General features: G+C 40.7%; 2 long non-coding RNA genes across 5 annotated transcripts; one reads left to right on the forward strand and one right to left on the reverse strand.

Annotated features, from left to right (window-relative positions):
* Positions 1 to 27,862: 27,862 nt before the first annotated feature.
* Positions 27,863 to 40,480, forward strand: LOC105489992 (uncharacterized). Of its 2 annotated transcripts, XR_011619903.1 has the most exons (5): positions 27,863 to 28,032; positions 31,821 to 31,946; positions 33,400 to 33,512; positions 39,713 to 39,787; positions 40,345 to 40,473. It is a non-coding gene; the product is annotated as an uncharacterized lncRNA (long non-coding RNA). The 2 variants fall into 2 exon arrangements; XR_011619902.1 differs by lacking the exon at positions 39,713 to 39,787 and having other exon boundaries at positions 27,875 to 28,032; positions 40,345 to 40,480.
* On the reverse strand, positions 38,240 to 57,216 carry LOC105489993 (uncharacterized). Of its 3 annotated transcripts, none has more exons than XR_011619904.1 (6): positions 56,723 to 57,216; positions 53,934 to 54,082; positions 52,003 to 52,118; positions 45,599 to 45,690; positions 43,940 to 43,976; positions 38,240 to 40,706 (listed from the first exon to the last, which is right to left on the reverse strand). It is a non-coding gene; the product is annotated as an uncharacterized lncRNA (long non-coding RNA). The 3 variants fall into 3 exon arrangements; XR_011619905.1 differs by lacking the exon at positions 56,723 to 57,216 and adding an exon at positions 54,302 to 55,335; XR_011619906.1 differs by lacking the exon at positions 52,003 to 52,118 and having other exon boundaries at positions 38,241 to 40,706; positions 56,723 to 57,209.
* Between the last annotated feature and the right edge of the window lie 14,873 nt (positions 57,217 to 72,089).

Below are 72,089 nucleotides of genomic sequence, written 5' to 3' on the forward strand. Positions count from 1 at the left end.
AATTATTTCTAGTGCCTCTCTTTTTAAAGGTGAAAAAACTAATTATTTGTGATTTTCCAGGGACCCTCTAGAAATCTCAGATGTCAGTATTATAGACAAAGGTATCATTTAGGATTCAATTTGGGGAAGGCAGAGTCTGACTCACTATGGAGTGTGCAAACACTAGTCAGAAACAGCACAAAGTGCTCCAAGAAGCCTTGTTACCTGGGTGGAGTGAACAGGGTTCCAAAGGTGAGGATTCCGCTCCTGCCCGAGACATTTGTGAAAGACAAATTGCACCAGTCAACCAAGGAGATGATTTTATTCAGGATGAGGAGATTTTATTCAGGATTTTATTCAGGATGAGGAGAATACTTATTAATGAGGAAGATCTCAGACAATGAAAGGAGTGCAGGGCTTCATGGAGGCAGATAAGCAAGCTCAGCATCTGTGAGTCTTACAGGAGCCATGAGGAAGGCTAGGGTGGGTTTTACCCAAGAATAGACAAGGGCAGCATGGTTCTTTGCAGTGACAAGGACTCCCTCCTCAATCAAACTTCAGTCAGGCACCTCTGAACCCTCTTCTCAACTAGGCCTGAAACTTGGCCTGCTGACCCAATTCAGCAAAAATCCTGCCAAACCAGTTCAACAAGAATTCCCCACTCTTCATACCTAACCAAGCTCCTCTTAGTAATTTTCCATCCACTGACTTTCTCACCCTGCCTGTTGGCTATGGATTCCCAGCTGTTTCTGCTGTACTCAGAGTTGAGCTCACTCTCTCTCCCCTATTGCAATAGTCTTGACCCCTGCTGCAATAGTCTTGAATAAAGCCTTCCTTGCCTATTTAATTTCGTCCAGTGCAATTCTTCTTTAAGAACAGCCATTTTCAGGACACAAACATATGCTGGCATATCTTAACTGTCAGTGCTTTCTGGAATCACAGGGCTCAGATAAAGTTCAACATTGTCAGAGGATAAAACAAAATTGCTCTCCCACAGTGGTTTGCATCAAATAATTAAGTGCTCTCTTGATTAAGTCAAACTTCTTGCTGCCCATGAGTGAAACATCATTTATCAAAATGTATTCTTTGAGCACTTACTCTGGGTCGGACTACATGAAGGGGAATACCAAGATGATTAAGATAAAATATGAGAAGAAATCAGCTCTTCCATAATGCAGAGAATGTCTTATCTTGTTAAAAAGTCAACTTACCAAAAATAGCTTTAAGATTTTACTCCTCCTACAATCATGACCCCTTTATAGAATTTCAATGTCATAATCCTCTTTGTTCTCCAGAACAAATACGGTGCCTCCCTTTGTTTTCAAATGTATATCCGACCTCTTTTCAAATGTATATTTGGCATCCTTTCAAATGTATATTATCAGAACTCCTTTTAAATATGCCCCTTTCAAATAGATTTTTGGAAGTCTGGCAACTTATTATAAGTTTGCCTTCCCTTCGCCTGTTCAGTGTCTTTTTGTCTGCTTTTTCCTACCTCAGTGCCATAAGGCTCCTTCTCCCCAGCTGACCACAAGGCCGAGCTTGAAGGACTGATTGAGTATAAAAGAAAACCTGTCATTTTGACGTGTTAAAAAACTGGGCCAAGGCAGTTCCTGGCCCCTGGTTCGTGCACTCCCCGCTTTCTTTCTGTAATTCAGCTCTTGTAAGCAGCAACATCTTGTCTTAAAATTCTGGATCTCTGGTCTTTACACACACACATGCACACACACACACACACATGCACACACACACACACACACACACATACACACACACACACCCCTGCCCCTTACAACAGATCACTCCGTTGTAAATACAGCTGAGGTAAATTCTCTACATCTGATTCCATCTAAGTCTAAGATGATAGCAAATCCATGTCCAAAGAGCACTTTAGGAATCTTAATTGTTAAGTTTCTTCTGACAGTCCAAGAGTATGGTTCTCTGTCAACAAGGTTTATTAAAGAAGTCACTGTGTTTTAACATGAAAGTTTTGGTACAAAAATCAATTGGACACAGCCCTAACTGTTCTCTAGCACACTCTCTCTCTCTCCCTTTCTCTCTCTCTCTCTCTCTTTCACACACACACACATATATTTTTACTTTTTTATCATCCTAAACCTGTCAGTCCATTACATACATGTCAAACTGACCCATCCTGACTTGTGCAAAGCTTTCCGTCTTCCTGCACAGGGCTACTGGAATGAATGAATGCAGGCGAAGTGTACAGCACAGAGAACAGAACCTTGGATAGTGCATTTCTAATGAGAACTTCAATTCTCCTCTTGCCTTTTCTTTCTGACACATCCTTCTTGAACTCTAGCTCGCTCATAGGATCTACAGAAAACTACAAGCCAGAACTCTCCCTCCCCACGCTTTGTGCAGGGAACCAGTCCTGTGGGTGGGAAAGAAACATTTCTTACTAAAAAAACTTTCCCTTCTAAGCTCGTGATAATAGCACCTATTAAACAACACTCCCTTTCTGAAACTTTTATCCCACGTACAGGTCATATTTTTGGGTGAGTGTTTTGCTTTTGAAGCAGCTGCCAGGATGTTATGGGCTGGCATGATGGCAATTTACAAGTGTTTCATAAATCACGGCAAGACTGAAAACACTTGTGACAGATGAGGCTTTAAATTGTCATCCTGTCTTTTTATGGGCATTAAAAAGGTGGACCTTGTGACATATTCTACAGATGCATCCCCTTCTGCTCAGCCAAAAAATCCCTACCTTGCACACCACCAGAGAGAAAGAGAGAGACAGAGATCTTAAGGGTAGTAAACTACAACTCTCCACATTGTGTTTTATAAGAGGAGAAATCTGAACATTAAAACTGTGATCCTCAGCATTTGTAAATGCTTGAAAGGCAAGATCCTTGATTCATCTTCTGCCCCCAACACAATCTGTGAATTGCATGAGCCCCAGTGAATTCCCAAGTGCTATGAAATTTAAAGTAAGAAAACATTAGATCAATTCTCCTTGGGAGAATGAAGAAACTTACAATTTCCTTAATAAAGATCACAAGGTCAAGCAATGGCTCAACTGGGAAAATCATGAGAAAATGACTATTTTCTCATATGAGTATAGACAGTGACTGTTGTCTATACTCCCTGGACCATAGTTTCTCAATTTTGGCTGAACATTAAAATCACCATAGATGCTATTTAAAATACCCCATTCCAGATCAATTTAATCAAGGCTAGTGGGAGTGGGTGCAGCTGAGGCCCAAAAGTTCTCCAGGTGATTCTAGTATGCAGCCATTTTGATGCTCACTGGTCCAAAAGCACAAAAGTAGACAATATAAAGGAAAGAAATGGGTAGGAAGTCACATATCAGGGAGCAGGGTAGATTCTAGCAAGCTAGAAACCACACACCTGGGTAGGGATTTAACAAGTACTATTGGGCTCATGCCTGTAATCTCAGCAGTTTGGGAGGCCGAGGCAGGTGGATTACCTGAGGTCAGGAGTTCAGGACCAGCCTGGCCAACATGGTGAACCCTGTCTCTACTAAAAATACAAAAATTAGCTGGGTGTGGTGGCAGGCACCTGTAATCCCAGTTACTTGGGAGGCTGAGACAGGAGAATTGCTTGAACCGGGAGGTGGAGGTGGCAGCGAGCAGAGATCACGCCAATGCACTCCAGCCTGGGGGACAAGAACGAAACTCCATCTCAAAAAAAAAAACCAAAAACAAACAAACAAAAAATAGCAAGTACTACTGCTGTTTAGCTCTAGCTGGAAAGAATATGGACCCATTGCCAGATTTTCTGATCTGTTAAGAAAATCCAGAAATTGCGGGGATTTTTTTTTTTTTTTTTTTTTTTTGAGACGGAGTCTCACGCTGTTGCCCAGGCTGGAGTGCAGTGGCGCGATCTCGGCTCACTGCAAGCTCCGCCTCCTGGGTTCACGCCATTCTCCTGCCTCAGCCTCCTGAGTAGCTAGGACTACAGGCGCCCGCCACCGCGCCCGGCTAATTTTTTGTATTTTTAGTAGAGACGGGGTTTCACTGTGGTCTCGATCTCCTGACCTTGTGATCCGCCCGCCTCGGCCTCCCAAAGTGCTGGGATTACAGGCTTGAGGGGATTTTTTTAACAGGAAATCTCCTGGTTTTTAAATATTGAAGACTAATTCAAAAATTTTTTAAATATTATGCAACCTAAACAAAATATATCTTGGAACTACAAGTGTGCTACCTCTGTCCTACATATGCTGACTTAGATATCAGGAATTCCATAAATAAAAATCCGTCACCACCACTATCATAAATGGCCAGCATGGTTCTCTCAAGGCCACAGGCAAGCTTATGGAGAAGTATTCTAATGAGACCAACAAGTAGCAGTTACACTGGCCTGAGATACAGGAGGCCCCCTTCTCTGCAGTGTTCCTTTGTGTGGTTTCAGTTACCTGAGGCCAACCAGCCTGAAAATATTAAATGGAAAATCCCAGAAATAAACAATTCATAAGTTTTAAACTGTGCGCCGTTCTGAGTCACATGATGAGATCTCATGCCCTCCTACTCAATCCCATCTGGAACAAGAATCATCCCTTTGTCCAGCATATCCACTGTAAACACTCCAGCTGTTAGTCACTTAGTAGCTGTCTCAGTTACTGGACCAAGAAAGCATCCTCCGTGTGTGTGTGTCTATGTGTGTGTGTGTGTGTGTATGACCTATATATGGTTTGGTCCTCTCTATGGTTTCAGGCATCCACTGGGATGGATCTTGGAATCCACTAGGGAGTCTTGGAACTGGGGGAGGCCTTGGACTATATCCCCGTCAGACAAGGAGGGGCTACTGTATATAAATGTCAGCAACAAACATGGAAGCCATGATTATTGGACTGGCCCTCCCATTTTTATATTTTAAGTTGCATTTCCCCAAGTGAAGCTGCTCCAGGGAAGGGAGCTGGCTTCCACATACACTTTGTTGCAGTGCTTGTCATCGTTTGAGGGGACTCGGAAATTCAGTCACCATTAACCCCAGACCTTCATTTGGCCTTGTCTCTCAGAACTGCTGAACCAACTCTTTTATTTGCTTTTTCAGTGTTTGCTGACACAAGAGTCCAGGAAGTACAGGAGGAAAAAGAAGGAGGACAGCAATCAGTCACAGCTCCTTCCAGCATTCACAGAGTGACTACCACTAATTACGCCTCTCAGACCTGTGTTTGAGCAGACCTATTTTCTCTATGAATTAATGCCAAGTGACCTACTTTTCCACATATTATTCATTATTTGTTCTGCTGTTTTATCGATTTTGAGACTGTTTTGCTACACAGGAATAAAAAAATCCAATACAATAAAACTCCTCTCATTGAAAATAATATAGCCATACCATGAAATATAAATTTATTTTTTCTTTATGAAAAGATAGCATCTGTAGACTACATTTAGGCTGTGGGAATTAGGTGAAGGCTGCTTCATTGGATTAATAAAACCAAAAAGAAATATAAATATGTTAATGTTTAGACACGAAATCTAAGATAAAATAATAGACTACATTTCTAAGTTTTAAAACTTGTTTGCTTATAATATTCTAGAGATATTTATTTCATAAAAGAGCACAATGTTAGTTTTATAAGACTGTATATATCTTCTATTTATATTCCTCTTGTCCCATTTTTTCATATACATTATATCATCTGATTTTATTATGTCTCATATTTTATTTGTGAGATTTCATATGTGAGATTTTATTTCTTGAAATCTCAGTGGAATGTTTACTAAAAAACAGATAATTAAAAATAAAACCACACAGCTCACATGCTCTTTTTGTTTTATATGCAATTATAAACGTATTTTCAAGGCAATTTTAATGCCCAATTTTCACAAAGCATCTTCTTCTCCCTGTGCAGCATGTACTCTAAGGAAATCTTAAAAAGATGCTGTTTTCGTAGTTTTGGTAATTGAAGCCTCAGAGATTCCACTCACCCAGGAATGCAAAGGAATGACTTGCATTCTGTTGACAGAAATAATTGTATTTTTTTTTTTTTTTTTTTGGTGCAAGTGGATTTCCCAGAGAATATATCCTTGCCAGGGGGTGTTGGAAGAGAGCAGTTTGGAGAGAGGCAGGAATCATTGGGATACAGGACATAGCCTGGAGGAGCCTTCATTATCCAGTGTGGCTGCCATCTTGCTATCTCAGATGCTCTCCCACCGACCTGCAGGAGCATAGTGCGCATTGACTATCAATGCCATGTAGCTACATGAGGATATACCAGTCACACTCACCTCTAAAGCAGTGAGTGTCATCACTGTCAATTTGCCCTGCCCTTTCCTTGCTTTCACTTCCTTGAAATCAACAGCAAGTCTTCCCCACGCATAGAAAACCACCAATACACCACTGCCTCCCTGATGAGGCCATCCAGAACATAGAGCTTAGGAGTCACAGCTTTACAATGGTGTGCCCTACAATCTCCCCTCTCCTCCTTGGATCTTCCTGTGCTGATAGAGGGACAGTAAGGAGAATTCAGGAACTCCATGAAAAACGAAAATGTTTTGATCCATAAAACTTCCAGCCGGGCACAGTGGCTCACACCTATAATCCCAACACTTCGGGAGGCTGAGGCAGGCGAATCACAAGGTCAGGAATTCGAGACCAGCCTGGTCAATATTGTGAAATCCCGTATCTACTAAAAATGCAAAAAAATTAGCCAGGCACAGTGGCAGGTGTCTGTAATCCCAGCTACTTGGGAGGCTAAGGCAGGAGAATCGCTTGAACACAGGAAACAGAGGTTACAGTGAGCCAAGATTGTGGTCACTGCACTCCAGCCTGGTGACAGAGTGAGACTCCATCTCAAAAAAAAAAACCTTCCATCCAAAACTAGGAAACCGGATGTGTGTTCAGGTCCTAAGAGCCTTTCCTTGCTTCCACTTTCTTTATTACTTTCATATTTGATACATTAAAGTAATTCACAGTTGCCGGTCCATAGACAGCTCAAAGGTCACTCCCTTCAGGAAGCTCTCCCACATAGGCCCCCCATAACTCCTGTTATGCCCCACAGCATTGTCCCTATTGCATGATCCTACAACATTTAGTGTGGGGTTTTGGCTTCCACAGTAGCCTGTGACTTCCTTGAGGCCATGCCTGAGACTTAACACATCAGTAGCCCCAGTGCTTAGCCCAGAGTATGAGACAATTAAGAGATGCTCAGCAAATGGCCATATGTTGTTCACACATACAGTCTATAACCTATGCAGCATCTCAGCTCAGTTACAGTTGTACTCATTCATTCACCAAACATTTACTGATCACCTGCCTGTGACAAGATGGGGCTAAATAGCAAATATACATTATTTAATGTGAAGTTCACAGTTCTCCTTCAAGAAGTATATTTTTCTTATATTTTATAGGTATGTAAACAGACACTCAAGAAGTTTTTCTAACAAAGGTCAGAAAGCCAGTAAATGACAGAGCTTCAATTTAATCTCAGGTATATTTAACTTGAAACCCTGTTTTTCCTTTTCAATCTCAATGCTACTCAAATAAAAAGACTTCTACGGTGTGTTGTCATTAGGAGAAAATAAACTAAAAAACGAATCCATGAGCATGACCTTCCCACCATGCTCACTCACACAGTATCTCTCTCTCCCGACGCCCTCTCTCTCCTGCATAATTAAAATTATCCATTGTTTAGAAGACTGTTATCTCAAAAAACAAAGTCAACATCACCACCTGAACTAGAAATATTAAGTATCCCACAACTAGTACTCATATTGCTTCAAGTTATTTTATCAGAAATATAGTACTAGTATTGCCTTATTATTCATTTACATTGGAAAAGAGAATTATGCTACTACAGACAACTTCACAGGCCCTACTATGTGTTCAACCTGTCTTACTATCTGACAAGCCCCCGAAAGTGAGAATCACGGATCTAAAGGACAAGTTACTCGTTATGAGCTGATCAAGCTGAAACTCCAATATTTAAAATTCCCTTATAATGAAGATACAAATAATTTTAAACCAAAAACTACAGTGGAACCAGTTCCTATGCTGGAAGCATGATGTTGTTGCTTGATGGGTGTCCAACCCAAACCTGTCTCTGGTTTTATATAAACTGTCTTCCTGAGCCCCACAGCAAGCAACTATCCACCTGGGTTATTAAAGTGAAGGAATTGCTTCCTGTTTGCAAGCTAAGTGCAAGGGGATGTAAAAATCAATTTGTAAGGCCAGTGAGAGTTGCTATAACCCTAACATATTTGTCACATTTATGCTATCACCACCACCATCCACTGATGGGATCAGATTTAGTAAAGTTTTCAGAATTCAAAAGAAATGACCTTCCCTCTCATAGGAAGAGGTGCTGCCACTCTTCCAACAACCCGAAATGGACAAAAAGAAACAGCATAACATAGCAGCATCTATAGATGCCAAGCACTGGGCTAGCTGATCCTTCTTCATGTCTGGAAAAAAGTAACTGTTTTAAGAAGAAGAAATGCAGGACTGCCATACACCCTAGAACCAAGGTCACCTGCCCAGGCACTTCCTTATACAACCACTAACACAGAGAAGGGAGGGATTCTGGGAGGATACCACTGCCACAAGAGGGTTGGTCTGCAATGTGTCAGCATTCCCAAATAGGTTTTTAAATTCTGGGAAAATATAAAGCCCACATTTTATTCTCCAAATGATATTCAGTAAAATTTATTACACTCACCAAGTTTCCTTGGACAGGGAGGTTTCTTAGCGTAACGATACAGCTAGTTACAGTGTCCAAGAAATTAATCTAGGTCAGGATAAAGTTAAACCCACAGTCTGGCGTGCCTGATCTGTCATTATAAAACCAGACAGCAAGACAAGAGCAAAGAAGTATGATCTTCAATTCTAAAACCAATGATCATTCTAGAAGCTTCACAGCATTATCAGGGACTAGGGTCCAAGAGTAAAAACCGGTGAAGTGAGTTTAGGGGGCAGTAAGTTCAAAGGAATTGCAACCTGAGTGCTTATTAAAAGAGAGGTCAGAAATTGTGGTTAGTATGTTGATTGAGCATGAAATTGAAGGGTTTGTTGGTTCTACTCAGAGGTTTGGCCATATCCTGTGGGGAACAGAGAGTTTAAGCAGGAAAAAACATCATAACTGGATTTGTTTTTTGAAGGTAACTCTGAAGGCAGGAAGACCAATTTAGAGACTTTGGTAACAGAACAGTAAAGAAAGGGTGAGAGTCGTGCCCACACACAGAAACACACACACAATACAAATCTTCCCACTTCATCCTACCCTTGCAGTATTACTGACCTACAAAAGACATTCACCTTTTGTTTTTACACTGAAGGTCTATTTCTGCCAGTTCCTGGCCCCACATAAATGAAATTTTGGATATAACCCTAAGCAAAGCCAGGGTACTACATGGCCCAATCGAATATATAAAATCAGAGTCCAGCAACCAAAAACAAATAAAAAAAGAAAAACAAAAAAACTGAAATGGAACTCCACACTTTACTTGTACTCTTCTAACGGCGTTAAAAGGGATTCTAACTTAAAAGAAAGGGCACCACTTCTCAATTCCATTTCTCTCTCCTTCACATTTCTCTCATAGCCTCTCTCTCTCTCTGGCTTCTCTGAAGCCTGCCCCTTTTTAAATGCTCTGCATCACCCACCACAAACACAAACAAAACTCTTCACCCAACTTAGCTTTACCTCCTGCCCACTCTCTGTTCTCTCCCAACATTTAATCAAATACATCTGTTTAGTTCCTGTAACTCAGGGCATTCCCTTTTCCTGTTAAGCCCCATAGTTTTCACCCTCTGCCCTTTTTATGTATCTGGATAACCAAAGAGCTGGGCACTGGCCTGACATGACCAAAGGCTCTTGGCAGGCATGGAGAATCTATGGGGGCAAAGAACGTATTTTCTGTACAAAGATCTAAAGTTAAGGGTAGATGGCAAGAAGAATGCATTCTATCACACACCTAACTCCCTGACTAGACTGTCAGCGTTTCGAAGGTAGGAACCATGTCTACTTTGTGTCTCTAGCAAAGTTTACAAATCTTAAATGGAGAAATGAATGCTTGCATCACTGTCTCTTAGAGAGCCACCTCCTTTTTAATGCTTCTCTTTTCTGCTTACTGACCTGTATCTCCTTATAAAATAAGTCATCCTTCTGAGTGGAACAAGGGACCATGGAGACAACTACCTGAAGCACTACCTATCATTCATCCTCTTTGTCAATTCCCAGAGCAATTAGGGGAGTGTAATTAAAAATGTCCAAAAATCTCTTAAATATTTCAAGCATCAGACATTCGCTAATATTAGTAACACATTTATTTAATCTCAAGCATCCTTCTGCATTTGATAGATTGTAAAGAGGAATTTATATGGAATGAGACAGAGTACTTCTTCTCCTATTAAAATGAACATAAATAGCTCATGAAGGATGGTTCACTATAATAATTTGCATAACAAATGCACTTCACAAAAAAACTGTATAACAGGCACCCACTGTTCTAAACTCATGAATATTTTGAGTACTTAAGTAGAGCACAGAATGTAAATAGGAGGGGAAAAAATAAATATTTTTGCTAAAGCTTATCTGTAAACAGAATCGTAGAGTTTGCATTTGGGTTTTCCTACTATTTATTTCTTTAGTATGTTGTGTCTTTAAATATATATATTTCACATGAAGTTTTAAAGCAGTTTATAAAATAAACTGATAGCCAACAAAGCATATTTAAACTGATTATTTAGTATTCTAGTCCTAATGCAGGAGAATGGCGTGAACCCAGAAGGCAGAGCTTGCAGTGAGCTGAGATTGCGGCACTGCACTCCAGCTTGGGCAACAGAGCGAGACTCCGTCTCAAAAAAAAAAAAAAAAAAGAAAAGAAAAGAAAAAGTATTCTAGTCCTAACGGGTTAAGTGTTTCAAGTGGAATACTCTGATCATACACGTAAATTTCATCCCTGCCATAAGATCTGGCAATGATTAGTTCACATATTCTTGCAAATTACTGGAAATACCACATTCCCATGAGTCAAAGTGACAGCTAAGAAATTAAGTAGTGTAAGCCAAAGATTCCAACAGCTACATGAAACAAACACACCTCCAGCAAATTTCTCTGCCCCAACTCAAGCAAAGAGAATACAATCTTGTCTAAACAGCATCTTGCAGTTTTCCATGTTCAATATTGGAAAATAACCCAACTCTCTGGTGGTGTTTTACTACATTTTCAGGACCTTCTTTCCTCTCTTCAGCGGGGAAGGGAACCAAGGACACAAGATCAAGGAAAGTCCTTCCCAGGCTACACACTGGTCCAATAACTAAAGAGACATTGGTCAGATTCAAATAAATCTGATATAATTCGTAGTAGCTAGCTATGGTTTTTACTCAACATATAGAACCCAAAAAGATTTCTTTAAGAAAAACTTATTGTGTCTGATTGCTAAATTATTAACTGCATTGAATCCTTCAGTTAAATAAAGCAAACAAATGTGATTTTAGTTTTGACCACTATTCTCTCTCAAACAGAAAATAAATCCTTTCCAAGCAGTGATATCTAGGCCAGTATCTCTATTTTGCTTTTAGTTGTTTTTCATACATCACTGAAAATTTGGGGACTCCCCTCTGAATTTACTCCCTGTCTGGGCTTTGCTGCCCTAGTTGCAAATCCTTACCAGCTGACATCCTTCCTCCTCTCTATACTGCAGGTATTGCTTGTTACACTTGTAGCCTTCATGCAGTATATCCTTGACTGCTGCTACTATTCTGCTCTGCTCTATTATTTGGAGCTTCATTCCCATCAAGTCACGCTCACTTTCACTGTATTTACTTTCCCTATGCAATCTGTATCTATCCAAAGACTCAACACCATTCCTCTCAAGACACCCAGCAGGGGAAGCTTCAGATTGTTTAGATAAGAGGGTCTTAAAGGTGGTAGTCTGCTTTAAACTTGAAGCTATCATTGCAGTAGATATCACATACCAAAGAATGGGGAGCTGATGGATATTATAAGGGTTGCCATACCATCCTACAACCTCCCTGTTGAAATCTCCAATGAATCTAATCCACCAGCAGATTACACACTAGCCACCTGCCCATAGGAAGGCTGAAGCCATCATTCATAGCTGTATTATCCTCCCTCTCATAGTGATAGAAGGGGCTATTAATTAACTTCAGAGAATCTGGATCTCTGGAGAAAGAGAGTTGGTCAGGACCAAGGAGGGGTGATACCAAGAAGAATCAGCTCAGCCAGGCACAGTGGCTCACACCTGTAATCCCAGCACTTTGGGAGACCAAGGCAGGCAGATCACCCGAGGCCAGGAGTTCGAGACTAGCCTGGTCAACAGAGCAAAACCCCATCTCCACTAAACATACAAAAATTAGCTGGGCATGGTGGTGCATGCCTGTAATCCCAGCTACTTGAGAGGCTGGAGCATGGGAATTGCTTGAACCCAGGAGGTGGAGGTTGCAGTGAGCCAAAATCATGCCGCTGCACTCCAGCCTAGGCGATAGAGCGAGACCTTGTCTCACAAAAAAAAAAAAAAAAAAAAAGAATCAGCTCCAGGAGACAGAGGTTTCTAGATTGAAGGAATCCCTAATGTAGCTAAAGGAAAGAACTGAGCTTAAGCATGATCTTTGCTCAGTAAACTTTCAGAATAGTTTTAAATTCATTTGTATTCACTCCAAGTAGACTCAAACTTTCAGAGAGAGTGCCTTGGGTTTAGTCCTCTGGAGCAAGGGAAGAACAAACATTCCTTCTATGTTGAACTGCTATGAGGATCAAATGAGATAACACATGGAAAGTATCTAGAACAATTTCTACTAAGAGTAAACACTCAAAAAGTTATTTTTACTATATTAAAAGTGAATCTAGTCATTTTATTTCTCTCACATTCATAAAATTTATTCCCCAATGCAAGTTTTATTGAAGTTAAATGTATGCAAAGCAGATTAGAATTTTTTCTTGGAGGAGTAGGCATCATTGTGGCAAGAATTTTAACCCTTCCTCTATCATCTGCTGTTGTGAGAGCAATAGCTTATTTTTACCAGGTTAACAGAGTCATTCTTGGGTAGAATGTATTCCTATTGAGATCACCATCATAACCCAAAGTTTCTAAGTTTCCTGGAAGAAATTACATCTCAAATGTCAGCCAGTCCTGTTGTAAACACAGGAGTGGGGAAAAGACGTGTGATGATACTGGTAAGAAAAATACCTCAACAACAACACTTACCTGGAAATGATTTAATAGCAACATGAGGGCATTAATTTCCTTATTTTGCTTGCTTTCTAGTGTTAAGTAAAACTGGAATGGCATTGGTCTTCACATCTTTCCTTCTGCAATCACTATACACTATCATCAAATTTTTGCTAAGGCCACCTCTATGTACTGCTCACAGTCACAAACCTTCAGAGGCTTCGAAATGTTAAAATATATAAAAGCAGCTGCCTGAGATCCAGCAGACAGGCATTAAAACTGACATTTGCAAACATCATTCTTTCACTCCCAGTTCACAGGCAATTTGACAAGAAGGAAATACAAACCTTCACTCATTCCAGGGCAAACATTCTGAAACTAAATGATTTACATGGAAATAGGCAAAGGTTACATTCGCATATTTTACAGCCTTCTTACCAACTTTAGTCAAACCTCTGAAGTTTACAGAAATCCTTAGCCTTTCTGTATCTTATATGAGTATATATGAAATAAGCATTTTGATGATAACTTTTGAGGTCATGAAGTTGGATCTCTGTATATGAGACCATTTACCCAAATATATATACACATATATACACATATATATATATATCCCCAAAATGTATATATATATATATCCCAAGTGTGTGTGTGTATATATACACATATATATATGTGAGAAATCATTTGAGGTGTAGAAATTAGGAAAAATGAACTATCCAACACATAATACCCTGAATGTTCTTTAATATAAATTACTACTAAATGCCAATTAATCAAGGATACTTGCCTTGGCAAAATCTCCTGCCGTTGAAAACTGGGGTATGGCATTTCTAATGACAAAAAAAGCACAGGTTTTTACTCAAATCCCAGAATGACCAAGTGGAATGCATATTTAAATAGTACCTTAGGGTGGAAAGATTGTGAAAATGAAAAACACATCTCTAAGAAAAGTATGAAGGTGACTTTGAGATGAACTAAAAAAAAAAAAGGTTAATTTAATTTTCTATTACTTTGTCAGAGCAGAATATGTGCATTTGCTAAGGGAAGCTGTTTATGTTCAAGATACGGCTCTGGTTTCATAAATATGGAAGTGTCACTTGTCAGTTCAAAAGTCTCAACATCAGTATTGCAACATCTTGATGTATGTACATTCAACACAGGGAGATGAATTAGATGTTGGCTAATTCACCCAAGGAGAAACAGATTTTGAGTTTACTTTTTTAGACATGACACTTTTAGGAAGTGACCTTACATGAGACCCATTGCTTCAAATAAGGAATTTTTGGGCAATCAATCCCAAGGTAGATAGCATCTGAGAACAATTGTGTCCATTGTTACACAGGCACAAATGACCTCACCACCATCTTCCACAGACTGGTCTGTGCCTCCAGGAATTCCTTTTTTTCCTTTTCTCAGGCACAAGTCTAAGAAATTTAAGAGAGATACAGTCCAATAGTTTATTTTTTCCTATTTTTTTTGATGGATAAAGAGCGGTAAACAAGAAGAATTCTTACCCCGTGGTGCTTCAGTTGGAATACATTTACAAAATTAACTTTGAAAAATATTGGAGTTGATTAGTTACATTAGATATTCTGTCAACAAATCCAACTCATCCTAATCAGTTATAATTAACACTGATGTTTGATGAGATGTACACGTAAGAGTAGCAAGTTGACATGCTAAACTGCTCCTCTAGGGGACTGGGTAAAGTGTGCTCATTATCTTCAACTTGGAAAAGAAGTGTATTTGCTTGCTTTGGCCAAATTGGCAAAAGAAACATATGCCCAGCCTCTAATGGATAGAAGACTGGTGCACATTTAGCAAACTTGGCAGGCAGGTTTTTGTTTTCTCCAGGAAAAGGATGTGAATTCTGGAATCCTGGCACTTTAGCAAAGTCAAATGTCAATCTAACCCATACTTTCCATTATGGTTTTTCAGCCCAAGAATATTAGAGAACATCTCTAAGCAAGGGCAGAAATAATTAAATTAGCATGCTTGTATGGCCTAAAATAATCCACTGGGTGATACAAATGAAGCAGAACTGCTCATTGCGTTATACCAGACACATTATCCAGATTGGCAAGAAGGGAGCTTCTAGGATGCTTTGCTCTTCACCAGCAGGTACCCAGACCATCTAAGCAGACCCAGCACCCCGCGCATGACTCTTGCAGCTTTTCTGGCTCCTGCCTTTGCTCTAACTCAGATTTGTCATTCCTTTACAAAACAGATTATTTTTTCTTTTAGTCACTGAATTCATCATAGTTCTGCTGCAAATAAGGGAGAGAAAGAGAATCTAGTATTATATTTAGCATCTGTAGATTCATCAGGGCTTCAACCTTTCCTTCCAATCAGTCCTGTTACCCTTAGAACAGAGTTCTCTCTCACACTTGAATTTTCCATCTTTCCTTTTAAACGACTTAGTTTTCATCGGCCTGCAAACGTGCAAATCTTTTCATCCTAAACTCACCTTCCTCTATTTTATTATCCACTTATTTCTTAATCATTGGGATCGAATTTCCACCCTTTGTTCTACTAGAATTTCTCTCTCCATAGCCCTGTCTCCCTGATCTAAAGACCCTGTCTTCATTCTTAGAGCCTTCTCTGGTGTATTGGACTGTGCTGATCATGCATGCTTGACCACCTCCTCCCTGAGTACCAGCAATATTAATTCTCTGAATTTTCTCATCAACCTCTTGAGTTTATCTTCCTCTTCCTCTTAAATATAAATGTATCCCTAATGTGTCACAATAGCCCTTTGTCCTTCTTTCTCTTTTCTGACAATCTCTTTTATTTCTAAAGGTGATATTAAATACAGTAAGACATTCTTCTGCAAAGGGTTAACTCGGTTAGGTGTCCTTGTCCTTTGTTCCCTGTTTTCAAGGCCAGACTCCCTTACTCTCTGTGTTCCCTTGCCCTGGGAAACAACCTTCCACTCGGTCTTTATCTATAAAGCCCACATTCCACATCTACCACTCAATCTGTAAACTACCCCTCCCATCGTAATGCTCCCCCCACCACGCCTCCTGCCCGCCCCACCAAAACTGTTTTCTCACCAGTGTAAATGCATCCCTGCACTTCTCAAGTTAGCCAACTGAGTTCAGCTTAGATTGTGCAGTCCAACTCTAGCCAATGGAAACTGGACACAGCAGTAGGAGCCCAATGCATTAAAGATAAAGCCACTGCTTTCCTTTGTTCAGAGTCCTCTCATGGTGACCAAACTAACGAGCAGCACCCTTCTGCAGAAGTAAACTTTGCCTTGCTGAGAAATCAACTATCGGAGTGTTCATTTCATTTGTGACTTTGAGCTTTATTTCTAACAGGTGACCACTAAAACAAATGCTAATTTGCATACTCCCTGGGGCCCATGGTAGAACAGAGGCAGTAATGTCCAGAAGTGTTGATATTACTTGACTATAACTAATATTAAAACATATTCTCATATTAAGCCAAACAAATATAAATATCCACTCATATATTTAAGAGTTTTTCAGCTAATGGAACGTTTATCAGGCTCATTTGTAAAACAAAGTTAAGACATCAACACATATATATTGAATAATAAAATGAAAAAATGAATTCTTAGATGAAGCGTAAACTTTCCAAGAAAATCTACCTTTTATGCCCCATCTCTCCCCTCCCCAAACAGCTCTTTCACATTTTCAGTATCTTCATGGACAATTCCATCTGCATCTCTCATGGAAACCTCATCCTCCTGACTGAAAACTGACTTCACATCTCCTCCCAAAGGTGTTTCTATTCCTAGGGATCCTATCAGGAATGCCACCAATCTGATAGTGATAGTGACCGCATCTCAAAATCTTACTTACATTATCGTGACTCCTCACTCTGGTTGCTGCTTCCAAGCAGTTGCCAAGCCTGAAAATTCATGATCACCCTTTTATCACTTTTCTTATCTTCATTCCTATCTTTGTTGCCCTTCTTCTAGTTCCCACCTCTCTGCTTTGAGTATTGCAACAATGTCCTAAATGATGTGTCTCCTTTTCACCATCTCCATGTATGATACACACCTCTGCCATAGTCATCATTTTTACTCTCAAAAATTTCCTGCTTCACAAAATCAATTGCATCAAGTTGGAACTCCTTAGCCCAGCACACAGTCTTCCCCAGAATAGTTACATCTTATGTTACCTTTCTCTGCTCTTATCCTCCAAAGTTCTTACATTCTCCCCATAAATAAATAAATAAATATTCCTTTAAACCTTATGTCAAAATTAGCACTTTTGCTATGCATGGGGTAAAAAACAAAGTAAGGGTTTGTACAGTTAACTGCATGAACATCTCAATAGGCCAAGTTTAGTTCTGAAATCTATTTTGCCCTCTTTTACCAAAGAGGTATGTGCTGTCAGCATGATGGTGTGCGTTAGGCAGGGGATGTCATCTGCTGCAGAGGCAGAGAGGTTTAATTTCACTTTAACCGTTCCTCTCTTCCCGTGTACAGCACTGCTGCCAGTCCCTTGGGCCTATTGGATTTCCATGTATGTGTATTTCTTTGCTTCTATGTGATCTCAGCAGAGATAAATGAACCTAAGATATTAAAATGTAATTTGTTCAGATCTTTGCCTTCAGGTTGTGCACTAAGATGCTGCCATCAGCCAGAAAATTTGTGATCTAATTTAGAAGCAGTGAGCCATGCTGTCTTTTCTCAGAGGCTTCAGAAAGCTGCACTGGGTCCCCACTTTTCAAAGGTTTTGTGAAAGGTTTTTTTCCAAGCTGTAAACAATGTTGATTTTTTTTCTCCATTTTACCATTCCAAGGAAGATTCACTTAGTAAAGGCAGGGAGGAGGAACTACACCTGCTAGCTGTCACTCTGTTCAAATGTCATATTATACAAGTGACTTACTGTTAATCTCTCAGATTCTCCTCTATCGAAAACCCCACCCTGGCCCATTTTGTTTACAGAGAAGAATGAAGTATTTATTTTTTTTAAATGTTCTGCAGACATATATGAACAGAGAACTAACAAGAATTGTAGAGAAACTTATCAACCAGTACTCCAACAAAAACACAAAGTGAAAGGAAAAAAAATTCAAAGAAATAGATATAGCGTTGTGCCTAGTCCCTAAAATGAAGGCAAGATGGCATGACTATGCACCTGACCCAGACTTTTTGGAGGAACTCTGTCCCTGACTCTTACAGATCGAGTTCTGTGCTCAGCAGTGAATTGGCTTAAGCAAATAATTCTTTTTTTCTTCTAAAAAAAAAATGGGATGCATTTGCAGAACGTGCAGGTTTGTTACATAGGTATATGAGTGCCATGGTGGTTTGCTGCACCTATTGACCTGTCCTCTAGTTCCCTCCCCTCACCTCTCACCCCCCACCCCCAACAGGCCCTTGTGTGTGTTGTTCCCCTCTCTGTTTCCATGTGTTCACATTGTTCAGCTCCCACTTATAAGTGAGAACATATGGTGTTTGGTTTTCTGTTCCTGTGTTAGTTTGCTAAGGAGGATGGCTTCCAGCTTCATCCACGTCCCTGCAAAGGACATGATCTCATTCCTTATTATGACAGCATAGTACTCCATGGTGTATATGTACCACATTTTCTTTATCCAGTCTATCACTGATGGGCATTTGAGTTGGTTACATGTCTTCGCTATTGTAAATAGTGCTGCAATAACATACATGTGCATGTATCTTCATAGTAGAATGATTTATAATCTTTTGGGTATATACCCAGTAATGGGATTGCTGGGTCAAATGGTATTTCTGGTTCCAGATCCTTGAGGAATCACCACACTGTCTTCCATAATGGTTGAACTAATTTACATTCTCACCAACGGTATAAAAGTGTTCCTATTTCTCCACAGCCTCTCCTGCATCTGTTGTTTTCTGACTTTTTAATAACCGCCATTCTGGACTGGCATGAGATAGTATCTCATTGTAGTTTTGATTTGCATTTCTCTGATGATCAGTGATGTTGAGCCTTCTTTTATATGTTTGTTGGCTGCATAAATGTCTTCTTTTGAGAAGTGTCTCTTCATATCCTTTGCCCACTTTTTGATGGCGTTGTTTGGTTTCTGGGGGTTTTTTTCTTTTTTTTTTTTTTTTTTTTTTTTTGAGACGGAGTCTCGCTCTGTTGCCCAGGCTGGAGTGCAGTGGCTGGATCTCAGCTCACTGCAAGCTCCACCTCCCGGGTTTACGCCATTCTCCTGCCTCAGCCTCCCCAGTAGCTGGGATTACAGGCGCCCGCCACCTCGCCCGGCTAGTTCTTTGTATGTTTTAGTAGAGACGGGGTTTCACCAGGTTAGCCAGGATGGTCTCGATCTGCTGACCTTGTGATCCACCCGTCTCGGCCTCCCAAAGTGCTGGGATTACAGGCTTGAGCCACCGCGCCCAGCCTGGTTTTTTTTTTTTTTCTAGTAAATTTGTTTAAATTCCTTGTAAATTCTGGATATTAAACTTTTTTCAGATGAGTAGTTTGCAAAAATTTTCCCCCATTCTGTAGGTTGCCTGTTCACTCTGATGATAGTTTCTTTTTTAAGCAAAGAATTCTAAGCTGACAGTTTTCATGCTCTAAAAGATTTCTTACCAAAGTATCATTAGGTTAAAATCTTCAGTAACACCATTAAACCAAAATCAAAGAAAGATTTTGTTTTGCTATAGATAAATTTACCAATTTTAGTTCCTCTCATCTCAGCTAAAATCAGGTTGTTATTCTTAGTTGATTGGTTACTTCATTTTTCTTTGATTTCTCAGAAAAAGAAAACCTAATGCTGGGCTACAAAAAGTATATATGAGGTAAAAATTCTAGACTTCTTTTTATCTCTGTGGCATAGTTAGGATAGAAGAAGAAAGCACTGGACATGATTTTGCTTAAAAGAATTTAGCACACTGAACAGTTGGATTAAATCCAATTTAAGAAAGAATCAGCTATAGAGAAATGAGTTGCTGAACATCCTAGAAAGGATCTGAGAGATTTAGCATCCTTTTGGGGACTGAAAATTTCCTAATACTCTCCTCCAAGAAAACAGAAAAAGGGGAGGTTTTAAGTTCATAAATGAAATTTAACTCAAGGTGACTGCCATTTTATTCTTACCTGGCCTAATAGGCACACACCCAGAGAGACAAAGAAAGTAAATAAGAAATGTATCCACATTAACTTCAGAGTAATTTAATAGCAAAATGCTAGCCTAGCAGTTCAAACTCAAATGAAGCTGGCATTTCCTTTACTTATTTCTGACAATTTTTCAAAATACAGCTTTTCCCAAATTAGATGTAGGAAAACAGAAAGCACTAGACTTCTCGAGCCTTTAGCTTAAAAGCAACTGAGTCATAAATTCATTGGCTGCTGCAGACACCAGTGGAATACCTTTTGTAAATACCTATTGGCTGACAGCTGTTCAACACTGCAACTAAAAGGGATCTGAGATTTTTAAAATAAGATGTTACCCTGCAATGCAGAAGGTAAATCTGACAGAAAGCAAATAAAATTCTCAGCAAGTACAGTAGTGCAATGGATTAGCAAACGTATTAGCAAGTTTAAAAAAAAAAAAAGTGAGGGCCCAGTGGCTTCACCTTTAGTAAATGATGCAAGATATAGACATACCCTTTAAAATGATGTTCACCTTAAAACCTCAGGTTTCATCCAACACTACATCTCAACTCCTTACTGCAAAAAAAAAACAAAAAAAAAAAACAAAAAAAAAAACAGTATGACTTGAAAAGACACAGTAATGGCCCTACACTACAAATTTACACATTTTAACCCAACAACCTAACTTTAAAGACGAGGATCATGGTAGGGATATTATCAAAAGATCTTTAATCAGAGCTCGAAATATTTGTATCATTTTTCTAAATCCAGCACACTGTAATGTTCTCCTTCCTTTAAAATAGCAAAGATTTCATGCAGAATAGCAGAACAACTTTGCAAGCTTGATTAAAAGGCATATCAATTTCTAGGAATAGGTTTTATTTTTCAATCACATTTTCCTCTTCAAAAACCTTTATTAGATTCTCAACTCTAACTGTGCTCTGACCATATAATTTAGCAGAATGCTGCACTTCCCTAAGCCTATTTTCATCACTCAGTCGATTGTTCATCATGAATATAAATACAATCCATAGGCTTCAACAAAATGTGGTACACTTTTAGGACTACCTTAAAATAAAAGTTATATAAATTGTCACTGAAAATTACACAGCCACATTACCTGTATTTCAAATTGTACTGATTAAGTCTTTCATATACCCAACCCATTCAACAGAGATAATTAGATAGCATAGGAAGATCTAGCATTATAAAATCAAAGAACTTAAGTCTCATTGTAAGCTGTGCCTACCAGGTTTGTGTCTCTAATGTTTATAAGGCACGGATGCCACCTACTGGCAAGCATTAAAGATTGCAACATCTGACAGAAAGCAACCATGTCGAGGTGTTCTATAGCAGAAATGCACCCATCGTTAGGTGTACAGCTTGTCACTCTGGATGTTAATATTTTTTGTAAGGAGACCACACCAAAATAGTTTTCGCTTTTGTCATTATATCTCACATTATAAATTCATCTTTTATGTATATAAATACATATGTTTGTTCATATATATTTGGTTCACATTTTTTTTCAGAGATTATCCTCCCCTACTAGAATGTAATCTCAAGACCAGCAACATTCTACTGGGCCTAGAACAGTGCCTGGCACTTTATGAATATTCATTGTATAGTTGAATTAAAGGATAAATGAGCAGAATGATAATATGGTTTTAAGATAATATCGCATATTGACTAGTAGCCCAAATTTCAAAAACGAAAAGACATGAATTGAAACTGTGGCTCCCTTCTCTGTCCTCTATAACTTGGATTTTTGCCATATTTCTTAATTTCTTTAAGCATTAGATTGCTCATCTACCAAATAGGCATAACATCAAGCCAGTTCAGACAATTGAAAGCACAAATATTTATACAGTATTTGGCACAGAGTAAGTGCATAATACTAAATCTGATAATAATTATTATTCAATTTCATAATCTTGGGAATATAAAGTAGTACAGCCATTATGGAAGATAGTATGAAGTTTCCTCAAAAAACTACAAATAGAACTGCTATGTAATCCAACACTCTCACTGATGGGTATATACTTTTTAAAAATCTGTGTATCAGGGATGGGCATGGTAGCTCATGTCTGTAATCTCAGCACTTTGGGAGGCAAAGGCGGGCGGGTCACTTGAGTCCAGGACAAAAAATTAGCCAGGCATGGTGGTGTATGCTTGTAGTCCCAGCTACTCAGGAGGCTGACGTAGGAGGATTGATTGAGCCTGGGAAGCAGAGGTTGCAGTGAACCATGATCACACCACTGCACTCCAGCCTGGGCAACAGAGAGAGACCCTGTCTCAAAAGAAGAAAATCAGTATATCAAAAATATATTTGCATTTTCATGTTTATTGCAGCACTATTCACAATAACCATAATACAGAATGACCCTAAGTGTCCATCAACAGATCAATGGATACAGAAAATGTGGTGTACCCACATGTTCTAACTCATAAGCGGGAGCTGAACAATGAGAACACATGGACATAGGGAGGGGAACAGTATGCACTGGGGCCTGCCGGGGGGGTGAGAGACAAGGAGAGGGAGAGCATTAGGACAAATACCTAATGCATGTGGAGCTTAAAACCTAGATGATGGGTTGATAGGTGCAGCAAACCACCATGGCACATGTATACCAATGTAACAAACCTGCACGTTCTGTACATGTATCCCAGAACTTAAAGTAAAATAAAAAATGAAAATAAACAAATGAAAAAAGAAAATGTAGTGTACATACATGGTGGAATACTATTCAATCATAAAAATGAATGAAATTCTGTCATTTGTAGCAACAGGGATAGAACTGGAGCTCATTACGCTAGGTGAAATAAGCCAAGAACAGAAAGACAAATATCACATGTTCTCACTCCTATGTGGGAGCTAAACTAAGTGGATCTCATGGAGGTAGAGAGGGTTATTACCAGAGGCTGGCGGAAGGGAAGGGAGTAGGGGATGAAGTGAAGTTGGCTAATGGGTACAAAAATACAGTTAAATAGAAAGAATAAGTTCTAGTATTTGATGGCACAGTAGGGAAATCATAGTTAACAATAATTTATTGTATCTTTCAAAATAGCTAGAATAGAATTGTAATGTTTCCAACACAAAAAAAGATAAGTGTTTGAGATGATGAATGTCCCCATTTCCCTGATTTGCTCATTACATATTAGATACATGTATCAAAATATCGCTTGTACCCCCAAAGTATGTAAGAATATGATATATCGATTGACAAACACAATAAATAAATAAATAGATAAATAAATAAATAAATGAAGTTTCCGAGCTAAACACAACTGAGTTTTGTCAGAAATTTAAAGACATTAAGGAGCTTTATTTTCAGGATGCATGCCAAGAGCTCTTCCTTCTCCATCATCCTTGTCCTCATCTTCCAGTCTACATCTAATTTACAAAATCCTCCAATTCCACTACTCAGCCATAAAAAAACAATGAAATCCTCTCTTTTGCAGCAATGTGGATTGAACTGCAAGGGAAACAAGTTAAATACTTCATGTTCTCATTTATAAGTTGGAGGTAAACTACTTGTACACATGGACATACAAAGTGGAATAGACATCGGAGACTCCAAAAAGTGGGAGGGTTGAAGGGGAATGAGGGGTGAGAAATGACATATAAGGTACAATTTACACTATTTGGGTGATGGTAACACTGAAAGTTCAGATTTTGCCACTACACAATATATCCATTTTATAAAATGCACCTGTATCCCCTAAATCTATAAAAATTTTTAATAACATAAATCCTGCAGTTCCACCGTGTACTGGCTCTGAGTTGTTGTCCGTAAAACTTCAGCATTCAGATAGTAACAGGTCCTTGGGGTTGTTAGCAGTTGTGGTGTGATATTTGAGTCACTATTCTAAAAATCTCTAACCACACTCTGAAGCACTTGGATAGTTCAGAACTCTCTGGAGGGTTTTGCAAGGGTTTTAATTTATATTACAGCTGATACTACATTTTGTTGCCTGCCAGGGAACCATTTTGTACTTGCAGGAAAATATCTACCCACAAGTGTTTCTGCTAGAATATTAGGCAAGCAACAGAACCCACCGAAACCGACTTACACGTTAAAGAGTCCTACTGTCGCATGTAAAATGAAGTCCATTGGTAGTTTTGTTGCTAATCTGGCAGCACAAAAATATCAAGAAAAGCCTGTGTTCTTTTCTTGTCATGTTCTGCTATCCACATTGTTGTTTCATCTTTGGGCTGGCTCTTCCTGTGTCTTTAGGATGTTCGCAGTAGAAATCTGTACTCAAAGTGTTCTCATTCACATTCAGTGGGAGGGAGAGAGAATGGTTCCCAGAAAGATCCTAGAGGAGAGAGGAGGATCTTTCCCATAAAGCCCTGACAAACAATTTCTCTTGACTCATTGCTCAAAATACTAAAACACCTCTTTTCTTGAATGGGCTGACTCTTAAGATTAAACTCATTGGCTTAGAGTCTTAGATCAGAAGATCCGTCCCTGCAGACAAATGAGGTCAGCTTCCTCTGAGCCCCATGGGCTGCATGAAGGAGGGGAAGAGACCTGAATGAAATCCAGGTATGTTAAAAAGGACGTAATAGAGGGAGGGTAGGCAGCTAAAATCTCCTATGCTAATGAGCACACATAAATATAGTAGTCTGGTCTGAGAAAACAAACATCAGTACATTGAATTGTTCCTGATTTTTCTTTTAAAAGTCCCTAAAATAACTTCTTAAGGGAATACTTTCTAACAGTACACATACAAAGAATCCAAGCCAGGCACAGTGTCTCACGCCTGTAATCCCAACACTGTGGGAGGCCTAGACGGGCGGATCACCTGAGGAAATCGAGACCAGCCTGGCCAACATGGCAAAACTCCATCTCTACTAAAAGTACAAGAGCCGGCCCTGGCGGTGCATGCCTGTAATCCCAGCTACTAAGGAGGCTGAGGCAGAAGAATTGCTTGAACCCGGGAGGCAGAGGTTGTGGTGAGCCAAGATTGCACCACTGCACTCCAGTCTGGGCAACAAGAGAGAGACTCTGTCTCAAAAAAAAAAAAAAGAATCCAACATGCTTCAACAGAAATGTTACATACTTAGGTCTATATTAACCTAAAACTTTCGCTAAACATGATACAAATTTGACAACAGGTAGGCCAGGCTGTGGTGGCTCACGCCTGTAATCCCAGAACTCTGGGAAGCCCAGGCAGGAGGACTGCTTGAGCCCAGGAGTTTGAAGCTGCAGTGAGTCATGACCACACCTCTGAACTCCAGCCTGGGCAACACAGTAAGAGCCTGTCTCAAATATATATATGTATACACACACACACACATATATACACATATATACATATACACGTATATACATATACATATACACACACACACACACACATATATGACAACAGGAACATACAGCAAAACTCTCTCAGTGTCTATTGTTTCTCTGGGTCTCAGTTTCCCCATCTATTAAATACAAGATGAAATCAATGGGTTCAAAGATCTTTCCCAACTTTACATTTTTGTCTGTGAATCCATATGCACCTACATCATCAAATGAATATGCATAACAATTTGCACACGTTTTTATTCATCATTATATATAATCTCCTATTATATAGACTTTACTAGGTAAGGAGCTGACAAAGACAAATATAAAGCTGCCTTCCAGAGCCTTCGTTGGGGAGAAAAGGCAGATATAAGAAAAAGTCAGAAAGTAGGGCAGCAGCTGTGATAATTGGCAAGCCACATGTAGAGGAATGAAACTGGATCCTCATCTCTCACCTCATACAAAAGTCAACTCAAGATGGATCAAAGACCTAAATCTAAGACCTAAGACTATGGAAATCCTAGAAGATAACATTGGAAAAAATCTTCTGGACATTGGTTTAGGCAAAGACTTCATGTCCAAGAACCCAAAAGCAAATGCAACAAAAACAAAGATAAATAGATGGAACTGAATTAAACTAAAAAGTTTCTGCACAGCAAAAGAAATAATCAGCAAACAGACAACCAACAGAGTGGGAGAAAATATTTGCAAACTATTTATCTGACAAAGGACTAATATCCAGAATCTACAAGGAGTTCAAACAAATAAGCAAGGAAAAAAACAAATAATCCCATCAAAAAAATGGGCTAAGGACATGAATAGACAATTATCCAAAGAATAAATACAAATGGATAACAAACTTATGAAAAAATGCTCAACATTACTAATTATCAGGGAAATGCAAATCAAAATCACAATACGAAACCACCTTACTCCTACAAAAATGGCCATAATCAAAAAATAATAGACGTTGGCATGGATGTGGTGAAAAGGGAACACTTTTACATGGCTGGTAGGGATGTAAACTTGTACAACCACTATGGAAAACAGTATGGAGATTCCTTAAAGAACTAAAAGTAGAACTACCATTTGATCCAGCAACTCCACTGCTGGGTATCTACCCAGAGGAAAAGAAGTCATTGTATGAAAAAGACACTTGCACACGCACACTATAGCAGCACAATTCACAATTGCAAAAATATGGAGGCAGCCCAAATGCCCATCAATCAAGGAGTGGATAAAGAAAATGTGGTATGTATATGCCATGGAATACTACTCAACCATAAAAAGGAATGAAACAATGGCATTCACAGCAAAGCCTGGATGGAGCTGGAGACCATTATGCTAAGTAACTCAGAAGTGGAAAGCCAAACATTGTATGTTCTCACTTACAAGTGGGAGCTACGCTGTAAGGATGCAAAGGCAAAGAATGATATAATGGACTCTCCGCTGGTGTGGAGGCTCATGCCTGTAATCCCAGCACTTTGGGAGGCCTAGGTGGGAGAATCACTTGAGGCCAGGAGTTTGAGACCAGCCTGGACAACACTGTGAAACCCTGTGTACTAAAACTACAAAAAGTAGCCAGGCATAATGATGCACACCTGTAATCCCAGCTACTTGGGAGGCTGAGGCATGAAAATCTCTCGAACCCAGGAGGTGAAGGTAGCAGATTGCGCCACTGCACTCCAGCCGGAGTGTGACAGAGTGAGACTCTGTCTCAAAACAAAAAATGAACAAAAAGAATGATATAATGTTCCCAAAAAAACTATTGAAATAATTTAGAAATAAAAATAAAAGACTTCCCACAGCTTTAAAAAAAGAAACGGCCGGGCTCGGTGGCTCACGCCTGTAATCCCAGCACTGCGGGAGGCCGAGGAGGGTGGATCACCTGAGATCAGGAGTTCAAGACCAGCTTGGTCAACATGGCAAAACCTCGTCTCTACTAAAAATACAAAAATTAGCTGGGTGTGGTGTCGCACGCCTGTACTCCCAGCTACTAGGGAGGCTGAGGCAGGAAAATCGCTTGAACCCGGGAGATGGAGGTAGCAGTAAGCCACTGGTGACAGAGTGAGACTCCATCTCAAAAAAAAGAAAGAAGAAAGAAAGAGAGAAGGAAGGAAGGAAGGAAGGAAGGAAGGAAGGAAGGAAGGAAGGAAGGAAGGAAGGAAGGAAGGAAGGAAGGAAGGAGAGAGAAAGAGAGAGAGAGAGAGAGAGAGAGAAAGAAAGAAAGAAAGAAAGAAAGAAAGAAAGAAAGAAAGAAAGAAAGAAAGAAAGAAAGAAAGAAAGAAAGAAAGAAAGAAAGAAAGAAAGAGAAAGAAAGAGAGAGAGAAAGGAAGGGAAGGGAAAGGAAAGGAAAGGAAAGGAAAGAAAAGGAAAGGAAGAAAGAAACAATACAGTTGCTAAGCAACTGTAGACTGGAACAGAGGCATATTCCTGCAGTAAGGGTGAGGTTCTTCTATAGCTAGAAGAACATGTATGGCTTAGAACAGGGATCCCCAACCTCTGTGCAGCAGGCCCAGGCCCTGTTAGGAACTGGCTTGTTAGGAACTGGGTCACACAGCAGGAGAGGAGCAGCAGGTGAGCCAGCCAGCGTTATCACTTGAGCTCCACCTCCTGTCAGATAAGCAGCCGCATTAGATCCTAGGCACGCGAACCCTACTGTGAACTGCACGTGTAAGGAATTTTCGTTGCCTGCTCCTTATGAGAATCTAACTAATGTCTGATAATCTCAGGGGGAACAGTTTCATTCCAAACCATCCCTTCCCCACAACCCACCCGCCATCCATGGAAAAATTGTCTTCCATGAAGCCAGTCCCTAGTGCCCAAAACTTTGGGGGCTGCTGGTTTAAAAGATGGAACAAAATGAATAAGGAGTGATTCAGGAATTGACTTAATTTGCTCATGGGACTGAGAAGACAAGACTGATAGTGATGGTGGACGATGTTGATGGTGATGCTTGATGGTGTGATAGCTGCAAGTTCCTGTTATTACCGAGCAAAAGGGTCTTGCTGCCTGATGCACTAGACATGAATACCATGACACTGGGTTTTTGAGAAAACAAAAGTTTTTATTGTAGGTCAACTAACAAGGAGACAGCAGCACAGTTCAAATCCGTCTCCCCTTGCTGGCTCTAAGGCAGTCATTTTATTAGAAAAGGTTCAGGGGGTGTGTTCTGAGATTACTAGGTGATGGTGGAAGGAAGGGAGAGGTCTAGAAAGTCCTCGGGCATGCGCAGTTATCTCTTTATGCTACCTCGTGGATCACGTGCAAATTCAGCGGCAGTTAGTATAAAACATGGTGGAAATTCGGGCTGTGACATCAACAAGATCATTCTGTACAGACTCGGGTTGGCCATATTGCTTCCAACTGATTTCAGCCAGTTTTCTTAAATCTCACAAGTAAAGGGAGTTTCAGCAGCGTTCCCTGAACAGCATTTCAACAGGTGACTTACCAAGTGCAGCACTTTAGTGGCAATATTTCATATAATCTTCATAATAACTCTAGGAAAGAGGTGTTATAATCTACATGTTGCCCTCAACTCATATTGCCCAAGGTAAATAATAATAATTAGTAGTAGTAGTACTAATGGTACTACTAGTAGTAAATCTTGACTAAAACACAGGTCCCTGCAACTTCAAAGACTACAAATGCTTTTGTTCACCACACTACCCTGCATCTTTGAAATGCAGTGGCTTTTCAAAACATCCCAGTGAGCCTGAAAGTCAGGCTACACATCCATTTATCTATGAGGGCCAACTTAGCAAAACAAAATGTTTATGGCAAGGCTACATCTTTTTTCATGCCAATGACGATAGCTGTATCAATCCAATAGAGGGGGTGGGGAAGGAAGCACCTTCACAGAGTATGTTATCTACTTATCAGATAGAATTATGACAGTGAAAATGATAAGCCAGGCATGGTGGCTCATGCTTGTAATCCCAGCACTTTGGGAGGATGATGCGTGCTGCCCAGGACACCGAGACCAGCCTGGACAACAAGGTGAGACCCCCATCTCTACAAAAAATTAGCTGGACAGCGTAGTGTGACTGTGGTCCCAGCTACTCAGGAGGCTAAGGAGGGAGTATTGCTTGATCCCAGAGAGGTCAAGGCTGCAGGAAACCATGTTCCTGTGCCACTGTACTCCAGCCTAGGTGACAGAGTAAGTCCCTGTTTCAAAAAGAAAAAGAAAAAGATAGCACTGCTCGTTAGCCACTGAAATGTTAATATCTGGACATATTTGAGAAATAATAGCAGAGTCAGCTTTTAGAATTGTGTTGTGTAATTGGATTGAGGGACTCTGTTGGAAAGTGAGAAAGCCCCGGGGTTGCTTGCCATTCTGTGTGTGATCATACTGCTGAGAGAAAGAGATAGAGAGAGGCAGGGGAAACCTTGCTGACCTATACAGACACTGCGCCTCCACTTCTGTCACCTGTAAAGCAGCTCTTCCACGGGATATTCAGTTCAACCCAGCACATATTAGGAACTCTTATAACGGTTTCTGGGGCCCAGGCATACACCGGTCAGTGTCACCCCAGAGTATGACTATTATATGAAGTACACAAACTCCATCCTCTAGTCTGCGTTGTTCAAACCAAAATGAAGGCCCTGCCACTCTGCCGTAATTCCTCAGCATACTCCCCAGGAAGTCATGTACCATGACTGCTGAACTTCCTTCACCAGGCACCATTCCCTCCCCTACAATTGTAAAAAAAAAAAAAAAAAAAAAGCCTTTTGATCTGTGACCTGCATTTAAAAACTGACATCTGGTGGTTAGGATGGTAATTAGACTTAATTTAAAAGTTATTTCTGCCTTGTTAACTGAGTTACTCTGTGATCAAATTATGGGATAATTTAGATGAATTCAGGCATATTGATTGTATAATCTATAATGTGTGTAATTAATAACTACCCCCTAAAAGCTCTGTGTGAGAAATTGTAAGGATTCACATTAGGCAAAAAGTCAAGGCCTGAATGGCATTTTCTCCTCAATGCCTTTTATTAACTACATATAAAAGGGAAAGCTTTCAAAGGAGATGAAATCAAGATTAAATGCCAGAATTGATCGACATTGTTGCACAGCTTACATCTCTAATGGCCGCAGACTGGTGTAACTTGGGAATTCTCTTGCCCTAGGTAATTGAGGTGTCATCTTCTTGGATTGCACATCTTTAAGGGAGGTGACTCTGGCTGCTGGCTTCTTTTTGATAGTTTTACCCACGATTCTTGAGACACTAATAAGGCGAACCCAGCCATGGGGGTTGCAATGATCCAGGCTGGTCTGTCTGAAATGAGCTGATGCCAGCAGTGTAGTTAGAATAAGTTGTTTCTACTTATGCCCAAATAACAACAAAGGATTTACTTTGGTTATGGTAAAAGTGACAAGGGTCAGATTTCTGTATTCTTGAATCTTATCCTATTGTTTACAACCACACCAGGTCACCTAAAATATGCACGCATATACACACAAACATTTTTTATTATTAACTAACATATCTGCCCCAAACTCCTTTCTCTTCCTCTACCTTGTAAGCTGGGTGGAGCATCTGTGAGGCAAAAGGACATCTTGATCTGTTCTGTAGGCAAACTTAAGACATTCATTCAGTGGCTCCTTTGTCTTGGCCCACCTTGGTGCTACCAGGCCCTCAAAGAACCTGATGGCACCTGGACAAGAGGCATACCAAGAAGTGAAGAGAGCAGACCTCATTTAAAAAAGGGAGAGAAAGATGGCATTCATTCAAAGAGAAGGGTCTGCCTTCCCCATTGGTATACTGAAGGAAATGTGATCATGGTTCGTATTTACTCATGGGCTGGTTGGGCACCTTCATCGACTTATCAGCCTTTTCCTCCATCCATGAAAGCACCCCTTGGTGGGATGGTGACTTAATGATAGCAGTTTGTATTTGTTGAGCTCAACACTCTGCTAAGTGTTCTATATGCACTGTTTTATGGTCAGGTAGGTGCCAACACAACAACTTACGGATAAGGAGCAGATGAATGGAAAGGTTCAGTAATCTATCCCAAATCCACAGCTGGGAGGTAGTAGAGCCAGGATGTGAACTGCCAGTCCTGTCTGACCCCCAAGCATGCGTCTGAACTCCTCCATTTCCCCCATCTAGCTATGAGTTTCCCAAAAAATCCCATTCCTCCTTGACATATTTTAGAGTTCTTCCTCCTTAGAGGTAGAATGGGGAAGACATAAGGAGTGAGGAAAAGAAAAACACTGACAACATGGAAAAAAAAAAAAAAAAAAAGACCAGATCTTAAAAAGAAAAACTGACCATGAGAAATTTTCATTGGTGACAGAAGCCAAAGGATCTTTAAAATAAAGATGGCTACTCTTCAATGTTAAATTGTTTCCCATGCAGTGTTCTATTCTGAGATCACCCCGCTGTATTAGTCAGCTAGAGCTGCCATAACAGATTACCACAGACTGAGCGACTTAAACAACACAAATCTGGAGGCCAGAAGCCTAAGATCAAGGTGTTGGCAAGGTGAGTTTCTTCTGGGACCTCTCTTTTTGGCCTGGAGATGGCTTTTTCCTGGGTCTCCACATGTTCTTTTTCTGTGTGTGTCCATGTCCTAATCTCCTCTTCTTATAAGGACACATGTCATATTGAATTAGGGCCCATATCAATTATTTCATTTAACTTTAATTACCTCTTTAAAGACACTTTATCTCTAAATGCAGTCTCATTCTGGGGTACTGAAGATTAAAACATCAAACATGAATTTGGGGTTGGGGGAATATACAATTCAACCTCTAGCACCACCACCCACCCACACACACACACATACACACACTTTATGCCAGACTTTCAGACTTTCAGTAAAAATCTGCAAGATACACTGTCTTGGGTAAAAGAAAATTGGTGGAAAATTAAAGACAAAGTTGTCTTCCATATATGGAGTTAATGACAAAAATAGAAGGGGGAAAAAAATGACCAGGAGGTGAGATGCAAACAGGGAATAAGAATTTAACAGAAGCAGGAAATCAAGAGTAGGAAACCAAAGAGAAATGTGCTAGGAACAGTTTAACCCTACCCCCACCACAGGGATACTAGGATTCCCAACCAGATGTGGATTTGGCCTTGAGTATATTTTGTTTCATTTGTTGTGAGTATTAAAGGAATGATACATCCTAAATGCTGGACATCTTTGGGTGACATGGTGATAACTGGTATGGCAATTTTTCAGTGAATTACCATTAAATCCCAGCCTATCTAATCACAGGTCATGCAACTCCTTGTGGTAGAAATATAATCCAAATATTCACCTCTTAATTCCCAGCCCAGTTTACCATCCCTCATCATTAAAACAGAACTAGAGAGGATGACAAGGGCTAGAGGTGAAAACAACAGTGGGCCTCTCCTTGGATCCAAGGCAGCACAATGATTCAAAATCAAATGTGCACCTGGCCAGGAGAGAAATTCAGGTAACTTACAGATGCTATTTGACTCAATCCTGTGTAATGGAATTTCAAGACAGGAATAATATTATTACACCTTCCAGCAATTCACAGCCAATATTTTCAGTTAAAAATCACTGGGTTCTAGCCTTAAATAAGGCTATTGAATAACTTATGCTAATAAATGGCTCTCCTTCACACTTGCAAAAATTATCCTAAGCCATTGGGAAAGGTCACTTCTGCTAACAGTTTGCAAAGAAAAGATCTTCCCTTTGGTTCTAATTCTGGGTGAATGGCATGCCTGTGGGGCTGACTGACAGGACCCTGTGCCAGCATGGTGCCATATGCCAGCTGGTCAGTACCGCCGAGGAGCATACGTATGCTGAGTCCTGTATCAGCAGGCTCAGCTGGTCACTGACAAAGCAACCATGCTGAAGACATATTTTGCAATTTGGTCACACTAAAATTTGATTGCGTGTGTGTGTGAGTCCGTGTTTAATGATATGAATCAATACAGTTTATTGGCAATTGTTTTTCAGACTGACAATAAGCAATACAAAGGCTCAAATAAATTGTTTCTCATCTCTTTGGAATCATGTGGAGCAAATAGGTGCAAAAAAGGAAAAGGAAAAACAGTCAAAAAAGAGCACAGGTAAATGAGACATTTTACAGTATATTACGGTGTGAGGCTGGCACTGCATTCTTACTAAAATACACACACACACAAATTGGGGCCTTACAGAGTAAAGAAAATAAATTTAAATTCCAGCTCACCCAATGCAACTTCAAGGCATTCCATTCTTACTGCTCACTCCCAAAAACTACAATCTGGCCAGTAGGACAAGAATTACACAGGCATAAAAATATGAAGCAAAAACAAAGGAAGAGAATGAGTCCCTGAAAACCTTAAAGAAATGAAATATTCTTTAAAAAATATTGGAGGGGGCTGGAAGCAGACACTGGAACAGCAACCAAATCAGTGTTCAGGTATCCAGGAAGCCGTTTGGGGTAGGAGGGAGTAAGACTTACACGGGCAGCCTGACCCCCAGGAGGCCATCCAGCAGTTGCAGGACACAGAAGAGATGGGAAGCCAGAAGCCTGAGTTCCTGGTGAAGATTGAGCAGGAGCTGACAGTAGCAAAGAAACACAAAGTGCAGCCTTCCTGGCACCCAAGGCTCAAGAAGAGGTATGAGAAGCACCTGATGCCAATCGACAGCACATCGCTAACCATCAAGCTCCAGCAGGAGGCCCCGGACAACTCCAACACCAGCCCCAACACAGAACAGCTCGTAAACATGGGCTATGCTGCCAAACCTGTGAGGACTGCCTGCTACAAGGACATGGGTCAAGTCAAAGAGTTAATGCAGGACGTTGCTGACCAGCAAGAACTTGCAGAGGAGATTTTAACAATTTCAAGACCTGTAGGGTCTGGAAGAGTTTGACAAGAATGAGCTCATAGCGGAATTACAAGAACTAGTCTCACTTCAAAGCAGTAGGGCTGCATCACTGCTCCCTCTACAGAGTCTGCACGGGGGAGGGGAAAATTGGCCGGGACTGGGGGCAGTAAGCAAAGTAGCAGGTGCCTGCTGTTTATGATGTTGAATTCTATAAAATAAACTGTACTTGCAAATTCAACATTTAGCTTCTGGGCTAGATATAATAACTTCGCTGCTGAATCCTCAGTGGAAAGGGCCACTTGTTTGCAGATGAAGGTGTCTGAAAATGTAATCTCTGTCCTTTTAAGTCAGTCGACTTGTCCCACGTTTCTCTGTAAGACTTGTATGGTACTGGAAGAAAAGCCATTTTTTAAAAGTCATAGACCTTTCCTTGCCCTTAGCTGTAATAATGCATCTGATTTGGGTTTCCTAAAGAGCTGTATTTCTCTTCAACCCTGTCTATACTTCTCTTGCCCACTCCTCATTCCCGCTCCACTGGTCTTTTGGAGTTTGTGATTCTTATTTGAAATTGACGATATTCTCTTGAGAGCAGCTAAGATTGTTAGAATTAAATTGCAGCCACAGAGTTTTAAAATACAATTCTAAGGTCCTTGGAGCTGTTTGTAGTAACTGCTAGATAACTTGTTGGAAACATGTGCATATATTTGTATTCAAATGAAATTATAGTTTGCACTATCATCTATTAAATGTCTTGATGAATTCTTTTAAAAAAGGAAAAGGAAAATACTAGAAAACCCCAAATAGCAATTTTATTGTATTGTATTGTATTGTATTGTATTGTATTGTATTGTATTTATTTTGAGACAGAGTCTTGCTATGTTCCCCAGGCTGGAGTACAGTGGCTCAATCTCGGCTCACTGCAACCTCCACCTCCCAGGTTCAGATGATTCTCCCACCTCAGCCTCCCAAGCAGCTGGGATTACAGACACATGCCACCATGCCTGGCTAATTTTTTTTATTTTTAGTAAAGACAGGGTTTCACCATGTTGGCCAGGCTGGTCTCGAACTCCTTACCTCAAGTGATCTGCCTGCCTCAGCTTCCCAAACTGCTGTGATTACAGGCGTGAGCCACCATGGCTGGCCCAAATAGCAATTTTTAAAAACTAAGATGCATAATAGCAAAATGGAGATTCATGTGGCTAATCAGCATGCTTCCATAAACACAAGGAACTCCAAAGATGATAATCCTGACACCAACATCATCAGTACTAAGGTTCTTCTAGTAATAAGGAATAAATACAAACTCTGGCTAGATTCAGAGAGATATGAGAGGGGAAAGGGGGAGAATGAATTTATTGGAAGGACACGGGAAGGAGTTCGTAAAGCTCCAGGGGTTTAAAGGGTAATTTCCTGTAGAGCATTGATTTTCAACCTTGATTACATAATAGAATCACACAGGTAACTGTAAAAAATAAAAAATAAAAAAAAAAGTAATGCACTGGCTCCATTCAGACAAATTACATCAGAATCTCAAAGGGTAGGGCCCTTGAATAAGTATATTTTAAAAGCTTTCCAGCTGATTTTAGTGCATAGCCAGGGATTGAGAACTATTCCTCTGGAATGTTAGAATTAATGCCCCTCAATCTTTATGACTCCCTGGTCCAGTGATTTTAGCTCAAAATTCCAAAATTCCCAGGAGAGAGATCTAAGTGGCCCAGTTTACATTCATAGGATACCACTGAACAAATTTAGCCACTGCCGAGAAAATAAGGTCATACTGGACCAGACACAGCCGCTGGGAGTCCATGTCTGTGGGTCAGGGCAGGTTGAATTACTGGGAGCTGGGCAGTCACCCAGAGTGTGTCTATTACACCACCCATGGGTGTGACGGGAAGTTTCATGCTTAACCAGTACTCCCTTCTCCTCTGAGAACACACAGATAAAATGACAAGACAGAGTCCAGATTCCAGTAGGGCAGCCCAGGGTGACACCGAAGGGACTGCGGAGACGTTTCATACACCCCAGCCAGTGAATGAATCCTCCTGTGTTCATTCATTCAAACACCAATGTCACCTGGTAAAAGTTCTGGGTTAGAGATAGAAAAGAATGATTTGTAATTATTGTAACAAAGTGTAAGTCTCTGATCTGCTCACCTTGTAAATGTGCAATAGTAGCTTAAGCAATAAAAGAAAAGCTTCTCTTAAGTACATAAATCTTTCCTATACAAGCTAGTTTATGTCAATGGTAACTTAACAGGCCCTCTTTTTCCCTAAGTAGTGCCAAGATAAACTTCAATCTGAATTTAGTTCTAATACAAAGTTGGAATTAAAGAAATTCAACCTAACTTTTTTTAATGTAATAAATAAACAACTATTCCAGCTGTGGCATAGATATTAAAGGGAAACACATTGCGTGTGTAGAATAATAAGATCAGTCATCTGATCTTTGACAAACCTGCGAAAAACAAGAAATGGGGAAAGGATTCCCTATTTAATAAATGGTGCTGGGAAAATTGGCTAGCCATAAGTAGAAAGCTGAAACTGGATCTTTTCCTTACTCCTTATACAAAAATTAATTCAAGATGGATTAGAGACTTAAATGTTAGACCTACTACCATAAAAACCCTAGAAGAAAACCTAGGTAATACCATTCAGGACATAGGCATGGGCAAGGGCTTCAAGTCTAAAACACCAAAAGCAATGACAACAAAAGCCAAAATTGACAAATGGGATCTAATTAAACTAAAGAGCTTCTGCACAGCAAAAGAAACTACCATCAGAGTGAACAGGCAACCTACAGAATGGGAGATAATTTTTGCAATCTACCCATCTGACAAAGGGCTAATATCCAGAACCTACAAAGAACTCAAACAAATTTACAAGAAAAAAAACAAAAACCCTTGTCAAAAAGTGGGCAAAGGATATGAACAGGCATTTCTCAAAAGAAGACATGCATACAGCCAACAGACACATGAAAAAATGCTCGTCATCACCGGTCATCAGAGAAATGCAAATCAAAACCACAATGAGATACCATCTCACACCAGTTAGAATGGCAATCATTAAAAAGTCAGGAAACAATAGGTGCTGGAGAGGATGTGGAGAAATAGGAACACTTTTACACTGTTGGTGGTATTGTAAACTAGTTCAACCACTATGGAAAACAGTATGGCGATTCCTCAAGGATCTAGAACTAGAAGTACCATATGACCCAGCCATCCCATTACTGGGTATATACCCAAAGGATTATAAATCATGCTGCTATAAAGACACATGCACACGTATGTTCATTGCGGCACTATTCACAATAGCAAAGACTTGGAATCAACCCAAATGTCCATCAGTGACAGACTGGATTAAGAAAATGTGGCACATATACACCATGGAATACTATGCAGCCATAAAATAGGATGAGTTTGTGTCCTTTGTAGGGACATGGATGCAGCTGGAAACCATTATTCTCAGCAAGCTATCGCAAGAACAGAAAACCAAACACCGCATGTTCTCACTCATAGGTGGGAACTGAACAATGAGATCACTTGGACTCAGGAAGGGGAACATCACACACCGGGGCCTATTATGGGGGGCGGGGGGATTGCATTGGGAGTTATACCTGATGTAAATGACGAGTTGATGGGTGCTGACGAGTTGATGGGTGCTGACGAGTTGATGGGTGCAGCACACCAACATGGCACAAGTATACATATGTAACAAACCTGCACATTATGCACATGTACCCTAGAACTTAAAGTATAATAATTAAAAAAAGAAAAAAAAAAGAAATTCTACCTAACTTTTTAAATGTAATAAATAAACAACTATTCCAGCTGTGACATAGATATTAAAGGGAAACACATTGCATGTGTAGAATAATTTACAAATCAAAAACAGTATATATACTTCAAAACACAAGCATATGAGAAGTACCTGCAAAGCATGCAGCGCCAGGAGAAATCAAGGTGAGACAGCTGCTGCTTTCAAGACAGCCATCACTTTGAATGGGTGACCAAACCTACACTCAAAGAGACAGTCAAGTATCTCAAGAGAGCATGCAATTCAGAGTCAGAATGAATGATTCATTGGTAAGGGCCACATGAGTACACCAAAATCCATAGTAGCTTTGAATCATGAGTGCAGCCCTGGCCCCAGAGGTCTCTCACAGTAGACCATGGAATGGGCTGGCCAATCTCATGAACAGCCCACTGGAATCCAAAACACACAAGAGCCTAGGGATCATGAAGGAAAAGCTGTGTATTCATACTGCTTTCAGTGTGGTTCGGGAGAAAACAGAGAAAATAACAGAGCCCTGAAGTATCAGGTAAAGCATATAAGGACCGTCACATAATACAGTCATCTTTGTTTGGATTCTTCCATAAGCAGAGCTTGACACAAAGAATTTGAGTGCAAGTAATTTATTTGATAAGTGAAGGAAAACACATGTAGGGGCATGGGGACCTGAGACGGGGAGGAGAAGACAGATAATAAAGGATGTGTCATCAAGTGGGTTAAGCCTGTGAGCAATTGGATCTTTTTTTTAATTTTTATTTTTTGTATTATACTTTAAGTTCTAGGGTACATGTGCACAAGGTGGAGGTTTGTTAAATATGTATACATGTGACATGGTGGTGTGCTACACCCATTAACTCGTCATTTACATTAGGCATATCTCCTAATGCTATCCCTCCCCTCCCCCGACCCCATGACCGGCCCCGGTGTGTGATGTTCCCCACCCTGTGTCCAAGTGTTCTCATTGTTCAATTCCTGCCTATGAGTGAGAACATGCAGTGTTTGGTTTTGTGTCCTTGCGATAGTTGAGCAATTGGATCGCAATGCTGCTAGGGAGAAAAACCTGGGTGAAAAACACACAGTCAGAATTATCCCACCCAGGGTGAGGGAGCTAGGGTATGTATACACCAATAGCCATTAGTGATTGGTCGAGGGGTGCTGTAGGGGAAAACAGGAGGGTGTTAATAACCTGGCAATTTGGCCGGGCAGAGTGCCTCATGCCCGTAATCCCAGCACTTTGGGAGGCCAAGGTGGGCGGATCACAAGGTCAAGAGATCAAGACCATCCTGGCCAACATGGTAAAACCCCGTCTCTACTAAAAATACAAAAATTAGCTGGGCATGGTGGTGCGTGCCTGTAGTCCCAGCTACTTGGGAAGCTGAGGCAAAAGAATTGCTTGAACTGAGAGGTGGAGGTTACAGTGAGCCGAGATCACGCCACTGCACTCCAGCCTGGTGACAAAGTGAGACTCCGTTTCAAAAAATAATAATAATAATAACCTGGCAATTTAGGTCTGCTGAGCATGTAGGTAGATTGGCTCCAGCAGCCAGGAAAAGCCTTCAGTGAATGGGATGTGAGATTGGCAGTTGACTTCAGCTGGTCTACGATGAAATGATGAGACTTGAATGGACAGGGTGAGCTCTAACAGCATTTGCTATGATTTCCCACAGTGGAAAGAACACCAGATTTGACATGAAGATACCTATGCATGAGGCCAAGACCACTAACACATACTCCTGGGGATGGTGAGAGAAGTAGAGGCAGACGATATATCCTTTACAAAACATAAAGTATAATATGCACACTAACTGTAATTATTAACTAAAAATTTTCAAAACTGAAGGATTATAGCTAGTATGTAGAAAAGGCAGTAGTCCTTAAAGTCACAGTCCTGTGTTCAAGTCCCAGTTCCACCCCTTCTTAACTGTAGGGCTTTGTTTCAGTAACTTCAATTCTCCTTACTTATCAAATGAGGGCAATTAATAATACCTACTTCATAGTTCTGTTGGGATTAAAAGCACATAAACATGCAAACCATCTAGGACAATAGCTAGCAAATGGTAAGTGTCTACTTCATCACCCTTCTTATCATCGTTAAGTAGAAATGTTTGAATGTTACACATAAAGTGAATCGTAATGCAGTAAATTCTATCACAGTTAATTTCTATTGATCTATGTTAAAAGCTAGTGTACACAATAACAATAAGTGGATGGATGGATGGATGATTGTAAGGCTGGAAGTAGATACTGTAGAGTGAGTGGTTAAAACTAAAATACTCATTTTATGTTATTCTGCTTTCAGATCATCTAAAAGCAAATGTTCAATATTTTCTACATCGTCTTAGATGCTGGCTGGTAAGGGCTTAAATTACACTAGCAAACAAATACAACCAGGAGAGTACGGTGTCTGTGAAACTAAAACCAATTCCCATTATGGAAAACCATTTTTTATATGTCTGCTTCCCTGCTTTAGTAAACAGAACACAGAGAACATAATTGAATATTTGATGATTGAAAATCTTGCAGTGTCTGTGAGTTCTCATGCTGAACATCAGTTCTCATCACACAGGCCTGTAGGTGTACTTGTGGGATGGCAACGGATTACACAGAATCTTTAATGGCCTTGAGAAGTACTCATAAGGCTTCTTTTTCTTCATCTTTATCCTTTAAGAAATAAATAAATATTGATATCAGTTGGGTAAGGTTTTTGTTTGTAGATTTTTTCCATCTGATTAAGTTTAGGGAAATTTTGTTTACTGCTCTCTGAATAAGATGAGCTCTCTCTGCCTCTCTGCACACTGAGTCGGGGAAGTTGAGGGGGTCCTTTATCACCTTCCTGAGCACTGGGGGACTAGATACTTTCCTCTATTGGTCTAGACCTAGAGAGAAGGTTAGTAAGCCCAGCTTCTCGTCCTGCAGTAGAGCCTCTGGGCATTAATCTAGGGGACTATTCTGAGTTTTTAGCAAAGAGTTGTTCATAAAGAGCCATGCCCACCACCCACCACCCATCTCAGCTCTCTCTGGTCTGGCCTCTCTTCCTGTTCTCAGCTCTGCCTATAAGGGCCTTTCCTAAAGTAATGAGACATCCCAGAATGCACCTCCTCATGACCCATCCTCTCTTCTTCTTTTTTTTTTTTTTTTTTTGTTGTTGTTGTTGTTTTCCTGAGATGGAGTCTTGCTCTGTTGCCCAGGCTGGAACACAGTGGCGCAATCTCAGCTCACTGCAACCTCCACCTCCTGGGTTCACGCCATTCTCCTGCCTCAGCCTCCTGACTAGCTGGGACTACAGGCGCCCATCACCAGGCTTGGCTAATTTTTGTACTTTTAGTAGAGATGGGATTTCACCATATTGGCCAGGCTGGTCTCGAACTCCTGACCTTGTGATCCACCCGCCTTGGCCTCCCAGAGTGCTGGGATTACAAGCGTGAACCACTGCACCCAGCCCCGTCCTCTCCCTTATTATGCCAGCCACATTGAATCCTGGACGTTATACTCTGGACATGGGCCTCTCAATGGATGTCAGAGGGAAAAAGTCATGGGGGGCGGACGGGAGACCTAGGGAACATAATATAAATATGCTGGTTCAGCAGATAATTGTCTTGCAAATAAAAGGCAGTTACCTGATTCATTGACTGGAGAGGACTCAGAGTCCCACGTTTAAATGTGAACATTGACCTCAGTCACCGTTTTCTTGCGCCGTAATATTCTGGGTCAGTGAGTGGAGGATATAAAGCCATAGAGTGCTTTTCAAAATCTAACCCCAACCATGTTTCAGTAAAAATGCAGTCTACATAGATTCAACTCTGTTTTCTCCTTGGTTTATAGCTTTTGTGCTAGCATTTTTGTGGTCATTTGTGGCTATTTTCATAGGAAGTTTCGAGGAGCGTTATCAGGCATTGCTTTTTAATTACCATACCAACCCAGAAATACCAGAATGAGAAGACTGAAATTCCAGTTACCATAAAAACTGCACATAAACGTCATCTAACCATTACTTGCAGATATCAAGAATGCGGTAAAATAGTGCTGGATTATGGGCACCAAAGCTCATGCCCTTGGCTCCCGAGAAAGCCCTCAGTGCAGAAACTAACAGTTGACTAATTCAATAGCTGTGCTCTTTTCCTCCTCAAACAGCTCAGTGTGTAGTTGGGTACATTATGGTCCAAAATAAAAGATCCATTTTTCAGCATCCCCTGCTCCTGAGTGACCATGTGACTAAATCCTGGCCACTAAATTCTAGAAATGTTGCATAGGACTTTCAGGAAGTTTCCCTAAGAGGGAGGAAGTACACTTTTCTTCTTTCATAATCCCATTCTGCTGCCTGGAATGCAGATGTGGTGGCTGGAGGAAAAGATGTGGTGGCTGAAGGAAAAGCTGACCCAGAAGCATCTTAAAACATGAAGATGAAAGTTGCACACCAGAGATAACAAAGAAGACAGCTGGAAGGAGCCTGGGTCACTAATAAATTTCTTGAGCCCCTATTCCAATCTTATATTTCTGATTAACAAACCACCTAAGATGCACTGGCATAAAACAATAGCAATAATTTACTATAATTCTCTTTCATGATTCCAAGTGTTGTCTAGGGAGCTCTTGCTCAGTGCTTCTCATATGGGGCTGGAGTCATTTGAAGACTTCCTCACTCACATATGCAGAGGTTAATGCTTATTATATGGCTGGGATCTCAACTGCTGCTCTAACTCAGAACACTTGGCTTCCCAATGTGGCCTGGACTTCGTCAGATGCCTTACAACATCTGCTTGTTTCTGATCTCGGAATCTAGCTGCCACATAAAGCCCTTTGTGATCTGCTCTCCAAAGACAGGTTCAAGGATGAGGTCTCACACTCACTTCTGGGAAAAGGGAGGACAGAGAATGGCAAGATCATAGTTCAGGAAAAGCAGAAGATCTTGTTACAGCCATTTAAAAAATATAAAATCTGATCGGGCACGATGGCTCACGCCTATAATCCGAGCACTTTGGGAGGCCAAAGTGGGCGGATCACCTGAGGTCAGGTGTTCAAGACCAGCCCAGTCAATATGGTGAAACCCTGTCTCTACTAAAAATACAAAAATTAGCCAGGCATGGTGGCGTGCCTGTAATCCCAGCTACTCGGGAGGCTGAGGCAGGAGAATTGCTTGAATCTGGGAGGCAGAGTTTGCAGTGAGCTGAGAACGTGCGATTACACTCCAGCCTGGGCAATAGAGTGAGACTCAGTCAAAAAACAAATAAACAAACAGACAAAAAAGGCTGGGAACAGTGACTTATGCCTGTAATCCCAGCACTTTGGGAGGCCAAGGTGTGCACATCACAAGATCCGGGAGTTCGACACCAGCCTGGCCAACATAGTGAAACCCCATCTCTACTGAAAGTAAAAAAATTAGCTGAGCGTGGTGGCGTACACCTATAATCCCAGCTACTCAAGAGGCTGAGGCAAGAGAATCACTTGAACCCGGGAGGCGGAGGTTGTAGTGAGCTGAGATCGTGCCACTGCACTCCAGCCTGGGCGACAGAGCAAGACTCTGTCTCAAAAAAAAAAACAAAAACCTAAAATCTGCCAACACCCCATGCCAGTCCTAAATGCCTTACTTCCACATGTATTTTATGTGAGAAGCAAACATCTGTCTTGTTTAAGTGGGTGTTAGTATGGGTTTTTCTCTGATGTGCAGGCCAGCCTGATCCTGACTGACAGAGCTCCCGAGGCCATCACTCATACTTGATCTGCATACACTTTACACACGACCCTAACCGGCTTTTTCCATCTGGAGGCTCCTCCCAAAGAAGATAATTGACAACAGAAGAGAAAGGGCGGGCAGGGAACGTTGTTAGAATCAAGTCAGGCACACTCATAGCAACACCAACGGAAAAAAGAAATGGAAAAGTTATACAGTCACCCACCTTTCAGGAGGCATAGCTATCTATATGTGGCCATTTCCTAAAAAGACAAGCAGCAGAATTATGTGAGTTAAAAAATCCTAGAGATTATAACTAATACAGTAGAATTCAAGAATTAACAAGGCCCTTATAATATTAAAAAGGAACTGAGTTTACTCGTGGCAGCCTGATTAAAGATGATTTTTGTACATATTATTACTGAGGACAATCTCTGAGAAAAGATTTCCTTGTAGGTTTTTGAGACATGATTTCATATTCTTATACTTTTTTCCTTAAAAGAATCTCTGAAAGATAATTTGCTAATGCCCAATTCCATTTTTGAATTAGGCGAACAAATAAAAAAGACACAAAAGCAATCTTAATTCAGTCAGAGATGTTCAAATTAAGCTCAATCTGCACATTAATTTTGTGCCTGGAGGAGCTACTGCATAGCTGTCCCACGATGCCCTGGGGAGCACAGCAGCACCATTTTTCTGTGAAGAACCCTAGATCCCAGGGAGATATTCAAGAACAGAGCAGGGACTGTCCGTAGGAAAGCCCATGGTCTGCAGAACGCCCATCTCCACTTTCTCACTGAGAAACTAGAGTTAACGTTGTTTCTTCTATCATTTGTTATTTTGTTTTGTTTGGGGTCACAATATGCTTTTTGCTTCTTAGGGTTCTAAAATGCCTTGAGATCAACCAATACTAAGTTCAGTTTAGAAACTCAAAAGAAGAAAGAGTACTTCCGTGAACATTTTTCTCCTTATTCCATCAACCCCAAAGAAAAAGAAACAAATGATTTAAGACATACATCTATTTCCTCACTAGCAGTGTCAAAAAAAAAAAAAAAAAAAAGAACTTAACCCCTAAAATCATGTAAGTCCTTCCCTTCTTGATTCTATTTGGCCTTACTAAAATTAAATCTCCATAGACATGTCAATCTCTCATTTCCAGTAAACTTCAGAGTTTTCTATCCTTTATTATACTCAGAAATGGGGTTCAAAGTTACCAAAAAAAATGACTCATTTTTTCATTATGGTCCACCACACACTGTTCACATCCAAGCCACAAGGAACTGGTGGTACAGACCCACACCACTCCATCCCCTGACTTTGCTCTATTTTCACCACCAGAAATGCACATGCCCTGTTTCCAACTGTCTATTTTACACTGCAAGGCCCACATCAAATGTCTTCTTCTCTGTGAAGCCTTTCCTCGCCTTCTATATTAGAATTAACCTCTTCCTCCACTTTCAACAAATAAATACTTGAGTGACTACTGAATGCTGGGCACTATTTTAGGGTAAAGGGAAACCACAGAGAGAAAACATGGCAACATGCCACCCTTCTACTGGAAGAGATAAACATTAATCAAATAATCAAAGAAAACATGTAAAATTGTGATATATGCCATAAATGGGTGGCCTTGGCGCTCTATGATAAAGGAGATGTGATCAGTTATATGTTAAATCAGAAACTGTAAAGGACCTGAAATTTTATCCAGCTCGCAAGTTAACAAAATAGCCTGCCAATTTTACATACATATAATGACAGAAGATACAAGACTCCTGGGTCAGAAACATGGATAGTTTGTTATACCAAAACAGCAGCCAGGACAGTCTCTTGTATAGCTCCTCCACCCCCCATCTCCACAGGGCTGTGGATGAGGGACCAACGTTACCTGCTCATGCAGTAAGGTGCACCACCGGAGAGGAACCCCTCAATTTTAGAAGACTGACTCTTATAAGGCTGTTCATCTGCTCATACACCTCTCTGGAGAGAAAGAGAGAGTAATGTAAGCAAATCTCTGGGGATGAGGAGGAAACATCATCACTACTCTGGAATGTGAGCAAATGGCTCCAGGAAGGTATATTCTAAATGTCTCTAGGAAAACACCATCTCTAGCCTCCAAGAGTATTTGCTATTCAAGCATGTCCTTCGCTCAGGAGGCTCAGATGAATGAGAAATGAGAGAAATCCACAGATGTCTCCTCACATCATGAACATCTTGAGAAATTTTCCCTAAGAAATAAAGTGTGTGCTGAAGAATAGGTAGGAGTTGATGGGACTGGGGGTACTTGGGAGCACTGCATCCAGGCACATAAATTAGCATGTGCAATGCCAGGAACAGGAGAAAGCATGGTGCTTTCAAGGAAATGCTGCATGGCTGTAGCACATGTCTCTAAATCAATCTGAACAGACAGACAGGGACCAGGTCATGCAGGACCTTGCAGGTTCATATTAAGGATGCGATTGCTTATTCCAAGGGCAATGAGAAGCTAAAGGTGTGTTTTAAGACAAGAAATGATACGAACAAACTTGTGTTTCAACACAGCCACTCTCTATGTTGCAGAGGATGGACTAGAGTGGAATCAAACCTTGTATTCTGGCTTCCCACAGAGTCTTTAAAATGGCCGACTCTTTGAGCTTGCTTCTACCACATGCTAGTCTTTTCCTTGTACACCCCCCACCAACAATGCAGCCCAGCACCTCTGAATTTGTCATTGCAGAAGAGGCAAAAACCCACCTCCATTCTTTCAGGGTCCTAGTTAGGCCTGAGTTTAAATTGTCATAAGACAGGTCAACAGAAGAACACCCAGCTTTTTTATTTATTTATTTATTTATTTAAATTTTTCATTTTAATATTTATTTATTTATTTATTTACTTTGAGAGGGAGCCTCGCTCTTTCACCCAGGTTGGAGTGCAATGGCGCAATCTCGGCTCACCGCAACCTCTGCCTCCCAGGTTCAAGCAATTCTCCTGCTTCAGCCTCCCAAATAGGTGGGACTACAGGCACATGCCACCATGCCTGGCTAAGTTTTAGTAGAGACAGAGTTTCACTATGCTGGCCAGGGTGGGTCTTGAACCCCTGACCTCAGGTGATCTGCCTACCTTAGCCTACCAAAGTGCTGGGATTGCAGGCGTGAGCCACCGCACCCGGCCAACAACTTTTTTATAAAACAGGTTTCACACTGCACAGGAGCACTCATAAGGAAATGAAGACCCAAAGAACCAGTTTGAGTCAAACATTTATACAGAATGGGACAAAGAGTAGTAAATTCTGAATATATGATAAGGCAAAAGAGCTTGAGCTAGAATAGTTAATTGGGTAAGAAGTGGTCAAGAAGATAAGAGTTAGTGTAACAAAGTCTGTGTTGTATAGATGTCCTTCAGCCTCAACTTTTCCATCATTGAAGATTAGAATGTTATTTAATAGGGAAGACATCTTTCACAACACAATTTCATCTCCTGCTTTTAAGAAACAAAAAAAGAGGTCAGAATGGTCTTCTTGCACCTGCTGTTTTTCAAGTGCCTTTAATTCAAAATAATCGATGTGCCAAAATGGTATATTTTTAACTCCTTCATCATTTATTGTTCACTTACATTGTGCAGAATAGTAATTTGAATCAAAATTATTTTCATCATTGAATCAGTAGAAGAGAAGCCCCTACCTTCCTGTAGCTTCCATTTTAATGTGCTCTGATAGATGAATGTGGTTAATCTCAATTACAGTCTGTTAATCTTTCCACTTCTTTACTTAGGATACTGCAGTGCATCCACCACAGAAAAGACCCAGATAAAGATAATTTAGATTTGCCAGATGTTCAGCTGCTCTCGGAAATAGCTCCTGAATTCAGTAAAACCAGGGTGGCTTTGAATGAGGTCTGTGATCTGGTATTGGTGGCCTTATATTATATATATATATATATATACACACACACACACACACACATATACACACACACGTGTGTGTGTATATTATATATATACAAGGACTTAGGAATCAACCTAAATATTCATCAATGGATGAATGAATAAAGAAAATGTGGTATGTATGTACACAATGGAATACTACCCAGCCTTTAAAAAAGAAGAAAATCTTGTCATTTGAAACAACATAAAAACCTCAAGGTTTCTTGAGGACATTATGTTAAGTGAAATAAGCCAGGCACAGAAAGACAAATACTGCGTCATTGCACTTATATGCAGAATCTAAAAAAGGACAGTTCATAGAAGCAGAGAGTAGAATGGTGGCTACCAGGGGCTGCAGAATAGGGGTGGGGACTGGCGGGTTGTTGTTCAAATCATACAAAATTTTAGTTAGACTGGAGGGACAAATTCAAGAGATTTATGGTACAACATGATGACTATGGTTAATAATAATGTATCATATACTCAAAATCACAGAGAGAGTAGATTTGAAGTGTTCTCACCACACACACACAAAAAAATGATAAGGCTATGAGGTAATGCACATGTTGATTAGCTTGAGTGAGCCATTCCATAGTAGATGGATATATCGAGACATCATGGTGTACACCATAAATATATGCAATTGTACTGCTCAATTAAAAATTATTTTTAAAATTAAGTTTTTCCAAAAAAAGACAAAATACAAAACGCAGCTCTGAATCTAGAGCCAGGGTAAATGTAAAGGATCTGAAATCTTGACTAGTCTGATGAGAGAAAATTAAGATAGAGACTGGAAGAACACAATTGGGTTAGAAGGGCAGAGGATGCAATGGCTTCCAGTAACAACTTCTTTAGAAATAGCTGATTGGTTTTATATAGGAGATACTGTTAAAAGTGTTACCTTCTGCATTTTCCCCTTCACCACAAATTTAATAACTTTATTTTCACGGCAGCTCCATCAATTTTGGTTTGGATGTGCTATGATTCACTTCCCCAGAGCGTTTGCATAATATGTATCCCACAGGTTTCATTTCTGTAAATCACTGCTTTGTGGGGGGATAAGGGGGGTGGATTCCAGGCGAGCTCCAGCCTTTGAGTAAGTTTTGAGACCAAAAGGAGATTGCATTTCCTGATTGCTAAGTTATCTCTGCTACTCACTGAGAAATTATTTTTCCTATAACACTTTCGTTTGTATATTCGATAAAGTTAATATCTGTGAAATCAGTTGATTCTCACTGCGCTAAATTATACTGGAATAGACAGAAGATTGACTTCCTGGTATTGACAAGAGAGAACTCTCAATGTCTTTTGACTTATTATCTCTGGCAGTTGGAAAGGATTACAATAACACACAAAATTACTTTACAGGGTATGTTTAGAGAGCAAAGAAAACTAATGGAGAGATGGGTTCTTGGGATATTTTTGTCTTTTGATGAAGATTTCCATTTCCTGTCAAACATTTCTCCTGAAATAAACTAGCGGCACACAATGCAAATTGATTTATCTGCACCTAAAGAAATACCTGAGGTTTAATTGCCTCTGCAATATTTATGCTTACATAAATAATTCAATGGCAAATTAATCCAGCTTTCATAATTACCTCCCACAGAGGCACATGGCTCAATCCCAAGGACTTAATTGTGGCTTGATGAAGGTATTTAGGTCACTACAACCAACAAGCCATATAGAAACATTTTAAAGACATAAAGGAAAGCAATCCATAGCTTTCAAGTCTAAGTAAGTTTTTATGAAGAAATACAGTATTTGTGGTTGATCTTAAACGCTGTGGACTTCAGGAAACACTGCTCCATTCATGATGAACTTTCTAAAAATACATTGTCTTCAACATCATCCAAGAGCATATAACACATCAGGTGCTTACATTTGCATTTGAGTGATATCTTTGCCCTAACTTGGCATATTTCCCTCATAAACTAGTACATCTATTTCTTCTTTGGTGTTTCATTCATCAAATTCAGTTGTCGTATGTTGAGCCACAGGTCTACCTTCATTTTGCTCACTCTCCTCTAATTCTTCCCTGGGCAAAGGCTGTATTCCTGGATATAGCTTTCAGGCAGAGGAGAGGCCAGTTAGCTCAGCACCTGCACCTTATTATATTTTACTAGCCATTTAACAACTTTTCTCTTCTTCCAAAATTTCATATTTTAAGTGAGGACCACCCAAAAAAGATAAAAATGATACATCCTGTCATTCACCAATTGGAATAGGAGCTAAAATTGGCATTGAATGTTACAGCTTATTAAATGACTTGATTACATTATCTGGGATAGCCTACCCTTAACAGAACTGGGAGGGAATTAGAATAATTCAACCATACAGACAAGAATCTGAGGCTTAAAGAGGTAAAGTAGTATGAACAAGATAATAATTAGTAGAGCCAGGCTCAAACACAAGTCTTCTTATCCTAGCATGTGAGCAGGGACTTTGTTTGATTCACTCATCTGTGTCTAGATCCTAGAACAGGGCCCAGTACATAGTAAGCTCCCAATAAATATTTGTCAAATGAATGCATTATAATCCCCATATGCTTTGCTCTGCGTCATGCTGCCTTTGTAGGAAACACATAATTCTGCTACTTTGAATGATGTTCACCCTCTGGTTTCTCGTATTCTCTTTCCCACAGTCCATCCAATGTTTGCTTCAAACTCAGGTGACTGCCACCCAGACCTCTAACAGCACCCACGTCTCTCTACAGCATGACTCTGTTCATATTAACTTATGATACAGCTGAGCGCTTGGTCATGCACTAATCTGTATTGGCTTCTAATTGTATGTTTGTCTTGTCTCTCAGTTCCTCTCAGTCTTTTTTATTTCAGCCAACCCAGGTGTGTCTGTGTGAATCTGCAGGTGGGATTCATTTGTACTGAAGATTAAATAGCTAAACTGCAAAATTTTGGCAAGGCAACAAGCTGAATCCTTTTAATTCTTGCTACTACAGTGAAAAGAAGGCAGAAAAACCCATCACAATCTCCAGCATCCCACCCCAAACATAAGAAATATGTCTAACAAAATAATTACTTTGATAGAGGAAATAATAGTTTTAAACCCTCTTATTTCTAGGACTATAGGAATCGAACTAAGTAGTAGATAGTAAAAGAAAGGAAGTCACATGGAAGATTCTTCTAGGTGTCAATCCATTTCCTGCTAAAACCAACAATAGCCTATCAGACCCCGCCAGCCCCAGGACAGAAGATAATTGTGTTTACAGCAGGTGTTTTGCATACTGAATTTGTAATAAGGAGAGTCACAGCTTCAAGAACTTGTGCAGAAAGTTCCACCTGGCTGATGGCTCCCACAATATTCTAGTGAGGAGAAATTCATGAAAACAGCAGCACTAACCAGGAGCCATACCTGCAAGTGCTTTTTAAATCCTGTACATATGGTACATATGAATATGGATATAGGTGTGTTGCTTAATAAATAACTTCACGTTTTTCATTGTGTAGCTCACTCATTCTCAGTTCTTAAGTAAATAAGAACTTACTTACATGCACTTAACAAGCATCTACCTTGCTAAGTGCTCATGACAGGGTAATCACCATACAGGTGCCTAGAATGAGCTGATGGATGAACAGACTGCCTGGTGAGTTCAATTAATAAACCGACATCAGTATGGCCCCAGATGAGAACATGTAAGAGGGCTTTCACTCAAGCCCCTTTCTTCTTTGAGTCTATGTTTCTTATCTGCATACTTTTCCCATATCCTGACCTTGAGGAGCACAGAAACTTTTCTTGGGGCCTCTCCCTCACCTCCCTATGTTATAGGCTCTTCCTAATACCTCTTGCAGATGACATTTTTGGGTAACTCTCTGGCTACATGGACTGATGGTGGCTTTCTATTTCACTATGTCCTATCTGCATCCTCTGGCTGTTCCCTTAGTTTAGCTGAAACCCAGGAGCTATGTCCAGTATTTCTTCTTTATCCCCTACAGATATAAGCAAAGGGCAAGTGTTCAATATGTATTTATTGCATTAAAGCTCACTGAATTCTAAGGTTATAAATGCATAATTGTCATGCTGGTCCCCTCCCAATTTCAATAAGGATGGTACCATGTTCAAGAGGCCAAAGAAAAGACCTGGAGCCAGCAAACAAGACATAGGGTTTACACACAGGGCAGTTCAGTGCCAGTAGGCGGGACAGGAGAACTACAACTGCTTAAAAAAGGAATGCAGTTTACATAGCATTTTCACTTAGCACCCTCCCTCAGCAAACTCCACCTGGCAACTCTCATTTAACCCAAAACAAAGGGCTTCAACGCCCTGTATGGCCTGCATTCCATGGGATGGACCAGGGGTTCCGCTATTCCTTACAGATAAGGAGTGAATCTCTGGGTTGGCCACTCCCAGATTCCTTAGCTCAGAACTCCAAACCTGCATTCTTCTTTGACCACAGGGTGATTCTCAGCTGTTTAAGTTATTGCTGTCAGGTGCATCTGCGATACAGGGTCATTCTCAGGGTATACTTCAGTTATTGCTGTCAGATGTGTCTGCCATACACAAATATTTTCAGGTATTAAAATGTAATAATTAAAACATGGATTATTAACCTGTGCTCTGTAAATGGATTTCACTGGAATTCCCTTCAAGCTGTATGAAAATTTTCATGCTGGGTACAAACGTTCATTTTTCTGGAAGGGGGATAATTAACCTTCATCAGCTTCTCAATAGGATCTACCACCAGAAATGAGAGGCCTGCTACCAAAACCCCTGTAGCAGCTGCAGAAAGGCCAAGAGATCTGATCTTTCTGTAAGTAGGTTATGTTTCTGCAGACTCAACAATCCTCTTTGTTATATAAGACCCCTGTCAGGAAAGACCAAAGGGCATCAGTGTAGACCACAATTTCTTCAAAAGTAATATTTACAAGATTTGTTTATGTTGGAGAATCCACTCTAAAGGTTACACTTTTTTTTTTTAAACAGGGTCTCACTTTCTCACCCAGGCTGTAGTACATTGGCACAAACATGGCTCCCCAAGCCTCAGCCTCAAAGGCTCAAGTAATTCTCCCACCTCAGCCTCCCAGGTAGCTGGAACTACAGGCACATGCCGCCGCACCTGGCTAATCTGTGTGTTTCTTGTAGAGATGCGGTTTCACCATGTTGCCCAGGCTGTTCTGACTCCTAAGCTCAAGTGATCTGCCCACTTCAGCCTCCCAAAGTGCTGAGATTACAGGCATGAGCCATCAGGCCCAGCCGGTTACACCTTGATGGTCATGGGCCTAGCAAGATGCAACTACAGGAAAGAAGTGGAGTCTGTCTAAGAAAAGCATCTGGCAAAATTAGCTCCTGTCCAAAAAGCCAGGGTAAAGAGTCTCTTTTGCAGAAATGTTTGAGAGTTTCATCAATTTTCCCAAGAGCCTCTCTTTATCCTTTAATATTCAAATCATTCTCTTTCAAGGGGCCTCTCATGCCACTATCACAGCTGATTTTCTGTTCTTCACTTGTTAACTGGTCTAACTCTGCCAGATTCTCATTTCTCAATGATAAGACTCCCAGCATTGCTTACATGAAATCCTGCATTTTGTGTAAGATTTGCAGTTTCATATTTCAATTTGCCTTGTGTTTGCATTGAAACATCAGATGTTGATACACTGGGTGGGCTGGACAAAAGGATTAAGCAGGAAGGTATGTCTAAGAGCAGATATTTTATAATTAGTCAGTTAATGAGCTAATACTTTCATGCCGCTATATTCTAACAAGTTTGTAACTGCTGTGACTTAGGTAATAAATATTCAATTAATGAGGACCCCTCCTGTACATCAAAACGTTAACAGCAGTGATATCTGAGTAGCAGGATTATGGGTAACAAAAGTAATAAGTGATATTAATTGTTTGCTATGAATGTTAAGCACTTTACAAGCATGACCTCATTCAATGGTCACAGAAACCCCCTGAGAGAGCTATGATTATTTTCCCTCTCTTCAAATGAGGAACGTAAGGTTTAGAGAGGTTAAAAATACTTACCCAAGGTCACATTGTTATGTGGCAGGGCAGGGATTTAACACAGCTTGTCTGACTTCAGAGCCCAGACCCCTAACCTCCCCACTTATTTGTATTTTCTTCTTTAATACAAAGAAAATTTATAACTAGTGCCATAACGGGAGAAAGTGGCTGTTTCTTAAAACCACTGAGCACAACTACCATTTTGTATAGATTTTCAAAGTTATATTTCCCAATCTGTTTATGGTCCATTTCGTAAGTCCCACCTCCAAAGTTTATTTCTCTGGGCCTTTATTAGAACTGGTACTTAAATTTCTTTCTACAAAATGAATATTTTAGTCAAAGATTTTTAGCTACTAGCTTACCTCTGGCTGGAAGCCTATGGCTTTTGTTGTTTTCAAATTTCCTCTTTTGGCAGGAATATGAACTCATCTCTCTCTCCTAAGCTCCTCAAAGCAGAGAGGTTACTTAGAAAGCTGAACTAGAGAGGAAGGGCCAGAAATTGTATTTTATCCTGCAGGGGACAAGAAAGATGTGCATTTTTTCATTTGTAAATATTTGTTCATATTCTTTAATCATTTGTTCAGTAGACACTAAATATTATCTGTATATATTTTTATTCATTTTACATGTTATTAATAATAATGCCTTAACCACATATATGAGACTGCTTAAAAATATACATAAGTAGCCTCGAGAAGCAAACAGGAAACTATAGGAACAGAAGAATTACGGGAGGGAGTGGAGGTGGGAAGTCCTCAGACAGACTTTAGGAATGATGAGGAGATAATGGAAATAACATGGCCCCGAGAGGCAGACTGGGGAGGGCATTACTCCCAGAAGCCCTCTGATGTTTCTCTTTCCCACAACAGTGTTGGCAGCAGCTCTGTGGCAAGGGTGGTTGTGACCAGTACAAAGGGAGCTTGTCTAAGCTATGGTGCCATCAACAATGGAATATCTTGACACATGAGACACTGGGTGGGCTGGATACCATTTGCCAAGAAGAGCAGCCAAACAGCAGAATCCCCAGGGCCTTGCGTGACCCCTTGTGATAGCAACATCAGGACTTACTGGATACTTGTTAGATTTTTCCAGTTTTTCTCCAACAACCCAGCATATCAAAGAATGATATCCTGGACTAAATAAACTCATGGATGAAGAGACTTCAAAAGATAAAATAAAGAATTTCTTGATAGTGTGATATGAACTTAAAAGTACCCCAGGCTGGCGAAGTAGTAGTGAGATATACTTACAGAGTAGGTCTACTCTTTTATATTATTTTCCCTTCTATCTTAGTTTAATTGATTTTTATAGAGCAGAAATTTGAGGCCTTTTTAATATAATTAAACCCATCAGCCTTGTTTATAATAGTTTTCTACTGCTCTAACAAAAATTCGCAGTCCTAAAGCATGCCCCGTGCTAAGTATTAGGCAAAAGACTAGAGGGTCTCATTCAATTCAACAAAGGCTCTAGCCCTGTTGCCCTTCACAATCTGTGTAACAATTCTTTTTCATGTCTTACAACTTTGTATCCTTTTTATAACATCACATCCTCTTTGTTTACAGTATATGGAATGAGGCATGGATCTAAGTTTATTTATCTCCATACCAATAATTAGTATACCTAAGAAAAGGGGTCTACAAACTATGGCTTGTGGAGTTGGTTTGCTGCCTGTTTTTATAAATAAAGTTTTATTGGAACACAGTTACACTCACTTGTTTACATACTGCCTGTGGCTGCTTTCACACTACAAAAGCAAAGCTGAGTAGGTGCAAAGTCAAAAATACTTACTATCTTGCCCTTTACACAAAGTTTGTCTACTCTTACTTAAAAGCATTGATCACATAATTATTCCTTTATCATTTTATCTCATCTCATTTGTTGTTGCTACTGACTACATCAAGAGCTCTCCTTTTCAAGTCACAGTACTAAAGGTACCAGGAAATGTAAATAAAAATTATATACATATATGTGTGTGTTTGTGTGTGTGTGCATGTGTGTGTATACATACATATATAGTGTGTGTGTATTTTAAAGCCAGCCAAACGTTTTCTTTACTGGCTTTTACTATTATATTTTAGGTAAATTATATTAATTAAAATGTTAAAACGTTTTCAAGTTGTAGTTGCGGTGATTTAATATCACTATGATGCACAACAAGCAACTACGATACTCATCGCCATACAATAACAGGCATTTGTTTAGCTTATGCATCCGCTGAGGATTGGCTGAACTAAGAGGGGCCAACTGGGACAGCTCTGGTCCATCAGCCTCCTCCTGAGACCAGCAGGCTAGCCCAAGCGGGTTTTTTTCATTGTGATGGCAGAAACCCACAAACTTTCCTAAGGCCTAGGCTCAGAACTGGCACAATAACATTTCCTTCATCCTGTTGGCTAAAACAAGTCACAAGGTTAGCCTAGATTCAAGAGGCAGGAAACTATACCAAAAAGCGGTGTAGAAAAAGGCAAGACTGCAGGGAGGGATAAAGAGTTGAGGTCAATGATGCAATTTATCACATAAGTGTATATACATAAACACACACAGAGAGTTATGTGTTACTTAACAATGGTGTTCTAAGAAATGCACTGTTAGTCAATTTCATCACTATGTGAACATCATAATGTACTCACACAAACCTAGATGATATAGCCCACTACACAACTAAGCTGTACGGAACAGCCTACTGCTCCTACGTTACAGACCTGTACGACATGTTACCATACTAAATACTATAGGCAGTTGTAACACAGTGCTAAGTTGCATCTAAACATATCTAAACATGGAAAAGGCACAGTAAAAATACAATATAAAAGATAAAATGTGGGCCGGGCATGGTGGCTCATTCCTGTAATCCCAGCACTTTGGGAGGCCAAGGCAGGTGGATCACCTGAGGTCAGGAATTCAAGACCAGCCTGGCCAATATGATGAAACCCCATCTCTACTAAAAATACAAAAATTAGCCAGGTGTGGTGGCAGGCACCTGTAATCCCAGCTAATCGGGAAGCTGAGGCAGGAGAATCACTTGAACCCAGGAGGTGGAGGTTGCAGTGAACCAATATCGTGCCACTGTACTCTAGCCTGGGCAACAAGAGTGAAACTCCATTTCAAAAAAAAAAAAAAGATAAAATATGTCACACATGTATTGGGTACTCACCATAAGTGGAGTTTGGAGGACTAGAAGTTGCTCTGTATGAGTCAGTGAGGGATGAAGAAATGGGAAGCCCTAGGACATCACTGCACACTACTGTAGACTTTATAAACACTGTACACTTAGGCTACACTAAATTTAATTTTAAAAATAGTTTTTGGCCAGGCACAGTAGCTCACACCTGTAATCCCAGCACTTTGGGAGGCTGAGGCAGGTGGATCACCTGAGGTCGGGAGTTTGAGACCAGCCTGACCAACATGGAGAAACCCCATCTCTACTGAAAATACAAAATTACCCAGGCGAGGTGGTGTATGCCTGTAATCCCAGCGACTCGGGAGGCTGAGGCAGGAGAAACGCTTGAACCCGGGAGGCGGAGGTTGCAACAAGCCGAGATCACACCACTGCACTCCAGCCTGGGCAACTGGAGCGAGACTCTGTTTCAAAAAAAAAAAGAAAAATTTTCTTTCTTTAGTAATAAATGAACCATAGCATACTGTAACTTTTTTACTTTATACATTTTTTATTCTTTAAACTTTTTGACTCTTTTATAATGACACTTAGCTTGAAACACACACATTGTATAGCTGCACAAAAATATTTTTATGTCCTTATTCTATAAGCTTTCTTATTTAAAAACTTTAAAATTGTCTTTTCACTTTTGAAATGTTTTTGTTAAAAACAAAGACACAAACACACACATTAACTAAGGCCTACGTAGGGTCAGAATCATCAATATCACTGTCTTCCACCTCCACATTTTGTCCCATTGGAAGGTCTTCAGGGCCAATAGCACCCATGGAGCTAAAATAAAATAAATAAAAACAAGGAGGTTGAATCAGGGTATCTGAATTACCCAACATCAAACAGTTTGGAAGGTGCAGAAGCAGAACTTGAATCCAAGTCTGCTATTTCCAAAGGCTTTTCTCTAGGCCACATTTGGATTATTACGTTTATCTAATATGTTAGAAATACCTAGCTGCCTGCTAAAATTCAATTCCTGTTATACACAGAATAGAATTTTTGTCACCCTTGAATAGAAGTTCAAAAGAATTATTTCCACCAACAAAACGTGAGCAGAATGCCTTCTTCTGGAATGCTTCCTGAAGGAACTGCCTGAAGCTGTTTTACAGGCTTTTATAAGTAGAAGAAGTATACTCTAAAACAACAGAAGCATAAGGTATTATAAATACAGGCCAGATGCAGTGGCTCACGCCTGTAATCCCGGCACTTTGGGAGGCCCAGGCGGGTAGATCACAAGGTCAGAAGATCGAGACCATCCTGGCTAACACGGTGAAATCCTGTCTCTACTAAAAATACAAAACATTAGCCAGGCGTGGTGGCGGGCGCCTGTAGTCCCAGCTACTAGGGAGGCTGAGGCAGGAGAATGGTGTGAACTCGGGAGGTGGAGCTTGCAGTGAATCGAGATTGCGCCACTGCACTCCAGCCAGGGCAACAGAGGGAGACCCCATCTAAAAAAAAAAAAAAGATATTATAAATACATAAACCAGTAACACAGTTGTTTAGTATCAAGTGTTATGTACTATACATAATTGTATGTGCTACACTTTTATATGACTGGCAGTGCAGTTGGTTTTTTAAAAAATATTTACATTCTTATGTAAATAGAGATGAGGTCTCACTATGTTGCCCAGGCTGGTCTCAAACTCCTGAGCTCAAGTGATCCTCCCATCTTGGCCTCCCAAAGTGCTGGGATTATACGTGTGAGCCATTGTGCCAGGCCATCAGTTGGTTTGTTTACACCAGTATCATCACAGATATGTGAGTAGTGCATTATGCTGTGATGTTAGGACAGCTATGATGTCAGTAGGTGACAGGAATTTTTAAGCTCTATTATATCTTTGGGACCACTGTGTGCTTCATTGTTGACTGAAACATCATTATGCTGCACATGACTGTATATGTGTGTGTGTGTGTGTGTGTATTTGAACTTTAAAGCACATTTGCCTTTTTACATGCATTCCAACCTGACAAAGGTCCTAGGAATTAGATATCACCACTGTTGTCTTATAAAAATGAGGAAGTTGGCCAGGCGCAGTAGCTCACATCTGAATCCCAGTGCTTTGAGAGGTTGAGGCAGGAGGATCACTTGAGGCCAGGAGTTCAAGACCAGCTTGAGCAACATAGCAAGACCTTGCCTTTACAAAGAAACTTTTTTTAATTAGCTGGGTAGTGTGCCACATGCCTGTAGTCCTAGCTACTCAGGAGACTGAGGTAGGAGGATTGCTTGAGCCCAAGAGTTCAAGGCCACACTGAGCTATGATCATGCCACTGCACTCCAGCCTGGGTAATAGCACAAGACCAAGACCCTGTCACTAAAATTAATTAATTAATTAATTAAAATTAAATAAATAAAAATAATTTTTTTAAATAAAAATAAATAAAAACAAGGAGGTTAGGTCGGGATATCTGAATTACCCAAGGTCAAACAGTTTGGAAGGTGCAGAAGCAGAACCTGAATCTAAATCTGTCTATTTCCAAAGGCTTTTCTTCTCTAGGCCACATTTGGATTATTAAATTGATCTAATGTAGTAGAAATGCCTATAAACAAAATTCATTCCCTATTGTAAACAGAATAGAATTTTTGCCACCCAGGGCCCCTTGAATAGAAGTTCAAAAGAATTACTTCCACCAACAAAATGTGAGCAGAAGTGATGTATGCCATGTCCAGGCCACAGCTTTCTGGTGAAAGGCCTGAGCCCTCAACACTCTCTTTCCCCTTTGGCTAGGTGGAGTAAGAAGACAAGGCTGTCCAATGGACTTTCTGAGCTCGTGAACATATTTTATATTTGCTCTATCTCATATGGTATCTGTTAGCCACATATGAACACTTGAAATATGTAAAACACAACTGAGGAATTGAGTTTTTAATATTATTTAACTTAATATAGTTTAAATTAAAATGTAGTTACTGGCCGGGTGCAGTGACTCATGCCTATAATCCCAGCACTTTGGGAGGCCGAGGAGGTGGATCACCTGAGCTCAGGAGTTTGAGACAAGCCCGGCCAACATGGTGAAATCCCGTCTCTACTAAAAATACAAAACTAGCCGGACATGGTGGTGCATCCCTGTAAATCCCAGTTACTCGGGCGGCTGAGGCACGAGAATCGCCTGAACCCAGGAGGCAGAGGTTGCGGTGAGCCAAGATCACACCATTGCACTCCAGCCTGGGTGACAAGAGCGAAACTCCATCTCAAATAAATAAATAAATAAGTTTTTTAAAATGTAGTCACTGTATTGGACACTGCAACTGAACAGATGGTGAGGCTGCACAATGGAAGCCTAAGTCCCTGAATCATCATTAGAGGAGAGCAAACACTCTCCTATTATATATCCTTTATAAGTTTTGGGGGGATGGAGAGAGTGTATTTGATTTTACAATTAACCTACCGCTAGTAAAGTAATCCTAATTAATTTAATTTTCGCAAGGATTTCACCAAATAGAGTATTTGGGGGTGAGATTGAAAACATTAGAGAAGGAATTGGAGAATGTAAATGTTCCCCAAATTGGTAGAACTGTTTGGCAGAGGCCAAATACTGGCCAACACTTTCAGAAGCAAAAGAACACATATCAAACACACAAATTTTTGGCCGGCTGCTGTGACAGATCACCTGAGGTCAGGAGTTCAAGACCAGCCTGACCAACATGGTGAAATCCCGTCTCTACTAAAAATACCAAAAGTAGCTGGTCATGGTGGTGCATGCCTGTAATCCCAGCTACTTTTGAGGCTGAGGCAGGAGAATTGCTTGAAACCAGGAGGCGGAGGTTACAGTGAGATCGCGCCATTGCATTCCAGCCTGGGCAACAAGAGCGAAACTCTGCCTCAAAAAAAACAAAAACAAAAAAAACCAGAAATCTTTAAAATGGTTATAGTGTGATATTTCTATCATTTCCTTCTAATGGTATTATAAATTAAACTCCCTTTTACTACAGAAATAATTTGCCTTTCTCACTGACACATAAACTATCACTTTGAGGCAACCTGACATATAGTATACAACATAAAGGACCTTTTTATAAAACCCACCAGTTCCCTAGAGTGGTTGTACCTTTCATTGGTATTTACTGTAACAACCCAATACTTCTAATGAGTTGTGAAACCTGACTGCCCTGCGCACTTTCAAAATAAATAGCAACGCTGGAGTAGCTCCCTGAACATCACTGCCATTCATCACTTGCAAGACAGTCACCACGGCCGGCGCCCTGCATTACGGATGGGTTTATGCCAGCGTCCTAGAATATATGCTTTTATTCTTCCAGTGGGGTTATGAAAGAAAACTTTGAGCATATACTCTTAATTGGCCATTAACATTGTAATTGTGAAGGTTGGGGAAATCTTGGTTCACTGCTCTCTCATATACTGTCGCATGTAGGGATCAGTTGACAATGAAAAGAATATTTACACATTAAACCACCAGAAAACTGATTACTTTTTAGCTTGTGTTTATTTTACAAATAGCTCTAAGCACCACCAGGAAAGGTCACCACGATGGATATGAATGGCAGTGAGTCCTCATTGGTAAAGGGGCTGCTGGTTTAATGACAGTCAAGGCCATGGTGCAGGATGATCCAGAAATCTTTAACACGGTTATAGTTTGATATTTCTATCGTTATCTACTCTCAGGTCTCTCTAGCACCTTTCTCTAGAAAGACCTTTTCACTCTCAGCTTGGGGCCTGTGATTAGGAATCAGACAGAGCCGGTTTATACTGTGGCTCCTTTTCTTACTAGCCGAGTGACCATGAGCAGGTTACCTCTCTGAACCTGTCTCTTCTTCCTTGTGAGGATTAAAGGGAATAGTGCAGATACAATGTGAGGCATGTACTAACTGCACATTGGGAGGATTCGATACATGTAGCTGTTATCTATTTTCAGAGAGTTCTCCATCCTGCCCCTATCAAATGCCACCCCCTATAAGTACAGCCCTAAGTGTCATGTGGCAACCTTGACTCCATTTCATTTCTAAAGCCTCAATCTTACTCAACAGAAAACAGCCTCTAAGATAACTGAGAAACATGGACACATTTTTAAAAAGCAGATAAAAATGAAGCCACGCCAACAGGTAGTGCACACAGGTCACTCTGGCTATAGAATGGAGCGATGGGAGATTAGAAGATACACAAAACGGGGCAGTCAGACATCGTCCTCTTGGTACCTTAGATGGAGCTTTCACTGCTTCTCTTACATGGGCTAATGCTTTGAATAATAAACTACATGCCCTTTTATCTTATAAAATAAAATTATTGTAATCATAGAATAGTAATTAATGCTGAGCCCTCCACCTTTATCCTGTTTGTTACCTTGCATTTATATGACTTGCACGCTTATCTCATGCTTGTTACTTAGACGTTGGACATGGCTGAGACCCAAGTGACCTGGAGCTTCCTCCACGTGATCCAAATTCAGATCGGGACTTTCAAATAGTGAATACCATGTGCTTATCAAGGATCTGCCAAGATACTGGCGATTACAGAGGACAAATAACCTACGGATGTGCCCTTGTGCAGCCTCAACTCTCAACTTTCCTGCAAATCATACTCTCTCTCCTTGCTTATTTCTGGCTATTGTTTATGGTTACAAAAAAAGTTATCTAAAGTAAGGGGATTATATAAGATGTTACCATAAAGACAGGGGCCTACTGTAAAAAACATTTTATAAAACATTTGTCCTGTGAGCTACATCTCAACAGCCCATTACGTTTGTCCAGTGAATACTGATTCCAATTAAGTCTTCTAAGCTCCTTCAATTGATCACTGTGTTAAGCTAGGGATTCTGGAAAGAACATCGTTTCTGAGGGAGTGGTACACAAAAATGTAAAAGCGTGTGTGGCAAACACAGTAAGCAGCCAACAAGTATTAGGGCTCCTTTTTAATAGTGTATTGTTTGTTTCTTGTTTAATTTTTTACCTTTATCTTCTGTTGGACTTGACCATAGTGTAGAGCTGTTAATGGAGCAGCTGTCCAACCAGGGAATAGCTTTTGCCCGTCCCCTCACATCTAGGTGGGGTCATGTGACATGTGCCTACTAACGGAATGCAAGTAGAAAGGATATGTGTCACTTCCTGGCTGAGATGGTGAAAAAGATGGCATTGCTTTCTCCACGCTCTCCTCTCTGGATGTCAATGCCCAGGGTAATATTGGAAACCATATATGGAACATGGTAGAGCTACAAAATGGAAGAAAAGAATGCTGAAGTCCTGAATCAATTCTCAGAGGCGAGGAGACTGCCTTACTGGAAACAGACTGAACTGTTTAGGGAATGAGAAAGAAACTGTATGTACTGCAGAAACTGATGTTACCTTAATTAATAACATGTGTATTAATAATGAAAATCCACTCAAGGCTGGGTATGATGAATCACGCCTGTAACCCCAGCACTTTGGGAGGCTGAGGTGGGTGGATCACCTGAGGTCAGGAATTCGAGACCAGTCTGGCCAACATGGTGAAACCCCATCTCTACTAAAAAATACAAAAATTAGCCAGGCATGGTGGCAGGCACCTGTAATCCCAGCTACTTGGGAGGCTGAGGCATGAGAATCACTTGAACCCAGGAGGCAGATGTTGCAGTGAACCAAGATTGTGCCACTGCACTCCAACCCAGGCAACAGAGTGAGACTCCATCTTAAAAAACACACACACAAAAAAAAAAACTCATAGAACAGACGGAAAAGAAGTCAAAATGAGCACCCTTCTTTTCCTGCCTGGGGGCAGCAGAACCTCTAAAGCAGCTGAGACAAAAATGAGTTTTGAATTTGTATGTGAATGATCAGCCTGAATCAGGACACCCTAGAATTCCTTATTATTCAGTAAATGGCCCACTGTATACAGATTCCCCACTTCCTCATCAAATTATGATTCATCTAGGAGTACCAACAAGAAATATGTTTAACAATTAAAATTCTATGGTAATTTCACACTCAACAACGCCTTGTGTTCATAATTTTAATATTAGATTTGATTGAATATTATTAAATACAGCCTATGCCTTCCAAAATGGGTTGCGTGATGGATCTCAATGAACTCATTAGTAGCTAATGCAGTAGAGATCTTTCTAAATGCTAATGTTTAGCTGCCTTTGGCTCATTAATTAATTTAAAGATTGTATAATTATCACAGCTTTTGATTCAAGTACATCTCCCACTTTTTATTATTGGATAATGCTTATTTGCATGTGAGCATAAAAAAATTACATTATGTTATCCAAAGATAGGTAGCATAATACCAAATAATCATATAGGTTATGTATACATTTGAAAAGGAAAAAAGAAAAGTAAGAAGGGAATGTTCTTTTGAACACATGAGGAGTCGGTACCACTACAAATACTTGTCACTAAAATGAGAGTGATAAAACAAAAGCAGGGGCTGGGTGTGGTGGCTCACACCTGTAATCCCAGCACTTTGGGAGGCCAATGCAGGTGGATCATGAGGTCAAGAGATCGAGACCATCCTAGCCAACATGGTGAAACCCCATCTCTACTAAAAATACAAAAAAATAGCTGGGTGTGATGGCAGGTGCCTGTAGTCCCAGCTACTCGGGAGGCTGAGGCAGGAGAATCACTTGAACCCGAGAGGTGGAGGTTGCAGTGAGCCAAGATTGTGCCACTGAAGTCCAGCCTGGTGACAAAGCGAGACTCCGTCTCAAAAAAAAAAAAAAAAAAAAAAAAAAAGGGCAGGGATAGGCAAGGAGTTGCTGTCAGGAGGACAGGAGTAAAATACTCATAAGCACCAAAGGGAGGTCTGGTCACATTAAAGAAAAATAGCCCTGTTCTAAAAATCTCAGCAAGGGAAAATCCAAGCTAACAGGAATACCTGAAATTTGAAGTCATTCTTTATAAATCTGATCACTGGAGTCTTCTTTCAAAGGGGTAGTCAGAAAATTAGACGAATTAGAAACACAATTAGAAAACTTTTGATACTTAACGATTTTCTTTCACAATCAGGGTGAGGACTAAAGGGTACTCACCTACAAAAACGTGGTATGAGATGAGTCTAGAAGTCATTCCCGGTCACTGTTACCACACACTCAAGGAGATCTGGCAAATGGAGAAAAATTATTGTAACTGCCCAATGGGTTCACCGGCACTATCTGGGCCAATTTATTAAGACAGGGGAATTGCAATAGAGAAAGAGTTTAATTCATGCAGAGCTGGCTGAATGTGAGACTGGAGTTTTACCATTACTCAAAGAAGCCTCCCCTGAAAATTCAGAGGCTAGGGTTTTTCTTTTTCTTCTTCTTGTTCTGTTTTTTTTTTTTTTTTTTTTTTTTGAAACAGGACCTCACTCTGGAGTGAGAGCACCCTGGCTGAAGTATAGTGGCATGATCATGGCTCACGGCAGCCTCAACCTCCCTGGGCTCAGATGACCCTCCCCCACTTCGGCCTCCCAAGTAGCTGGGACTACAGCCACCACACCCAGCTAATTTTTAGTATTTTTGTAGAGATGGAGTATCACCATGTTGCCCAGGCTGGTCTCAAACTCCTGGGCTCCAGTGACGCACCTGCTTCAGCCTCCCAAAGTGCTAGGATTACAAATGTGAACCACTAAGCCTGGCCCAGGATTTTCAAGGACAGTTTGGTCAGCCACAGAATGGGTGCTGCTGATTGGTTGGGGATGCAGTCACAGGGATGTGAGTCCTCTGCTGGGTGGGGACACAGGACCATTTGGCAGGTCTAGGTGGAGCCATTGGTCATCAGAAATGCAAAAATCCAAAAAGATATCTCAAAAGGCCAACCTTAGGTTCTACAATAGCGATGTTATTTGCAGGAGTAATTGGAAAAGTTGCAAATCCTGTGACATTGATCCATTAGCATATTCAGGCTCCACTCCTGCTCCCAACCTGGTAGTCTTTTATTAGCTTTACAAAGGCAGTTTAGTTTGGGGGAAGTGCTATTATCATTTAAACTATAAATGTCTCCCAAAGTGAGAGTGGCCCAACACCAGGAATAATTAAATGCAGTTTGTAGGTTAAAGGCAAGATGGGAGTTGGTTAGATTAGATCTCTTTCACTATCATAATATTCTCATTATTACAATTTTTGCAAAGGAGCTTTCACTAATGTCATATTCTCATACTTTAGAACAAAGGTAAGAATAAGGTGCTGGAGGCATTCAGAGGAAGAGGAGAAGTGAAACTGGGAATGTTATAGGTAGATAGACAGGCATGAGTGGGGCAGGCCAGCGTTCTCCCCAATCCACTAGGAATGTTGGGGGATGGTTTGCAATGATGGCACTGCCTCTCTAAAAATGGTAATTCAGCAGCCAGGGAGAAGCAATCTCCTGAGCGTACACACTTGTTAACATTAAAAGTGTGAATTGAATGCACAGTTTCGTGGGCACTCATTCATGTTAAGAGACAAAATGGTGAAGTATGATGTTCTGGGGCGACCACCACCGGAAAAAGGAAAAAAGTCTCAGATGGGCATGCGTGTAAGTGCCTAAGCACACTGCACATGCTCAGTTCCAAAGGTTAGGAATGCCTGCGCATGCGGGAAGCCATCCCTAAGGGAAGAACCCAGGGAAAGAAGCCGGCTTAGGAAGCTTTAGGATGGCGGTTAAAGGCCTCTTTTTTAATCTCTTTTCCTCTCTCTCGGACCTTCAGGCACTGGCTTGGGTCTCTTCCAAGCAAATTTTCCTTTCTTTCCTGTTATAAAGCATTTATTTATTTATTTATTTATTTATTTATTTATTTATTTGAGACAGAATCTCGCTCTGTCGCCCAGGCTGGAGTGCAGTGGCGGGATCTTGGCTCACTGCAAGCTCCGCCTCCCGGGTTTACGCCATTTTCCTTCCTCAGCCTCCCGAGTAGCTGGGACTACAGGCGCCTGCCACCTCGCCCGGCTAATTTTTTTGTATTTTTAGTAGAGACGGGGTTTCACGGTGTTAGCCAGGATGGTCTCCATCTCCTGACCTCGTGATCTGCCCGCCTCGGCCTCCCAAAGTGCTGGGATTACAGGCGTGAGCCACCGCGCCCGGCCAGTCTTTTTAAATAAATCTCCACTCCTGTTCAGAAACTTGCCTCAGTCTCTTTTTCTGCTTTATTCCCCTCAGTCGAATTCTTTCTTTTGAGGAGGCAAGGACTGAAATTGCTTCAGACCCATGGGGATACCGGCAGGATCTCTTCCACCTCTAACAGGAGTTGTTTTGATAGATCCCACTGACTTCCCTATGATTTCATTATTGGGACATCTCCTTGCGAAGAAGGACAGTATAGACATTTGTGAGGGGACTTTAACCAAAGAGAGAGCCAGAATAAGCAGGATTTAAGTGATGTATTATTATTATTATTATTATTATTATTATTTTGAGATAGGGTCCAAACATGAGAATCATGGCAAGAGGGATTACAGGGGTTTTACCGCTTCAACACTCTCTTTTACCCCAACACTCCCAAAGTCATGTCCAAGAATGATCACCAATTTTCTGTAACTGTGGCAGTTGCCACTCAGGTAACATTACAAGAAAATTGTCCATGTCTTAATCAACTGAGACATCTAACTCTTTAGCACAGTAAAAAACTAGCCTTGTGCAATCCATAACAGTCAATATTTATACAGGAAGCCAATAAGAGGTATATTGAGCTGGGATGAAGATCAAGCTGCTGTAACAAACAGTCCCCAAAATACAGTGACTTAAATAAGATAGAAAGTTCTGGCTCACAGTATGAGCTGGAGGAACTTATACAGGTCAGGGACATAGCTTCTTTCTCATTGCTTCACCATCCCCAAGGATGTTGTCCTTACCTATGTTGTTAAAGCTAAATTGTCATGACATCCATATTACAGCCAAAATCCAGGGACAGATATTTGTCTTTTAAGTAGGAAGTACCTCAGTGGTATACATAGTATACATATCAGTTTGGCTCTTTTCTCTTTCTTTTGTTTTTGTTGTTGTTGTTGTTGTTTTGAGACAGAGTCTTACTCTGTTGCCCAGGCTGGAGAGCAGTGGCACAATCTCGGCTTACTGCAACCTCCACCCTGTTGGTTCAAGCAATCCTCCCACCTCAGCCTGTCCAGTAGCTGGGATTACAGGCGTGTGCCACCACACCCAGCTAATCTTTGTATTTTTTGTAGAGACAGGGTTTCTTCATGTTGCCCAGGCTGGTATCGAACTCCTGAGCTCAAGCAATCCACCCACCCCAGCCTCCCAAAGTGCAGGGATTACAGGCATCAGTCATTGAGCCTAGCCTGGCTCACTTCCTATTTGCCAAAATTTGTCATAAGTCCACATCCAGCTGGAAAGAAAGCTGGAGAATAAGCAGTTTCCTAACACAGTCTGATCACTCAAATAACTGTACTGTGCATTCCCTTTCTCTCCCTCACACAGAACACACTCAACTTCTCCCCTAAAATTGATAGCTCAGGGTCCCATCCGGCTATTGCACCCAACTTTAAGTCCAAAATATCTGAGCAATATGCAGCCACCTGCACCAAACCTGGATGTGTCTCCCAGTGAACAAGTTACCAACCCATTCCCTCCCCAACCGTTCCCCTGCCTCCACCCATCCTTGTACCCATATCTTCAATAAACATTGGTGGATGAGACTGGATACACACAGTAGAAAAAAGTTTCTCGGAAAAAAGGAGAAACAAAATACGCATCAGCCGCTGGTCATTAGTGATGGAGTTTTGCCTGCTAGAGGTGGAAGAGATCCTGCCAGTATCCCCATGGGTCTGAAGCAATTTCAGTCCTTGCCTCCTCAGAAGAAAGAATTCGACTGAGGGGAATAAAGCAGAAAAAGAGACTGAGGCAAGTTTCAGAACAGGAGTGGAGGTTAAAAAGGGCCTTGCCCCGTGTGTGGAGTACTTTCCTTGGGGTTAGTATTTAGTTCTGAGTTCTGGGAGGAAGTTCCTTGTCCACTGTCACCTAAGTCTGTGGCTTTACCTTGGAGTGGTTCTGCCTTGCCCCTTGTTCTCCTTGCCCTCATCTGAGTCTGGAAACATTCCTTCCTTACGCCTTCCTTCAGGGATGCCCCGCTCCTTTCACACTACTTCCTACTAGTGCAGTTTTAAAAGCCTGAGGATTGTATTAGGTTGAACAATAACAGAACTGTGGTTTGCTTGGCAATAACATTTACCCAAATACATGGTAGGTTTCTAGTCTATTGGATTCGGGTCTGATTTAATGTGTCAATAACCACCCACAGTATCTTTACTGGTCATACTTCTTAAACTCTCCTTATTTTCTGGCTTCAGAGTTTAACCGTCACTCTCTTCCCACTTCACAGGCAATTCCCTTGAGGCTATCTGACACAACAGGCTCAATCTGATCTTTTTTGCTGAATCTAACACCCTAGTTTGACTGGGAATCTTTTGATGAGAGGCCACTGAAGAACACTCTTAGTAACACCTTATCTCCCACCTTCGCGGGATTCAGAGTAGTTGAACCACGTGGTTCTCCTTTTTTCCAGCTATTCTTGCAAATTGGTCAGTTTTTGCCTGGGCTCATTTCTTTGTTATAATAACCCATGAGAAGCAGCAAAGAGCAGCCAACATATAAATATTCTGGCTTTTTGACTGCTTTTCCTAGGGCTCACAATTAGACATGTGGCCTTCTTTCCAAGTAATTGCAGATGACAATTTTACCAAATATTGCCTTGACATTACAAGCTTCATCAGCTTTCCGATATCTGCAACATCCATTTTTTAATTGTCAATATCTCAAGCAATGCCACATAGGGAAGGCTTTTATAATGTTAGGTACCAATATCTGTATTAGCTGGAATAATAATTACATTGCTAAAACAAAAACACCAAAAATATGTGACTTCAAAAAGATTCCCTTTGGAGGGCGGATCACTCGGGGTCAGGAGTTTGAGACCAGCCTGGCCAACATGGTGAAACCTCATCTCTACTAAAAATACAAAAATTAGCTGGGTGTGGTGGCACTGCCTGTAATCCCAGCTGCTGGATTTTAGCCGAGCTCATGCCACTTCACTTCAGCCTCGGCAACAGAGCAAGATTCAATCTTAAAAAAAAGAAAAAAAAAAAAAAGGCCAGGTGCAGTGGCTCACACCTGTAATCCCAACACTTTGAGAGGCCGAGGGGGGTGGATCACCTGAGGTTAGGAGTTCAAGACCAGCCTGACCAACATGGTGAAATGCTGTCTCTACTAAAAATACAAAAATTAGCCGGGCATGATGACAGGTGTCTATAATCCCAGCTACTCGGGAGGCTGAGGTGGGAGAATCACTTGGACCTGGGAGACAGAGGTTGCAATAAGCCAAGATTGTGCCATTGCACTCCAGTCTGGGCAACAGAGCCAGACTCCATCTAAAAAAAAAAAAAAAAAAAGAAGACTGACTTCTATTCTTCTCTCATGTAACAGCTTAGCAAGCCTAAGCTGGTGCGGTAGCTCTTTTCCAGGAGTTCATTCAGAAACCCCATGTTCTTTGCATCTATCGCTCTGCCTTGTCCTTTATGGTGGAGCTGGGTAAACATAACACCAATATACCAACCTATGGGAAGATGGAGGAAAACAAAGTCCAGAAGTAGCAGCTGCTCTTTTAGCTAGAAAGTAGTTATCAATTGTACATATCAACTTTGCCCATGTCCTGTGATTACCAAATTAGTGCTGTAAGAGTAATGGAAGGAACAGAGGAAATGCCAGGGAGTATTATTTGGGTACTGGTCCCTCAGAAGGAGTTAGGAAAACTGACAAAATTCTGTAAGAAAGCTGTAAATTCTGCCAATTGTATCTGTAATAACTTAGGGCAAAAATATATATATACATACATTAGTCCCATCCCTAAAATCACTCCAGGCTTCTTCAGGCCTAGACATTTGGGTCCACTTCATTCCCATGTAAGGAAGCCCTTCCCTTATTAGTGCCCACCTGTTGCTATCCCAGAATTTACCTCTTCCCATGATGATTAACAGTGATAACTTCCATTTCCTTCGGTGAATTCAAAGTCGCACCCAAAGGGCAGTCTGGACGCTATGGCCACAACCAGACAAAGATAAAACTATATTGGCATATTTCATAGAGTCTGAGTTGTATTTTGTCTTATATATGGTCATTTTGTTACAAAAACTTTTTTTTTTTTTTGAGCCTCTGTCACCCAGGCTGGAGTGCAGTGGTGCAATCACTTCTCAAGCTCAGGTGATTCTCTCAACTCAGCCTCCCAAGTAGCTGGGATCACAGGCATGTACCACCACACCCAGCTAAATTTTGTAATCTTAATAGAGACGGAGGTTCACCATGTTGCCCAGGCTGGTTTAGAACGCTTGGGCTCAAGGGATTAGCCTGCCAAGGTACTGGAATTACAAGTGTGAGCCACTGCACTTGGACATAAAATCATTTTATTAAGTAAACTCAATGTCAGACTCAGCTTATATTAATTTAAAAAAACTTTAATGCGAAGGAAATCTCCTTTAGTCAGAATGTGGATGCTGCATCCTATGAGACCAACTACTCAACATTTTAGCCAAACAATACTACTTAGAACATGCTTGATTTAGCTCCTGAGCACTCAGCAAACCATCTTAGACTGTTCAAGTGGTTGCTGTGCATTATTAATTTATCATACAGTATTTACCGAACATCAATCTTAAGCAACATGACAGCACAAACTTTTAACCTTCATCTCTCTGCCAAATGAAAATATGGAATTCACACATGAAAAGATTCCCACCATTTAGCAACATAAAAATATGCAGTACAGTTCAGTGCTATCAAGTTTCTGATAAATTACTCAACATTGGAGTGGTATAAAAGTGGCATTTGATCAGGTCCTTGAAGGATGAGGAGTATGGGTAAGCAGAGATAAGAGAAAATGGCCTTGAAGGTAGAAAAAGTGGCAGGTGAAAAAGATTGAGCAGCGGAACAGAATGAAACAAAACAGCACATTGTGACCTGGGACAGTCACCACTTCTGGTTAGCAGCAGAGAAGTTTCTGTGCTGGTGAGTAGTGGGAGATAGGAAAGCAGACAGGGCTAAACTTTAGAGTGATTGTCCCGCTATAGAGGTGGAACTTCACCCTTTTGGTGATGAGATAAGAAAGGCAGAATGAGATAGAGAGACCAATTCAAAAACCAAACAGGAGATAACAGACTTTAGGCTGGGCATGGTGGCTCATTTCTGTAATCCTAGCCCTTTCGGAGGCCGAAGCAGGTGGATCGCTTGAGGCCAGGAGCTTGAGACCAGCCTGGGCAATATGGCAAAACCCTGTCTCTACTAAAAATTCAAAAAAATAATCGGGCATGGTGGTATGCACCTGTAGTCCCAGCTACTTGGCAGGTTGAGGTGGGAGGCTCACCTGAGCCTGGGGAGGTTGAGGCTACAGGGAGCAGTGATGGTGCCACTGCACTCAAGACTGGGTGACACAGTGAGACCTCATTTCAACAACAACAACAACAAAGA

This window comes from Macaca nemestrina, chromosome 2, assembly GCF_043159975.1.
Source record: "Macaca nemestrina isolate mMacNem1 chromosome 2, mMacNem.hap1, whole genome shotgun sequence".
NCBI classification, from domain to species: domain Eukaryota; kingdom Metazoa; phylum Chordata; class Mammalia; order Primates; family Cercopithecidae; genus Macaca; species Macaca nemestrina.